The 72,089-nt window shown below is 38.1% G+C and overlaps 1 protein-coding gene across 1 annotated transcript; it reads left to right on the top strand.

Moving 5' to 3' along the window:
- The first annotated feature begins 12,962 nt into the window (after positions 1-12,962).
- LOC103680239 (E2F-associated phosphoprotein-like) lies at positions 12,963-39,069 on the top strand. Its single transcript, XM_040626283.1, is given in 5 exon segments — positions 12,963-13,499; positions 36,633-36,791; positions 38,180-38,222; positions 38,225-38,914; positions 38,917-39,069. Coding segments are annotated over 5 exon segments (1,545 nt in total). The 3' UTR covers positions 39,033-39,069.
- Positions 39,070-72,089: the final 33,020 nt, after the last annotated feature.

Here is a 72,089-nt window from a genome sequence, read left to right as displayed (position 1 = left end):
CATTTTGTTTTTGCATCATTTTCTTGATTTCATTTACTTTTTTGTCCTTTTTGGCTGTGTGAGCTTACTTAAAAAAGTCGTTATAAAAATCTTTGCCTAGTAATTCCAGCATGTGGGCCTCATTAGGGATGGTTTCTGTCAATTTATTTTGTTTCTTTGAATGAGTATGCGTTCTTAATTTTTTGTTTGCCTTGTTATTTTTTGTTAAAAACTGAACATGTGGATATTAAATTATGGTAAATCTGGAAACGAAATTCTTCCCTCAGGTTTATTGTGTTCTTTAATTGTTGAAGATTGTAGTAGTCTATTTGACTAATGACTTTTCAAAACTATTTTGGAAAAGTCTATATTCCTTGTGTATGATTACTGAGTTGTCTGTTCATTTTGATTGTGCTCAACTAATATTTATAGCAATTTCCTTGAATGTCAGGAACTAAAGAAAGCACCTCTCTCATTCCTTGCAGATTGTCAGTCTACTAGAGTTTTCCAACAGTTATCCACACTTGTGCTGTACCTAGGGATCAGGTCAAGGCATAAGTCTGGTGTCTTCTCAGGTCTAATGTGTATATGTATCTTACCCTGTTCTTGCTTGTAACTTTCTAAATTTCCCTATAAATGTGGGTGCTTTTGAATGACCTTTTTTTTTTTTTTTAAGAAACTCCACCTAGCTTTTCCTTCCAGACATCAGGTGGTCTATTTTATGTCTCAACTTCAATCTTTTTTTTTTTTTAATTTCTTTCTTATTCGAGAGAGAGGGGGAGAGAGAGCGTGTGAGCATGTGAGGGGAGAGGCAGAGGGAGAAGATGACTCCCCACGGAGCAGGAAGCCTGATGCAAGGCTTGATCCTAGGACCCTGAGATCATGACGTGAGCCGAAGCAGACTGTTAACCCCCTGAGCCACTCAGGCGCTCCTCAACTTCAGTCTTTTGACCCAGGCTTCTGAGGGTTGTTCGTTCACCTTGCAAAGTTTTTAAGAAATGACTGCCACTTTTATGGCCTGGGTTAGTTCTGAGCTTGGCGAAACAGGGACAAATAACTTATGATAATACTTCAGGTAATCCCTGGACTGGTTAAAGCCAACATACACAATAATTTGTAAGGCCTGCTGTGCTTCCTTTGTAACTTGAGAGGATCCTGCACTGGGAAAGCAGGCTGTCATCTTCAAAACTGCTGTCAAGCTGGTGAGGGGATGGGGGGAGGGCAAGTAAAATGCCACAAAGATTTGCTACCATTTATAAGTTGTTTTTTTCCTGATTTAGTGTTTGTTTGGTTTCTGTAAACTGTTGATTCTTCTGCAGAATTACGGTTAAGTAGGTTTTGACGGTGCTTGTTTTTTTGGTGTCACTGTGGAGGAATGAGAGCTTAGAACTGTCTACCCTGCCATTTTGCTGATGTCACTCCTACATATTCTACTTTTACATAACGGGCACATAGTCACAAATTTCATGAAAATTTACCATTTAATTATCATGAGTTGATTTGAACTAGTTCTAGCACACCTCTGCGTTTAAACTCATTTAAAGGCATATTATCTATACTTTGAATTACATTATGCTATTCAAGCACAACCAAGACCCTTGCCCTCAACAGAATTTCTGTTCTAATGAGAGTTAGTTTATGTAGGGCACTGTGATATGTATTAAAGAGAAATTTCCGGGATATTAGGTTTTGTTTTGAAATTTTCATAAACCATCCTCGATGTTCTTTTGATCACAGCATTCTGAATTCTGGTCTCTTCTTTGTGTGTGTGTGTGTGTGTGTGTGCGTGTGTAATGGTTCTGTCATCTCTTCCTAATCATGGCTTTTTCTCTCAATTATAAGAATTCAAATGATTCCTTGGGTTTTGCAAAGCTTAGCTAGATAGTACTAATTCCCTAGTCAAATCAAAATCCTTCTGTGCACAAGACTGGCCTTTCTCCCAATTTTGTACCTTTATCCAACAGCACTATTTTCATAGAATCCTCTAAAATCAACCATTCTGAAATGGCTGAAAATATACTCTATTGTAATTTTTGATCAAGAAGAAGATTTAATAAAGTTTGTTCTGTATTTAAAAATTGGTGTCTGATCATGCCAAAATATTAATTACTCATAGTGGGGGGGGTTATATGTTTATTATATATATTGTTGGTTGAAAAATAAAATGCTTTGATTTTCTAAAAGAAATACTTCCCATCTGTTATAGTAATCTCTCTACAAGTTACAGGAAAAAGCAAATCTGTCCTTTCTATACTTTTCACATTCTAGTACTGTATGTGAAATAACAGGAGGAAATGATTCCTGAGCTGGGTTTGAATCAGATGCAATCAATCATCCATTGAATATGTGAAGCTTGATTATGTACTACTTTTAGTTTCCCAGTTAATTAGACATTACAATAGAAAAATAATATTACATAGTAGCAAAGCTACTTACCATAGAACCAAGTTTAGGTTTTCATATGATTTCAAAACTTAGTTAAATAGGTTGATTTATATAATATATATGCCTATAAATAACTTTAATTATTCCCTTCCATTTTCCAATCACTGCTGTCACTATTCTTTTAATTCAGAGACTTGCCAAAATCTACGCATTGGCACAAGCTTTATTTTTAGGTATGTTGTTCTTTCTGAACTAAAAATCGTTGATGCATAGAAATTTTCCATTTATTCACTGATTTGAAAATAATAATACATGGTACTTTAGCAGCATGTCAAAGGAGCATACAATGCATTCATTCTCCAAGCTGTAATTGCAGGCCGTGCTTAGTGTAAAGCAATTTGCTCTTAAACATGAGAGAGCATATGGCCCAAGGAGAGAGAGTCAGTGCTAGAAGGTATTATTTCTATTATTTATTCTGGAAGCCTTCCAAAATCTTCAACATAGTACTTGAAACAAACAAGACTGATCACAAAGCTACCATAGACCAGTATGTCCAAGTCTATAAGATCATCTCAAAATGTATTGAAAATTTTAAAGATATAAATAGTTTATGTTACCAAGTGGTTGTAAAAACAAACACAGAGAAAATATTTTGGGTCAGTGGAGCTTGAACATTTGCTCAGATGCCTGAGTCACACATAACTGCTTCTATTCAGAAGTCTCCTGAACAAAATTTGTTCAAGGGTGGCGTTAATGTAATGCTTCTTTTCACTTGTGGAATCATAGAGGATGAACGAGATTAACCGTAGAATAAACACAGCCATCAATTTCTTGGTACTGAGTGGATGTAGTACATTTGGGGTAATTCCAGATAGTTAATTATGTTTTAGTCTTGAGAGTTTAGACCAAAGAGGAAATATATGAGCAGTGAATTTGACGATGTGAGAATGAAAATTGTATTAAAGCATGTGCTGTTTTAATGACCAAGGAATTACTACCATTGCTTTTCTTTTTATCCTAATAAGTATTGGAGTTACCATGGAGAAATCTCCAAAGAAATGAGGAGCAGATTGGGGATAGAAAATAATTTTCCATGAAGATCCTTCTAGAACAGTTTGTTAATGTCATTATATCATTCTCTGAGGAAGCTGGAGCAGCATGTTTCCTTTTCAGCCAGGCGCAAAGTAAAACATACATAACCATTTGACTCAAGTAATTAAGTAGTAATATCGCTGTATTGTATGAAAATGATCAGATGCCTGGCTGGTCTTTTTTTTTTTTTTTTCATCACTTGTTAAGGTATATTAGGACATTTCCTAAAACAAACTAAATGACATGGGCCATAATTGCCCAGTGCATCGTCTGCTTACTAGTGTTAAAATACTTTGCAATTGAAATTTTGATAGAATTTGTAATTTATGATAGATAGGAAGCCCAAAATATTTGCACTGAAAATTGAAGATTTCATAACACAAAGGCCCAGGGACAAAAGGGTAAGCAATATAACTGGTAAAAAGAGTTTGATATGCTGTTTAGAGAGAGCTACCATAATGAGTTCGCCCACAGCTGTTAGCAATTCCCACTGTACTCCAAAGGCAGTGAATTATGTGGGACTATGATGACGAATCTCAAGCAGTCTCTATGTAACTAAAAGCACCCCTGCCTGAGAATATCCCACTTGTGATTTGATCCTGAATAACTAGTTTTCAAACCACAAATGAGCCCATCCATCAAACGTTGACTTGTTCTTCAGCTTACCTTTCATATTGCATTACAGATGGAGGCAAAAATCTCTTTGAACTCTTTTGTTTGAATCGTGGCCCGTGTGTAAACAGCTTCTTATTCTGAAAAGGGGGATTTTCTTCATTGTTAATTTAAAAAAATGCCACAGTTCATACAACTGACGACTATTTAGAAAGCACTTGACCTTTGCTATTTTCACCATTATGTATCTCCAAAGGTCTCCTCTAAGGTGTCAAAGAAATTAGCACTAAAGTGACTAGCATGCTTTCTCTTTCAGCCAGTCTGACATAACCTTTAAATGAAATAGTGTTTATTTTAGAAATAAATTAATATTTATTTCATTTATTCACAATATGCGCCGAACGTTTTATATTTGTCATGTACTATGCTGAATCCTTTCACGTGCATCATTTCCTAATTCACACAAAATTCTTTTTTAAAGAGGAAACTAAGATATAGAGAGGTTTTGTAACCTAATTAAGGTCACATATCTAGTAAAAGGCAAAGCAATTATGTGAACCTATTATCTGAACGGTTAAGTCTGAATTTTTGCCACTGTTTTCTATTATTTTCCTCATTATAAAAATCGATCCCACCCGCATTACAATATTTTAAATATCCCGTTCGTTATGAAGCGAAAGTAACACAGAAACCTCTAGACCAGGGTTTCTCAACCTGATCACTCTAGTTTGGGCTAGATCATTTGCCAGGGAGGCACCATTAGGGGAGGTTCATACTTGTAAGATGTTTAGCAGTTTCGCCGGGTCTGACCATTAGATGCCAGTGGCAAACCCTACCTACTCCCTAGTTGTGACAACCAAAAATGCCTCTAGATAGTTCCCTGTGGGAGAAGGGTAAAATAACCCCTCCTTCTGAGAACTGCTGCTCTGGAGAAGACGATGCCCTGTTTTCTCTTTAAGTCAGTACATTTATGATCTTAGTTTTATGATTTTCTTCTTTAAACTAATTTATTTATTTGAGACAGAGAGAGAGCAAGCATGGGGGCGAGGGGCAGAGGGAGAGGGAGAGCGAGAATCTGAAGCAGACTCCCTGCTGAGCTCAGAGCCCTTTGTGGGACTCAGTCCCATGACCCTGAGATCACGACCTGAGCTGAAATCAAGAGGCGGATGCACAACCAACAGAGCCACCCAGGCGCCCCTTAGTTTTATAATTTTCAATAGCCTTTTAGAATCAGAAGTCCATTAAAAAATAGATAAATGTATTTTCTTGATGTTATTTCCCCTTGATGTTATTTCCATGGAAACTAGGAGAAGGTCATCTTCTATTGCTGTAGACTCTTCTGGCTGAAGTTTTAAGTTACACAAGACTTGGGCAATTATAAGCATTTTTAAAACTTGAGATCAATTTGGGGCACCTGGGTGACTCAGTCACTTAAACATCCTGCTTTTTTTTTCTTTTTTGAAGATTTTATTTATTTATTTTTTTGAGAGAGAGGGTGAGAGAGAAAGAGAGAGTACAAGCAGGGTGGAGAAGCAGAGACGGAGAATCTCAATCAGACTTCAGCCTGATGTGGGGCTCAATCTCACAACCTTGAGGTCATGACATGAGATGAAATCAAGAGTTGGACACTTAACCGACTGAGCCACCCAGGCGACCGAAGCATCCAACTCTTGATCTCAGCTCAGGGGTTGATCTTGGGGTTGTCATTCAAGCCCCATGTTGTGCTCCACATGGGCATGGAGCCTACTTAAGGGAAAAAAAAAAAAAAACGAAACAAAACTTAAGATCAATTTAATTATGATACTTCATTAGTGTGATAAAATAGTGTGATAAAATCTAAGGTCCTTTTGGAAAAAAGTAAATATGGCCTTATTCTTATGTGTTTTTAAGTATACTTTTGGGGAATAGTTATGGCATTGCTGAAGTTTTCTTCAAATGTGGGATCTGAAAGGAAATCTGTAGAAATCTCGGGCTTTAGTGTATTCTTAAAGGTTCATGACGTAATCTAAATGGTACTATTAAAACTTGCTGCATTTACTTTGTTATTCTACAGGCATCATAGTCTTAATTTCACTTTATTTTTTTTTTAAAGATTTTATTTATTTATTCGACAGAGAGAGAGACAGCCAGCGAGAGAGGGAACACAAGCAGGGGGAGTGGGAGAGGAAGAGGCAGGCTCCCAGCGGAGGAGCCTGATGTGGGGCTCGATCCCAGGACCCTGGGATCACGCCCTGAGCCAAAGGCAGACGCTTAACCGCTGTGCCACCCAGGCGCCCCCTTAATTTCACTTTAAAGTTTCTCCAATCATTATCTATTAATTATAATATTTTGGGATTCCACGAGTTATTAATTCATACGCAGAGAGATATAAGTAAATGTTACGTAAAAAGCTACCTGGGCATGGTAACTGGAATAGTTCTTTCACCCTTAAAATGTGCGTATTTTATGTAGGCATTGTCATCTGTTCGGTTTATGTCAAATTCATGGGGTACCTTATCTATGGTCATCATTCAGCATCCCTTCTATCCTCACTTTGAAAGTTACTCCTTAGTCTCAGTGATGTAGATTTGGAATATAGCTGAGGTTCAGTGGGGTGGAGTCAGGAGCCAAAGACCAAGAAAGTATTCTTGAGACGCCTTTGGTGCAAAATTGGTGGTTTATTAAAGCACGGGGACAGGACCCATGGGCAGAAAGAGCTGAGGGCCCAGGGTTGGGACGGGTGGCTGATTATATACTATGGGGTTGGAAGAGGTAAGGAAAAAGGAAGGTTTTATATGTTAAAGAAGACTGACAGATACCACCTGAGGCCTTGCCATTGTCAAGTTAAGGTTGTTTACCACTCTAGTAGGGCATTAACAGTAAGATAGTTGGGAGCTTCCTGGAGGAATGTTCCATTCCTCCTATCACGTGTCCTTATCAATAGGCTGCAGGTTTAAAAGAAATTCACTTTTATTTACATTTCCTTCTGCCTCAGCCTCCCTCAATTTTATGGAGGGGAGAGTGATGTTAGGGCTTCAGGAAACTGAGTCATGGGTCTCTGGAAGTTAGGCTATTGATAAGGAAGCTTCTTCCTTGTAAATCACTAGGACATGTGTAAACTGAGGGACTCTTGTCCTGCAGGACTGTGATCTCTATCAGTTAACCATTTGTTCTTACTTTAGGGCAGCCAGGAGTGCCTGAGGGATGTCACACATATCACTTGGGGGGGGGGGGTGTAGGGTGCCGGCTTCTGCTTTGTCCTCTGCTAGCCTTCTGCTCCCTCATCATCAGCACCCATCAGATAGCCCTCTGTCCCAGGGAGCACAGTCTGCTCACAAGTCCCCCAGATGGCTTCATGAAAGCCCCCCAAATGTTTTGAAATGAAACAAATTGCAGAACTGATAACTAAGTGGCAATTCATCTCTGGCAAATTATAATATATAGTTGTTCAAAGACCACCTGCTCTATTTTTTTGTGACATAAGCAAAGTTCTAGTTTTATGGTACCTAAGGCTGCTTCATTTGCTTGGCTAACTTATTCATTGAGAAAAAATGACAAAGATTGCTTTTCTAAAACAAGATGCCACCAATAAAACATATTTTTGAGCCCTTAGCTTTGTCTGAAAAGTTTTAATCCCTACTCAGTCCTGTAGAAAATCTGCCTTGGTTTCTACTTCTGCACGGAAGACTTCTTCATATTTTACACTAAGAGAAATTGGGACCAAAGACATTTTCTGCAAATATAAATTCAGCCTACCTTCTAAACTGTCAGTGCCCATGAGGTGGCTGGGCGTCACTGATGAGTTCCTCTCACCTGACTGATTCCCCATTCCCGCTGCACGGAAATGTCCACGTGAATGCTACAGGAGAATGCAGCTTCTCTCTTCCTCACCAGCCCTTCTCGGGATGGCTCCATCCTATTTCCCTAGCAGTGCTAATTGCTCCCTATTACTTTGGCATTATGCTCCCCTTCCAAAATAAATAATATTTATGAAACATTGGAACAATAAATAAACTGTGTGTTTATTGTGTTTATTCAACACAGGCTTCCTTTCCAAATTGCATGGCTCAGCTCTGACTGCTGTTCAAGCAGAGCCATCGTGCTTTCCAAACTGCCCTGCCAACTTGTTCGTCTTTGCATACGCATTTTTTTTCTTTGAGACTTGGAGAATAGCAATTAGGCAATTCCAGGTGGTGTGGGTACCAGAAGATAATCACATTTTGGAGCCATTAGATGCTTCACACACACACAGAGGCTTCGCAATCCTCGGGGGTATGATTATCTCATCTCTACTCTTCTTCATGCCGTGTCAATATCCCCTTCTCTTTTCACAGTACTGTTACAGATTCTTCACTCCCTTCCCCCCAATTATGTCCATTCAACCATATAATCGTACTAAGAACAGTGTCAGAGAACAGCAACCACCACAAAAACCAACACAACACTGTGCTGAGCCAACCTTCTGGGTTTTTTTTTTTTTTCAACATTTAATTGCAGTATGTGTTATATTTTCCAGTAATTCATTGTTTTTGGAAAACAGCAAATTTGTAGACATCCAGAATCTAGAGGGATCAAATTTTGGCAGGCTTTGTTCATATCTCATTTTCTCCTGTATTCCCAAGTCATCCTGTTTCATCCCTCCCCTAACATTTAGCACAGAGCATGGGCTAGAGTAGATACTGAAGGGGAGCAAAATATGCGCCCCCAGAATGTACTACTTAGGCATGTGGGTTATTTTGAGCTGAAGGCAATCAAGACCCAGGAGACTCAAGAAAATCTTTTACCTCTCCCTTAACTACCTCAAATAATTTAGATATGAGGCTTGTTCCAGAAAGAGAGCTATTACGAGAGATAACTTTTTATCTGAAAGACCTATTCATATGGCAGTGCAAACATCTTATTACCAAACATCTGCTCTTATTGTCCTGTGAATTACACTCCTCCCCTTTGAAGCCCCAGGCCCCTCTCCCATTCCATAGGGATGGAATAAGCATCAATTGCCTGTCTTTGAGTCTTGTATCTTTGGGGCTCTTGTATGTACAAAATTAAATTTGTTTTTCTTGTAATGTGTCTAATGCCAACGTAATTATTAGAACAGCCAAAGCACCTAGAAAGGAAGAAGGGAAGATTTTTCTGCTCCTACAGTACACAGTAGTTGATTCATCTTGCAAGTGTTTCCCATCACTTAATGCAATAACAGCAATGCTTGGGACGCCTGGGTGCCTCAGTCGTTAAGCGTCTGCCTTCGGCTCAGGGCGTGATCCCGGCGTTCTGGGATCAGCCGCACATCAGGCTTCTCCGCTATGAGCCTGCTTCTTCCTCTCCCACTCCCCCTGCTTGTGTTCCCTCTCTGGCTGGCTGTCTCTCTCTCTCTCTCTGTCAAGTAAATAAATAAAATCTTAAAAAAAAAATAGCAGCAATGCTTAAAATAGTAACTTCAAGCCTAAATATTGATTATCTTCAGAAATATTTTCAAAGGAGTCTCCATTTTTTAATGACTGTGTTTCCTAAACTGTATTCCCTAATGCCATAGTGTGCCATAAAATGTTAATAGACAGACTATAAAAAACAAATTTCCATGGTTACTCAAGTTTTAAAATGTCTGGGTTAAATAAATTTCATTAGTTTGTTAAAAGTTCTGATAAATACTGTAGTCCTGCACAGTGAGACTTCCAAGAGACTTCCGTTTTCCATGAAGGGTTTCTAAAATTTATTTGACCACAGAATCTTGTTTTATTTACATGACACATTATAGGAATAGACTTCCCCAAAAATGTTGTAAAACCCAATGAAATTTAATAGCAGAACTAAAAATGCCTCATTCAGAGGTTTATAGCCTGAGGTCCATACATAGACTTCAGGGGATCAGTGTTAGTATCTATGTTTTTCTGGTCTGAAACTTAAACTGTTGGTTATTTGTGTTTGTACTCCTCTCAGATATATAATATATATATTAGTGAGAAATTAATTTTACCTGGATACGGAAAACCCAGGAAGGCCTAATTAGAGAAGGTGGCATTTACGTTTGGCTTTGAGGATTTCAGAAGTCAGAGATGATAAAGAAAGAACATTCCAGCAAAGGTAGACAACTTAAACAAATGTATAGGAACAGTAAAATGCCAGGCATATTTGACGTATGGTGAGCGATCCCATTAGATTTAAGGATAGGATGCATTAGTTTGAAGCTTAGGATGCATGAGTGGTATAATGGGAAATAATGTTGAAAAAGTAAATTGGAATCAGATTAAGAAGATTTTGAATCATGTAATCAGGATTTTGGATTTTGATCATTCCATTTACCCACTCATTACCATTCGATGGTCTTCCATTTTTTTTATAATTCCCCATTTTAGAAAGTCATCTCATAGCGATACGATGGATTAGAGGAAGAAGAGAGTGCTCACAAAATGATCAAGTCCATAAAATCAGAAGTTTAAGTATAACATGACGAGGACCCCAAATTTGGTAGTGGCGGTAAGACATGAAAAGAATTGTTTAGCTTTGGCTTTTGTGGTGTCCAGTATAATTGCCTAGTGAGGAAACATATACCATTTACTTACTCCATCTTAATACATGACATACCATCTAGACCTCTGCCGTGTAATATGGTCACCGGTAGCCTCATGTGGCAATTTATGTTTACTTTTAAATTAATTAAAATTACAAAAAAATTAGAAATTCAGTTCCTCATTGGCACTAGCCATATTTCAAGTGCTTAAATATGCACGTGTGGCTAGCGGCTACCATCTTGGACAGTGCAGATACTGTTTGTATATTTGGAGACCCCTCTCTCGGTAAACTCTCATCTAGGCTCTGAAGCTCGTGCAGAAATGTAGCAGCCTAAAATGCATGATCATGTACAGCATAATTTCGCCCGTGCTGGCCTGCACTGAATTCTGAAGCAGGAAAACCTGGTATTTAGTGTCTCCGACCTGCAGTTTTCTGCCAAGTTATTGCTCGCTTTCTCACTCATGCTCTCATTCTACGTGTCTCTGTCCTCTGTGTTCCCACAGCAGTCTGTGCGTATCTCTATTGGGGCACTTATGACACGGTTGAAACATCGATTTCCTTGTCCTTCTGCTCCACTATATTGTATCTCTGGCCTCTGGCACAGTGGGTGATACGAAGGAGCTTACAGAGGAATTGCTCCGTGAGTTTTTGTGAATGAATGAATGAATAAGGTGTAACAAAGCATCCTAGTAGGTCATTAGCAGGGGCATGGCAGGAGATATTTTTGATGAAGGTAGTCTGTTATTTCTGCTTCTCAAATAACAGCCTATTTTGCCAATACCTGTTTGGTCTGCTACAAGTGCCTTCAGAATTGGGTTTGAATGGAGAGGCAGTGTGGAAGTAGGGATAGCGTCCCTCCACATGGAAGAGTTCCCAGTCGTAAGCATACTAGACATGAAGCTTTCCTGGAAGTCTGACAGACAAGTAGAGAAGTGGAGAAGTGCAACTGATTTAGCATCTGGGAGGAAAGGCATAATCCGTTCTTTTCCTGCTGGGTATGAAGATGTATCAGATTCAATTTACTAGTTGGGGCAGAACTAGGACTTGCAAGGCAATGCATTGTGGTTAAGCATCCACACTGCTCTGTGTTAATTAATTTCCCAGAATTATCATTTTTGATTTTCCTTGTAATGAAATAATAAATGTACAGAGACCGACTGAGTTGGAAATAGAGAGATCACAAGCTTGCTCCCAGTGACATCTTTTTGCCTCTCCATAAAAGTGGAGCTGGCTGACAGATAGAGAGGCTGAGACACCTGGGACTGTAGATTAAACAGCACAGCAAGTATGGAGACAAGAGAGCTGCTTTTGGTAATTAAAGCTGGCCTGCGTAGTACCGGGAGGCAACAAAGATGACCTGTTTAGTCCTTTCATGTTTGCCTAAAACATGAAAAGCTGTCCGTATTGTTCCCCCCATAACCTCATAGGCTAGCCATACTTTCCCTGACAAATGAGGCTGTGTTTCTAGGTAAAGCATGGAGGTGGCTTCAAAATCTGATAGAATAATGGTTCTCCTCCTTACCAGTCTGTTTCCTGAAATGGTTCCTAATTCTAAATCTCCAATTCTTGCATTTCCAGTCCCCTTGTGAGAGCTTACTTCTCCCTGTTGTCAGCAGAAGCAGCCGATCAGTGTGGTGCACGGAGCCTGATGGATGGCTTTAATTCACTGGTCCCAGACTGCCTCTACTGTTACTCGGGTCCTGGAGAGAGCTGGCCACCCAAGGCAGAAATCACTGCCTCTGTGTTTCCACACCCGCTTCAGCAGCCTGAGGGCATGGGGACTGGTGCCAAGGAGGAGACACAGAAACAGATACTTCTCATGATTTCTGCAATGCTGGGTGCTAGCAGAGCAGGAGAGAAGGTCTTGATGTTACATCACAACTGACCACAGTCTGCCTTTTGCTACCGTTGCAAGCTTAGGATAAAATAAGGGGTGCCCCTCTTGTCGTGAGATTGGTATCGCACAGGAAATATAGACAGCTCGTCTCCAAACTGAAGTTGAGGACAAAGTTTAGTTTGTATCCATAGAATGGAATAGCTCCTAGAAAGCAAGCTCTCGGTCAGTTAGAATTTCTTTACTATCCCATGTCTAGGTTCGATTTTTTTCTCCTCAGTCTTATTTTCCTTTATCAATTAATTTTACTTGTGTTACATTATTTGTTGCTACGTGTACTCGATTGCCTCACACTTGCAGAGATGCCAGCAGACTGACCAACCGACTGTAACTAGTGTAATATTGGGCAAGACCCTTCTACACCCTTACCTTTAATTTGCCGAGAGATTGGATTAGTTAAGAAGTGTGGCTTAGTCTTTCAGATGAGTTTATCAAACTGCCTCATCCAATCACATTACATAATTGCACTTTGTCAGAGATTAGGCATCTGTTATTTAAGAAGGGTATAGCGATGAGAGCAATTCATGACCAAACTAGAGCGTTGCTAATCGTGAATGTGATCTTCATAACCAGGCTGTGGAGAGCGCTTCGTGGTTTACAAAGAATGTTCACGTCTCTGATTTCGTTGAATTCTTGTGAGAGCACTAGAGAAAGATTGGTCTCAGGGATTAGTATTATCCTCATTTTACAGTGCAGCATGGTTCTAAAAATGGAGATTACAATCAGTGTCCTAAGTGTTCCAGTATTCCTTACACTGTGCTTTTGTAAGGGACAAGCATGCATGTGGCTGCTATACGTATTGCTTGCTTCCTCCCTCCCAGCTGCCGTGATGGCTGGCTTTGCAAAACCGCAGGCTCAGCATTGCCCCAAACTCTGGAACCCATCTGACCGCAGGACAGAAGGGGTTTTCAGAGCTACTGTCTATTATTCTGGGATGACCGTCGTTGCCCCTGTTGCTGTGCTCGTCTTTATCTCCAGCCACAGTTACGAGAACTGCGCCTTGTTCCCAAGATTCGGCTCCACCCATCATTCTCCAGTTTTGATAATCGTCAGATCCTTAGCCTCTGAGTTTTAAGTTGCTTTTGTTTAACCAATCAAGCACTTCCAAGACCTCTAGGATGGAGGTCAGGCTACTTTTGTCAATAAAGATTTTTGTCACACAGCTACACCGTTCATTTATGTATTATCTGGGACTGTGTTTGTGCCACTAACGCAGAGTTGAGTCATTTCAACAGAAACTGTATGGCCCTCCAAGTCTTAAGTGTTTATTGTCTGGCTCTTTATAGGAAAGTTTATGTTCTCTGGTACTTAAGTCTTATCCTAAGCCCAGCACAGTGGCTGGGATGTTTCAGGCCAAAAAGAAATTTCCGTTATGTTTGTCTGTGTGCTGACTTGCTTGCTATAACTAACGAGGGTCGTCTTTCCTTTGATTTCCCCTTAACCATAGCTGGCCTTGCCCTGGGCAGAATACCCCATCACGTTATGTTCGTTTCCCTCTTCCTGCTCACCGCTTGCCTGGGACACCATCTGCATTTTTAAATCCTATTTAAATGAGTTAGGCTTCTTCCCATACCCTGTGTCTGTGCGTGTTCTAGCCTCCCGGACCCTACTCTCCATTGTCCTGCATGTCTCAATGGATACATCCATTTCCAAGCCCTATTTCCTCTCCTGGGCTGATTCCAATTGAAGTCAGCTATGTTAAAATTCCCTGGGCCACTCTTCCTACTACTTTCTGAGATAGAAGGAAAGATTGAAGTTAGTTTGGACAAATTTCTTTTTGAGCTGGTACACTAGTGTCTCTCAAATATATATAGCTCCAATCTGGCAGGTTCTTGGGGCTATAGGAAATTTAGAGTCACGTGTGCCTTAAAATAATCCAGTTAAAATTGAGATCTAAGGGGCGCCTGGGTGGCGCAGTTGTTAAGCGTCTGCCTTCAGCTCAGGGCATGATCCCGGAGTTCTGGGATCGAGCCCCACATCAGGCTCCTCTGCTGGGAGCCTGCTTCTTCCTCTCTACTCCCCCTGCTTGTGTTCCCTCTCTCGCTGGCTGTCTCTGTCAAATAAATAAAATAAAATCTAAAAAAAAATTGAGATCTAAAAACACAGGGGCCTGAGCACCCTAGGTGCTAGGCATACATGTATTCCCTTTTGACCCGTTCTCAGAGTGATTACCGATTTCCACCCTCTATCCTCCCCATCATTATTCCTGGAAATGGAACTTGATGCTTACTGCACAGGATCAACAAGTAACAACTCAAAGCCCCTCATTGAAAACAAACAGAAGCTCAAAAGCTCATCATTTGAAGCATGATTTGAGTTTTATGAGTCGTTTTCTATAACCTCAAACATCTTAATAATTCTGCCATGAATGATATTTGTATCCTAGTAGAAATTCAATCAGTGAATTCATCAATTCATGGTGTACAATCTTATAGGTATCTTAAGTAAATCATATTCCAGTGCCCTCAAATCAAAGGAATTGATTTAGAAACTAGTGTGTTTGCTTCATCACCCCATTGGAAATAACTATATAGGTGACCACCGTCTCCCCAAATCTGAAACTATACCGATTTTCTCTGCTGTTGGCAGCCCATGAGTAGATGAGATGTTGCCTCAGTATGGAAAGCAGTCTCACTAAGGTAAGCATGGTCTCCCAGTCTTTCTTGTGCATTTAAGTTCCCATTGACCTGGTAAATAGATTCACATTATTGGCCTTTGTTCTTCTTAACACTGAGCTGTAAGTCAATCTAACAATATTTCTGAATACGCTTATTGTTTCCAACACATTTAGAATTCAGAAACACTCCTTCCCCCACATGTAACTTTGATTGTTTGTTTTGTAAGGAAAAAAGATGCTATTCCATAAAGCAGAATAACGTGCTATCTAAGTTAGAGTGCTATATCTTTTCCATTCCCAATTTTATGGAAAATTTAGGCAAATTGAAAGTAGGTGAAAATATCATTTCCAAAGAACTGACCAAGATGATGGGCACCTTTAAGATGGCTGAAGGTTTCTCTGACCTTAAAAATCATGTTGGGGTGGGCCTGGGCTTTGTGCAATCTGAGCCAAATCCCTGAAGATTTGTATTATGTGCAGATCTTTTTGAAGTACTAAGCATACTTTTCTCTTTCGCATAGCAGGTTTTGGAAATATTGAGCAAAGAGGGGGAGAAAATGGCAGGAATCAGTGTTGGTGTCTCATCAAACACTTCTGTATAATTGGCTCTGAGTTGTCACGAGAGCATAGAATTTGATCTGTGGTTGTACCCACAGTGAGGTGGTTTCCCTTAGGCAGCAGCAAGGAGCAATAGGCAATGTAACACATGAAAAAGCTTATTTATAATCAGACTTTGATTCTTTTTTTTTTTTTAAGATTTTTATTTATTTATTTGACAGAGATAGAGACAGCCAGCGAGAGAGGGAACACAAGCAGGGGGAGTGGGAGAGGAAGAAGCAGGCTCATAGCGGAGGAGCCTGATGTGGGGCTCGATCCCAAAACGCCGGGATCACGCCCTGAGCTGAAGGCAGACGCTTAACCGTTGTGCCACCCAGGCGCCCCCAGACTTTGATTCTTGACAAACACTGTATTTGTTTGGAGATTGCTAGATGGAGAGAATTAGTAGCATACACTTGAGCCCTTCTTCTTTCTCAGATTGTAGACTGTTATTAGATATTGGAAGGAATTTGGAGATTAAGTATTTATACCCCTTCATTTTGTAGATGAGGGAACTGTGGCCTGAGACAGAAAATTATCTGCCTGAGACATGTAGTTATTTTGGTAGTACAGCCAAGAATTGAACCTGATTTAACAGGATTTTTTGTTTGGTTGGTTTTTGTACCATTTTACTTACCTTCTTTATTGGCCAAATAGATTTCATTTTAAAATAGTGATGTGGCAGGTGACAGATCTCTACAGACTGTGTACTGCATCTGAATGGATGGAGGGTGGGTGAAATTGCCCAGGATATGGGTGAAATTGCCCCATTCTACAGATAAGATTTTTGCCAGATTTTTTACGTACACTGACTATGCTGACCTTTCACTAACTTCTTTGTTCCAGTCCAGAAAGTATTAAACATTGGAACTCTTGTAAGTATTCGAACCAAGATGTACTTTGTAAGTTCACCTTTGCTGGAATGCAAGTCTATGCAATATAGCTCACTTAATTTAAGTTCTGTCGACAGCATTTCTCCTGCTTACCTGCCCAGCCAGTGTGAGGAAGTATTGAGATGCATAGCAGTCTCTATTTGTGTTGAAGAGGTCCCTGGTTAATTCTAAAGAGACTTTCCTCTACCAACAGTCTTAGCACATCACCTGAGAAGAGAAGGTCCAAGGTTATGGCTCGTGATTTTCCAACACAACTATTATTTATTTATTTATTTATTTATTTATTTATTTGACAGAGATAGACAGCCAGCGAGAGAGGGAACACAAGCAGGGGGAGTGGGAGAGGAAGAAGCAGGCTCCCAGCGGAGGAGCCTGATGCGGGGCTCGATCCCAAAACGCCGGGATCACGCCCTGAGCTGAAGGCAGACGCTTAACCGTTGTGCCACCCAGGCGCCCCCAGACTTTGATTCTTGACAAACACTGTATTTGTTTGGAGATTGCTAGATGGAGAGAATTAGTAGCATACACTTGAGCCCTTCTTCTTTCTCAGATTGTAGACTGTTATTAGATATTGGAAGGAATTTGGAGATTAAGTATTTATACCCCTTCATTTTGTAGATGAGGGAACTGTGGCCTGAGACAGAAAATTATCTGCCTGAGACATGTAGTTATTTTGGTAGTACAGCCAAGAATTGAACCTGATTTAACAGGATTTTTTGTTTGGTTGGTTTTTGTACCATTTTACTTACCTTCTTTATTGGCCAAATAGATTTCATTTTAAAATAGTGATGTGGCAGGTGACAGATCTCTACAGACTGTGTACTGCATCTGAATGGATGGAGGGTGGGTGAAATTGCCCAGGATATGGGTGAAATTGCCCCATTCTACAGATAAGATTTTTGCCAGATTTTTTACGTACACTGACTATGCTGACCTTTCACTAACTTCTTTGTTCCAGTCCAGAAAGTATTAAACATTGGAACTCTTGTAAGTATTCGAACCAAGATGTACTTTGTAAGTTCACCTTTGCTGGAATGCAAGTCTATGCAATATAGCTCACTTAATTTAAGTTCTGTCGACAGCATTTCTCCTGCTTACCTGCCCAGCCAGTGTGAGGAAGTATTGAGATGCATAGCAGTCTCTATTTGTGTTGAAGAGGTCCCTGGTTAATTCTAAAGAGACTTTCCTCTACCAACAGTCTTAGCACATCACCTGAGAAGAGAAGGTCCAAGGTTATGGCTCGTGATTTTCCAACACAACTATTATTTATTTATTTATTTATTTATTTATTTATTTGACAGAGATAGACAGCCAGCGAGAGAGGGAACACAAGCAGGGGGAGTGGGAGAGGAAGAAGCAGGCTCCCAGCGGAGGAGCCTGATGCGGGGCTCGATCCCGGAACACCGGGATCACGCCCTGAGCCGAAGGCAGACGCCTAACGACTGCGCTACCCAGGCGCCCCGCAACACAACTATTTCTTACTGTTTTATTTGGGAGGCACAACTACAGGAACGTTTTGCTTTGTTTCCATTTCGAGTCTAAATTAGGTATCTGAATGGCGTTTGCACACTTACAGGATTATTGAATATTTGCAGTAGGAATCATAGAGGTGGACAGGAACATCTACACTGCTGGCTTTCAAAACATCTCACCGGTAGCCTGTTTCTCACATATACTAATATGTAATGTAGATTAACGTAAAGCTACCACACTTAAAGCAAGCGTGGGGAATCTGGATTTCTTCTGCTCGCCCTCCTAACATAAGCCTAATTTGTCAGTTTTACAGAGCTTTCAAAATTCCATGAAGAGTGATTTTACAAATCCTTATAGATTGGAATACTAAGGAACAAACTAGTCTAAGACCAACCTCTGGGCTTGATATCAACGGGCCAGGTCTGAGGAGCCAGAGGGGGACCTGCAGGACAAAGAGGGTCCCTGGCTGTACACAGGATAGAAATCAAACATGAGCCAACAGGAGGTGAAAGAGTTTGTTGAAGGTATAGAGAGAGTGCAGGTACAGACAGAGTGTCTGGGAGATTCAGAAAGGAAAGGAGGGAGTCTTGTCTTTGCTTGGCATCTGAAGGTTTCTACTGAGGACCATCGCCTGGTGTTTGTGTCCTCTCAGGCATCCAGGAACCAGTTAGAAGATGAAGACCCAAGTGTTATTCCTTGGAGCCGGGGAAGGGGTGGGGGTGGGCGTGTGCTGGGGGATGGGTCTTGGCATCAAGGTGTTTAGCTCTGGTGATCTGGAATATACATATGATAGCTTCGTCTGGTCATTCTCATCTGGTTCTTCCTTAGATGTTACTTATTCTAAAGAAATTCTTGATTTCTTGACCCTTACAAGGAGGTCATACACCATTTACATTCTGAGGTATGTGTAAAGTGGGAGTATAGGTCCTAGCAAGAATAGAAGCAGAAAAAGGAATAAAAAAACAGAGGTTTTTATGGAGTCCTCCAGTTTCCCTACTGAGAACAAATTTGACATAGGGATTCAGGTGTGCACTGAAAGCAGTTCGGTGCTCTTTATTCTTCTTCTGAACAAGATAGTCAGATGCTGGTGAATGAAAATTGAGATATCAAATTTTGAATAATTGAGCAACTCACTGTGCATGGTAGGTCTTAAAGTGCTCATTGTTCAATTGTTACGTAAAATTAAATAAATCCTGAGCCTATGAGAACTACCTCTCTGTACCACTATGACACCACATGCGATGAAATTTTAGATAGTTGTAGTCAGTGGCTTGTTATCTCCTAAAGGAAAAGATGTGTAGAACAATACAGAAAATTCTCAAAACTCAATGAAAATTTTGAAAGGTTATGGAAATAATTTTAATTTGCTTACTTTTAGCCACATTAAATTTTACTTAGAGACGTTTCTCTACATTGCCAAAACAAGCAGTACGAGTTTACTACCATTTTTAGTTAATATGTGCTTTAAAACAGTAACATTTACACTTTGTAGGGTACAGTTCTACAGATTGTGACAACTGCGGAGTCAAAAACTCAATAGCAGGGGCGCCTGGGTGGCTCAGTCGTTAAGCGCTCAGTCGTTAAGCATCTGCGTTCGGCTCAGGTCATGATCCCCGCATCGGTCTCCCTGCTCAGCTGGAAGCCTGCTTCTCCCTCTCCCCTGCCTGTTGCTCCCCTTACTTGTGCTCTCTCTCTGTGTCAAATAAATAAAATCTTAAAAAAAAAAATCATCAATATAGAGAGCAGGTCCATTACCCTTTTGAGTTCCCCTGTGTCTTTTTCTACTCCGTTCTCTGCCCCAGCCTTGGCAATCACAGATCTGCTTGTGATCTTTTTCCCAGAATGTCACATGAAAGAAATCAAACAGCTGTGTATCCTTTTGAGTCTTGCTCTTTTCACTCAGCTAATGCTTTTGAGATGCACCCTTATGACATGTATTAGTACTTTGCTCCTTTTTATTGCTGAGTACTGTCCCATTATATGGATATACATTCACCAATTGAAGGATGTTTCGATTGTTTCTAATTTGTGGTGATGATGAATAAAGCTGCTGTAAACATTTGCATACCTGATTTTGTGTGAACGTAAGTTTTTGTTTTGTTTATATAAATACGTTGGAGTACTAAACAATAAATTAATATATAATATATAATATAGTATGTATAATATATAATTGATATAATTAATTTATATAAATACCTAGGAGTGGAATGGCTGAGTTAAATTGTTAGTGAAAGTTCACATTTATAAAAAACCATCGACCAGTTTTTCAAAGGGACTGCAGCATTTTACAGTCCCAACAGAAATGTAAGAGCGTCAGCTGTTCTCCATCCCTACCAATCCATTGTATTGACAATGCCTTTTTTTAAAACCCATCTATTAGGTGTTTAGTGCTATCTCACAGGTTTATTTTCATTTCCCTAATGAATACTAATGTTGAGCTTCACTTCATGTGCCATTTGAAATTTGTATATTTTCTTCACTGAGATGTCTGTGCCCATTTTGTTGTTGTTGTTGTTAGGCTGCTTTTCCTTATTATTGAATTTTGAGAGTTTTTTTTTTTTTAAGACTTTTTTTATTTATTTGAGAGAGAGCAAGAGCAGGAGCACAAGCATAAGCAGGGCAGAAGGAGAGGGAGAAGCAGGCTCCCCACTGAGCAGGGAGCCCAACGCGGGGCTCAATACCAGGACCCCAGGATCAATACCTGAGCTGAAGGCAGATGCTTAACCAACTAAGCCATCCAGGCACCCCGAGTTTTGAGAGTTTTTAAATACGTTTTTTTGGAAACAGATCCTTTGTCTGATATGCAAATTGCAAATATATTCTCCCAATCTTTGCTTTTCTTTTCATTCTCTGTCTTTTGAAGAGCATCCATTCTTAATTTTGGTAAAGTGCAATTTATAAGAATTTATTTTATGATTTTGTGCTATGTTAAAGGAATATTTGCCTAAACCAAGTTCACAAAAATTTTGTACTGTGTTTTCTTCCAGAAGTATTGCTTTAGATTTTACATTTAAGCTTATGATATATTTTGAGTTATTTTTTATAAATGGGGTCATGAGTGGATTGAGGCTGTTTTTCCTCTTCTATGAGTTTGACTTTTTTTTTTAGATACCGTGTGTAAGTTTTACCATACGGTATTTGTCTTTCTCTGTCTGCCTTATTTCACTTAGTATAATGCCCTCCGATTTCATCCATGTTGTAATAAACAGTAGGATTTCCTTATTTTTTTATGGCTGAATAATAGTGCATTGTAAGTATACTACAATTGCTTTATCCATTCATTCAGCAGTGGACACTTAGGTTGTTCCCATATCTTGAATATTGTGAATAATGCAGCAATAAGCACAGGGTTGTAGAGATGTGTTCGAGACAGTGATCTCATTCCTTTGGATATATAACAGAAGTGGGATTGCTGGATTCTTTGCTGTTTTTCTTTTATTTTGTGAGTTTGGGTATCCAGTTATTTTAGCAAAATTTGTTAGAAAGAATAGCCAATCTATTTAATTGCTTTTATGCCTTGGTCAAAACTCAGTGGACCACAATAGCTGACTTTGGGCTGACCAGCAGCCTCTGAGACTGTCAAGCATGAGGGCTTTGCCAAAAAAAAATGCCTTCATACTAGATAATTGCCAACCAGAAACTTTCTTTAAAGGAAATGAAAGTTCTGATAGAAAGCTCAGGCTCTATGGAGAAATTAGGATGAGGAGACTGACGAGGTACAAAAGGTAGTCGGCAGAATATATTAAGAAGAGAGTCAGGAATTCGGAAAGTATTTGGAATAGTGTGAGCAGGAACAAAACATTGGGTCATTATAGTGGAGAGCGGGGAGTTGAGTGTATCATGGATCTTTACTGTTTAAGGACCCCAAAGTAGGACTGAGTTACTATTGCTGAGCTGGGTTCCAGATAATATCCCAGTTCTCTGCGAGACTGGTTGTAATATTCAGATTCTTTCCTGTCTTTTTGTACTCCTTTCAGTATTCTTAATATGAGTCATGCTCATCTGTGTGTGCTTCTTTTCTTTGAACCCAGAAAGAGTCAAAATAGAACATCAAGTTTATACCAGAACCAGAAATAGGGTCTGGCTCTTTCAACCTGGTATACTGCTGACTCACAGATGAAATCTCTTCTAAAGTCAGTGGCATTAGGGGCCAGACTTAGAGAAGGACTTTTATTTTATCTGTGTTGTTTGGATTTTTACAAGAATGAATTCATGTATTGTGTAATTGAAAATAATGAGAAAGAAAATCAGTTGACTGTATGTATATCTGTTGGTCTATTTCAGTACGATTTTTCCCATAGAAATATATACCTATCCTTTTGCAATAACCATGTGTGGAATATGTTTTATAGTGAGTTTAGAAATTGGGTAATGCGGGGTGCCTGGGTGGCTCAGTCGTTAAGCGTCTGCCTTCGGCCCAGGGCGTGATCCCAGCGTTCTGGGATCGAGCCCCGCATCAGGTTCCTCTGCTATGAGCCTGCTTCTTCCTCTCCCACTCCCCCTGCTTGTGTTCCCTCTCTCGCTGGCTGTCTCTCTGTCACATAAATAAATAAAATCTTTAAAAAAAAAAAAAGAAATTTGGTAATGCAAGTCCTAAAGTTTTATTCTATTTCAAAATTGTTTTGGGAATTCTAGTTCCTTTGCATTTTCATATACATTTTAGAATTATCTTGCTATTTTCTCAGTAGTCCGTTTGGAACTCTCTTTAAGATTTTATTGAATATCCTGATGCATTTGGATAGAATGGGCATCTTAACAACACTGATTCTTGAAATTCATAAATAAACGCATCTCTTTATTTATTTAGGTCTTCTGGATTTCATTTATTATTATTTTGTTTGTTTTTGCATACAGATCCTGCATATATTTTATTAGGCTCTTACCTGAGTATTTTGGATTTTTGTGTGTGTGTGATGCTATAAACTGTACTTAAAAAAATAGATTTCTAATTGTTCATTACTAGATCACATAGATATAAGATCTATATGAATTAACCTGTATCCTGTGACCATACTAGTTCTAGTAGTTTTTTATTGTTTTTGTTGATTCTTTGGGGTTTTCTACTAGTCTGTGAAATAGTTTGTTTTATTTTTTCCTTTCTAATCCATGTGACTTTTATTTTGTTTTCTTGCATTATGGCAGTGACTAGAACCTCCAGTATGATATTGAGTTGAGTGGAGAGAGCAGATAGTGCCTGTTTTACAATCTTAGAAGACAGGCATTCAGCCCGTCACCATTAAGTGTGATATAAGGTGATTTACTGAGGATGAACTTTATCAAGTTGAAGTTTCTTTCCATTTCTGATTTGCTGACTTTTTACCATGAAAGAATACTGCATTTTGTGAAATGTTTTTTCTCCACTTACTAAGACTATCGGGTGCTTTTTCTTCATTAGTCTATTGGTATGGTAAATTACATTGATTTCTGAGTGTTGAATGATCCTGGCATTCTCAGAAAGGCCCTCTATTCATCATGATAGATTATTTACTTTATATACTGTAGGATTGCATAGGCTGAAACACTTTTTTAAGTTTAATTATTTTTTTAGTAATCTATACACCCAACTTGGAACTTGAATTAATAACCTAGAAGTCAAGAGTCTCTTGCTCTCCTGACTGAGCCAGCCAGGCACCCCTAGGCTAAAACATTTTTATGAATATTTGGATCTATATTTGCATAGACCTTACTTTAAAAATAATAATAAAAAAAGAAAATACTACTACCGATCATTATTCTGTCATGAACATAGATGCAAATATTCTTTTTTTTTAAAAAGATTTTATTTATTTATTTTAGAGAAAGAGAGAGAGCACAAGTGGGAGGGGCAGAGAGAGAGGGAGAATCCCAAGCAGACTCTGCTGAGCACAGAGTCCCATGCAGGGCTTGATCCCATGATCCCAAGATCACAACCTGAGCTGAAACCAAGAGTCGGATGCTTAACCAACTGTGCCACCCAGATGCCCCCATTAAATACTGTTTTAACATATTTGTACTTGATCATGTTTAATTTATTCATATTACATGCAACCTTGGATTTAAACAGTAAAACTATAACTATACTATGATAACTTATGTGAATTTAATGTGTGTTGTGTGTACACACATAAAAACTTAAAAAAGACTAAATGGCAACACACTGACAAATTAACAGTTAATATTACATGGCAATATACTTATGGGGGAATTTTATTTTTTTATAGTACTTTGGAATATCCAAATTCCCAACAATGAACATCTATTACCTTTAAAGTGCTTTTCCCCTGATATATATAAAAATAGCTATGACTCAATATCAGTTATTTCTGCAGTTAAGAACAGAGGCCACTGTATAAAAGACACTCATCCCCTGAGGAAGACTGATTGGTTTAAGAAGTGAGAACATTACTCAAGCAGGTCCAATCAGACTCTTTACCTGGCATTGATACATTGCCTATAGACCTTCATTCTACTCAGGTCTACATCTTTATTGTTCACCCACGTTTCTGCACATGTTTTTCACTGATCATATGAAGGACTTGGAGGAAATTGGATTAATTCAGTATACTCTTTTTTTAAGGCTAGAAATAACTTCATATGTTGATGATCATTTTAGGCTTATATTTTCCTTACAATATGACTATACATTTATCTGATAACTCTCTTCATGCAAGTCAAACTGCATGAATTGCTTCTTTTTAATTTTTAAAAAAAATTCAAACATGCACAGGGTACCTGGCGGGCACAGTCAGTAGAGCATGCAGCTCTTGGTCTTAGAGTCATGACTTCAAACCCCACATTGGAGGTAGAATTTACTTAAAAAAAAAAAAGACAAACAAACATGCACAAATATAGGTAATAAAATGAGCCTCTAGATAGCAAACAACCATATTCTAGAATTATCAAGTTTTAATACTCATGATTCATCTCCATGCCCCCTTATTTTAGTGAAACATTTTAAAGAAAATCCCAGGGTGCCTGGGTGGCTCAGTCGGTTAAGCATATGCCTTTAGCTTAGGTCATGATCTCAGGGTCCTGGGTTGGAGTCCTGTGTTGGGCTCTCTGCTCAGCGGGGAGTCTGCTTCTCCCTCTCACTCTGCCCCTCCCCTCTGCTTGTGCACACTCTCTCTATCAAATAAATAAGTAAATCTTTAAAAAGAAAAAAGAAAAAATCCCAGACATCTTATAATTGCACTCCAAAATACTTCAGTGTACATCTTCAAAACCATAGTTATTTCTTTATATAAGCAAAATGCCATTATCACACATTTGAAATTTACAAAATTTTCTTATTTTACACCAATGGTCGTGGCGGAAAAGAAATAACATTTTCCAAAAGGTATAAAACGATCTTTACCAGAGGGATGATTTACAAAGTCAAGGAAAATGCTAGGAAAAACAACAAGGGATAAGATGGTACTCTGCTGGTGGCAGCACCAGGGACCCATTACTACTAAGCCTAAAAGACAAAGGAGAGAGAAACAATTGGCAGAAGCTTGAGAATGTAGCTAAATGTGGAGGTTCACACATGGTGATCAACCATCCCTGTTTTCCTAGGATTGCGAAATTTCTGGAAATGTGGGATTTTTGGTGCTAAACCTGGGGCCGTCCTAGGAAAATTGGGATGTAGGTCCACTAGACAGGAGCTATCTTTGGTAGAGGGATGCAACCAAAATGCCAATCCTTTGGTCCATCCCACTGGACAAACTGGAGACTGAGAGCAATGGTACCCTTTTATGTAAGCCGTAGAGTTCTGCCTTCACGTGCAGGAAATGAATGGAGAGTGGATTAGGAGAGATAAATAAAACATATCAGCACAGTTGCATTTACCTTATATTGGCCATTACTCAAAAATCTGATTGCCCAACATAATATCTATTTGAATTTATTTTGTGAGTAAGAATCCAAAACATGGTATTTAGTTTAATGACTTCTACAGTTTTTTAAAACATTTTGTAAGTAAACTCTACCTCCAATGTGGGGCTCAAACTCCCAACCCCGAGACCAAGAGTGGTATGCCCCTCCAACTTAGCCAGCAAGGCACCCCTTTAAAAAAATTTATTTTTTTAATGTTTTTTTATTATATTATGTTCGTCACCATACAGTACATCCCCGGTTTCCGATGTAAAGTTCGATGATTCATTAGTTGCGTATAACACCCAGTGCACCATGCAATACGTGCCCTCCTTACTACTCATCACCGGTCTTTAAAAAATTTTTAATGTCTTTTACACTTTAAATTCAGAACATTTCTCCTTTACTTTCCCCCCCTTCTTCATCCTACCGACTTATTGAAGAATCAAGCTCACTTGTCTTATAATATATCTCATAATCTAGATGTGTTAGCTTCCCTGTGATGTTTTTCAACTTGTTCCTCTACACCTTTATTTCCTGTAAATAAGAAGTTATTTATTAAGACTTGACTTCCTCTAGATTCAACTTTTTTCTGTGTAAGAATACATCATAGGTGGTAGTTTGCAAATCATATTGCATCACATCATGAGGCAGGTAATGTTTTCCTACGCTATGGATATCAGGTATTCAGTGCATTCAGATATAGCACCTCTAGTATGGAATTCACCCCAAATCTTTCATCTAATGGTTTCATTCATTGATGATTACTGCTTAAAGAAATTAATTCATTAAGGATTACAACATAATTATTTTCCTAAATCTAGCGTTTCTTCTACGTGTATGAGCAAGAAATGTACTGAGAGGAAGAACTTTAACTCATGAATGAGGACTCTACGTGGTTAACCTGCAAGATAGTTTGTACTGTTAAAAGTTAGGAATAATTCTTAATTTTTTCTTTGTCTCTCTTGAAAGGAAAGTATTGGATCCCTATGTACAGTAATAACTGATTTTAGTTTTTGCTTTCTTTTTTTGTGAGTATCAGTAAGATTGTGGTTTTCAATATATCCAATAGAATTTTTTACTGTTTATGAGCTTTCGTATGTACTTGCTGTAAATTCAAGTGAGATTAGCTCATTGGATATTATAGATGGTAATTTGAATCTTCTCTATCATACAAACTGTACCTCCTGGTTTGCCCAGGAAAATCCCAGTTTCTTCTTCTTTTCCTATCCTAATTATCAATAGCACCTCCTTTCTTTCTTAAATATGTCCCAATTTTGACTATAAATTATATGCTCACTTTATACTATGGGCAGCCCTACTTTAGCTCTGTATCTTATAGTTCTCTTAGGCTGGAACAGTTCGTGTGAGTTAAACAAATCCTGAAAGAGACAGCTGAAGAGGTAGAGGCAGAAGGACTCTATACTGTGTCTTCAGGTAGGGGCTCTGGGATCCTACCAGCCTCTGGACTCTCAAACTGGATGGTATGTTCATCCATCAGATACTGGAAAAGATTTGTTGATGGTCTCTGTGATACTTGCTATTAGAAGTGCTGCATTTCTCAAATGCTCAGCTACTCATTAAATTTAGTTCATTTTGTTCTTGCTCTACGGCTAGCCTAATGATCAGTGTGTGCCCATGGAAAGTCAATTCGGTTGCCTCAGTGCATAACAAGGGCAAAGATAGGCACAGTGTTCTTTCCTTTCAATTACAGGCCATTTTAGTACCTTATCTCCGGAAAGGAAGAAAGTACAGAACTGGTAAATAGCAACTTACATAATGTTAAATTGTTAAGGAGTATTTTATTAAGATGCTGCCTCCTGAGAACTGATTTTCTTTTTTTTAATGTTCTTTAGGTTTTCTGAAATTCTCTAGGAATCTTCAGTTACTTTCATAAAGATTTGCAATAGATGGTAACGCTAATCGAAACAGGGTCAGGCTCATTGAAGGCCTAGAGAAGTTAGCAGCTCAGTTTTATTTTTGCACCCCTTCCATAACAAATTCTCAAGTGACCTTGTACTCTAACCTCCGTCCCCCTAAATTGGACATCATAAAAGGACCACTTTTTAGTGTCATGAGAAGGGAAACAGCATCATGAAATGAGCCAAGATCTTGAGAGGTTCTAAAACCCATATTTCCATACTTGGCAACTTTCTAGAAGAAAGTCAATGGAAGGAAAGGGCCACCTGGGTGGCTCAGTTTGTTAAGCATCTGCTTTAGGCTCACATCATGATCTCCAGGTCCTGGGATTGAGCCCCATGTCCAACTCCTGGCTCAGCGGGGAGTCTGCTTCTCCTTCACCCTCTGCCTCTCCCCCCTGCTTGTGCTCTCTCTCAGATGAATAAATAAGATCTTTAAAAAAATTTAAAAAATAAATAAAACGGAAGAAAAGAAAAATATGTTAATTAGCTAATTAATGCATTCAACAAATACATTTTGAGATCTCATTATTTGTTGAGTACTGTTCTTGGCAGTGTGATTTCAGCAGTGAATATGAGAACATACCTGACATTCCATTTTAATAGGAAACAAAATAATAAGTACAACAGAGACTTCTGGAGCTAGCTAAGAGGAGTAAGTCACTCTAGTCTATTTCTCCAGTTAAATTACAACTAAAACTACTGCGTGGGATACAAAAAGCAACTGCCTGAAGATGTTAAAAAGGAAATAATGGCAGAGAGGTTGTTTTTTCACTGCTCTTGTTTCTGTACATTTTTCCCTTCTTTATCACTTGGCTTTAACTCAAGGGTGAACCAAATTCCTGAACTGCACTTTGAGTTCACAAAGCAAAATCCATGAAAGAAACTGTCTCCTTTACCCAGGGGACTAGGAAAAGGGGACCCTGCAAGTCAGAGAGTGTATGAAAAATCCCACATTCCTTCTTTCCGTCCTTCCCTCCTTCCTTCCCTCCCTCCTTCCCTCCCTCCTTCCTTCTTTCCTTCCTTCCTCTCTCTCTCTTTCTCTCTTTCTTTCTTCCTCTTGGTCTCTTTCTGTCCTGTCTCTCTCTCTCTCTCTTTCTTTTCCTTTTTTTTCTACCTTGGCCTTGCCCTGAGGCATATTTCAGAGAAGAAGCTGTACAGCTTCAGTGACATTAGAGGAAGAAACATAGGTGCCTAATGTCCTGAGAAAAAAATCTGCTTCTTGTTAGCTAAAGGAACCTGAAAAAGGAACCCCTGTGATCCAAAGAGGTGACAGGTGGTATCCTGTCGGAAGATAGAATGAAAGAACGGATCTCCAAATTCTTTGTGTAAATCAGTTAAGTCGTAGGCTCTTCCCCAACCTATGCAAACATGGAACAGACCCAAAGAAAACAAAGGCTTTAAGAATGGAACTGGAATACACAATGCCATTCAAGTCTCAAACGAACTGCTGAGATGTTTTGTTCATGTGCAGGATTGATCTGAAGAGTATAGTGAAGACTTTGAAAACCCAACAAACATAAAATGAGAAAGAACTTATAATCTACACATAACCAGGTTAATTGCCTGATAAAACAAAAAACCCAAATCAACATTCTCAAGAGAATTTTAACAGGATGCAGACCTTTAACAACATAATATTCAAGATCCAAGATATAGTCTCAAATTACTTGTCATATAAAAAGCCAGGAAAATGTGGCCAGTTCTCAGGGGAAAAAGAAAATCAACAGATGCTAACCCTAAAATGACCTATGATGGAAATGTAGAGTAAAGCCCTCAAAGCAGCTATTTTAACCATGCTTCATGAGAAAAAGGTGAATACTGTTAAAATGAATGGAGAGGGAATAGTTGTCAGCAGAGAATTATAAACTATGAAAAAAAATAGAAATTTTTTGAGTTTCTTGACAGTGTGCTTAGAAAATTATTTTACGGTAAATTCCATTTTCAAAATTTTTGGTGTTTATACAAGAACATTATAGTAATTTAGCCTTCAACGCTGTGGAAGTGAACAGTGAGGAGAAATATAATGCAGGATTGAGAGAATTGTTCTGAATTAAGCTTTAGTTTTAACTTGAAGCAGCCTAGGTAGGCATTGGACCAGAGATGTCAAGCATGAATTTTTATGTAAAAGTATGGTATTCAGGAATGAAGATATGAAAGGAAGAGTCCTTTGTATATAGTGGTATTTAGAGCCATTGCATTTGTTGAAATCACATAACAGAAAAGTATAGATATAATGAGAGGACATTCCAGGAATAATTGTAGTGCACTCAATTAGAAGAGGCAGGCCAAGGAAATAAATATTTGGAGAAGCCAGAGACTAGGAAGAAAGCCAGAAGACTGTGGTGTCATGGAGAGCAAATGAAGACTGAATTTCGAGAATGAGATAGTAATGAAGTCTTTTTTTTTTTTTAAGATTTATTATTTATTTATTTGACAGAGAGAGAGCCAGATAGCGAGAGAGGGAACACAAGCAGGGGGAGTGGGAGAGGAAGAAGCAGGCTCATAGCGGAGGAGCCTGATGTGGGGCTCGATCCCAGGACCCTGGGATCATGACCTGAGCCGAGGGCAGATGCTTCACAACGGAACCACCCTGGCACCCCAGTAATCAAGTCTTTAATGCTGCCGGAGAGGTGAGAAGATAAGGACTGGGAGGGAGCCATTGGATTTAACTAAATGAAGGTCGTTGTTGACATTGAGAGGAGTAGATTCCATGCGTTGGTAAAAGACTGGGAGGTGAGAAATATTAGCTACTATTTAAAAAAAATAATGAGTATTAGCCCAGTTTTGAGAAAAATTGCTGAGAAGCAGAGAAATGACAAAGTTAGCTAGAAAAGAACCTGCAGTCAAGGGAAGTATCACAGGATGCTGAAACTGGATGGACCCAAGTAGAAAAACTGAAGTCAAGATAGGGAAAGTTGACAAGCTCAAAATTTATTTCTTAAACAAAATTTTAAAAGGCAATGTGTTTACTTGTTTATTTTTCTGCCTTCTCAAATAAACAAATTCAGAAGATTAAACTACACCACAAATAGTAGCATCACTGTAAAGAGGAAAATACCCTTCTGTGGGCTTCTCCTAAGAGCACACAATTAGAGTGCAGTTTACAACTTTGGATATTTACTAACAACTAGCTATGTGATAGGCACTGTTGGAAATCCCAAATAACTATAATATCCATCTTCTGTCCTCAAAGGGTATAAACTGACTGTAGTTCTTTATGGGGTAAATAAGATGTACATAAATAACTACCTCAAAAGAGAATTAATCCTATATCATCTTATCTTTTTTATAGCATTGCTTTCATTCTGCTTGTTCTGTAACAGTGAGATAACTCTCTCTTCCAATAGACTGTGAGCCCTTGAAGGGCAAAAACTATGTCCTGTCATCTGTGTGAGTTTTCTTTCACTCACCCTCAGTACTCAGTACATATTTGTACATAATAGGAACTTACTACCTTATTTTTTTAAAAAGATTTATTTATTTGAGAGAGAGCACGTGTGAGTGCAGTGGGGAGGGGCAGAGGGAGAGGGAGAGAGAGAATCTCAAGCAGACTCCACTGAGCACAGAACCCAATGCAAGACTCAATCTCATGACCCTGAGATTATGACCTGAGCCAAAACCAAGAGTCGGGCACTCAACCAACTGTGCCACCCCAGGCGCCCCAGGAACTTACATTATTGACTTACATTTAATTGGTGAATTAAAATTACAGTGAACATACAATGAAACTGTTGGCTAGATTAATATAATGTTCTACCACAAACACTTTTCATTATGAATATAGAATTTACCAATAAATAATTTTCTTAATACATTAACAAGAAAGACATTTTTTTCTGTAAGTAGCAGGTCCATAACTAATATCACTTTGACTCCAGTTAGAAACTTACAATATGCTTAAGGTCGTTTAGATGTCTCCTCACCACAACCCCTAGACCTATTCAAAAGTCTCTGCACAGATTCACATACCCACACCATTCTTATGACAAGGTGGACTATGTATTTGCAGTTCCCTTCATTCAGTGTAGGAAGTTTCTCCAATTAAGAATCTCAATTAGGGGCGCCTGGGTGGCTCGGTTGGTTAAGCGTCTGCCTTCGGCTCAGGTCATGATCCTAGGGTCTTGGGGTCGAGCCCCACATCAGGCTCCTTGCTCAGTGGGAAGCCTGCTTCTCCCTCTCCATCTGCCTTCTCCTTCTCCTGCTTGTGCTCTCTCTCTCTGTGTCAAATGAATAATTTTTTTTTTAAAAAGAGTCTCAGATAATAATGCTATATTGCATAATAAAAATCTGTTAAGAGAATAGACCTCATCTTAAGTGTTCTTAGCACAAGGAAATAAAGGTTTTTTAAAAGAATCTGTCACTGAGTAGATTGGTTGGAAATGTAGGTATTACTTTTGCTTTTTTCAAACCATTCCTCTAAGCTCTCACCTGCTTCCAGTCATCTTATGTTTTTCATTTACCTGTTTTCTAAAGCACAGAGATTTATGTCACTCATTATTTTCTATCAACTGACTGGCTGGCATTGTATATATAAAGCAATCAGTGAATGTATTAATTTTTTTTTCTATATTTGGCCAAATGAAATGTGGTGTCACATGAAAATAGCCAATAATCCATCTCTGAGTTTAGTGAAAGTTCTTGGTTCAGGAAGAAATTGGAAATTTAAAATCAGGCTCCCCCTTAATGAATGAGACAGAATTTACTAAAGCTTCCTTTTTCTGAGCTATAGATTAAGGAAATTGTAAGTATGAAAAGGGTTAAAATAAAATGGCATGAATAAAATAAATATGGTTTAGCCATTGTTGAAGTGAATTGATAAAAGGGCAAAAAGAACGAATTTATTTGAAAATTTAAGGTGAATCTTCCCTATGACTTCTAACTGCTCTGAGACAAAATGGGGAGATTTCCTAATCCTCTTAACACAAGTTTATCTGTGAAACAGCAGGCTTACTCATGGCGCTCTCAGATAAGTGAATTTAAAGACATATGTTAGAAGGTGGGCAGGAGAATGGATTTGGAATCATAAGAATTCTGTTTCAAGATGGAATCTGATGAGCTGCTATTTACATAAGTGCTTCCTGGTGCTTATTTGAGTCTTTCTTGGGGGAGGGGTAGGAATGTCAGGACAAACTCCAAGTGTATGAGAGCTAAAAACTTCTGCAGGATGCTGGCAGAACGGTTGGGACTGGAGGCAAAGGTAGTTTCCAGATGGGACTACTACTCAGTATGAATGAATCTGCTGCCTTTATCAAGCAAAACCAGGTTGGGGATTTTATGTCTTTCTGAGGGATTAGTGAATAGAGATGACTAGGAAGCTTCACACTTCCATTTAACAACTTTCATATTTAAATGTTCAGACAGAATTGTGTTGGATATCCTTGGAGTTTTCCATGTCTTTGAACTTTACTAAGGTCAGAAAGAGCTTGTAGGCCCATTTTTTTTTTTAAAAAAATGGGTCCCTGTTGCCCTCCCTCTAGCACAAACCATTTCTCCATTTTGTTACCGAGGGGTGAGTACTTTCTCTTTCTTCAAATACCCTAAATTATTCTGTGTTCAGAAATTAAGCTGTACTAAAGAAAGACAGTTTAGGAAAGGAACCATCATGGAAACGTTTTATCAAAATATCTGGATGGGAAATGGGTGTAATGTTCATTGATAGTAGCTCGGTCTTCCTTTTGAATAAATTAGTTTAATCTTGGTCTTGCAAAGATAGCAAAATTTTAATTACCTAGAGTGCAATTAATAGGACATTTTAGTTAAGTGAATTTGAGGAGATTTTAAAGTTTGAAAGCAGGAGGCAAAGCATAATAAAACAAGCTCATAGTAGACTGTACCAGAACACCATTGAGCATTCGCCCAGGTTTAGCAGTAACATGCTTTTGGGAAAATGTCGTCAGATTAGAAATAGTGATATTTAATTTCCTTTCCAAAAATCGGAATGGTGACATTTTGCATAAGCAAGCATTTAATACCTATCTTACAAATGACTTGGGCTCCAAAATTCATTCGTAATAGAGTGGCTTGTTTCTATGGCAAAATGAGTTCTGAGTTTTAATGTTCTCAGTGCTTGGTGCTTAGGCTTTTAAGATTTATCCAACAATATACTTGAAATGTCTACTTATAGGAGTATTTCGATAATACCTAACTGTCAGTGTGATTTATTTCTATGGCTAAAGCCAGTTTGAGTTACGATTTAGGATATCATAAATGCTTGTGGTCAACCCTTAAAATAACAAATAGTCCAGCCTGACAATGCCATGGCTGGAATAAGATAGCGTTGGAAAAACAAACTTGGACGTGTAGAATTGGGTGAAATTGTGGCAAGTCTCAAAGCTGAGCCCAAGAGATCTGCTGCTAAATTCATCTTCTAAACAGTCCCAACTCTACCCTGTAGATGTCTGTTGAAAACCTTCTCCAGGTTTTGCTTCTGTAAGTGAGGGGGAACAACTGCATGTGTCTCCCAAATATATTGGAGAAGTGAGAGATTTGTGTATCTTGTTCATTAGCAAAAGCCCGGCGTCCAGCACAGCGTTCAGCAAATAATCTATGCAAATATCAACTCGAGGACTGACTAGATTGGAGAGTTGTCAAATGAAGAGGTGGCACAGAGAGGATCAAAGTGGAGTTCTGAGCCAGGATGACTTTAATTCGGTTGACAGTTTAGGTCTCATATCTGAGGATGCCTCCTAGTGGGGAATATAGAGTGATCTGTGGACCCTGGTTGAGCGTAACACCCATACCTAACCCCCATGACAAAAATTAGGTAGATTGGTTGAGCTGTCGTTTGCGGAACCTGGCACTCCCTGTTCATAACTCATGATGTTATTCTCATCTGATGACATAATACGTTACTGTTTTAGTTTCTGTGAATTCGATATAAGATGATACAAAGTACTTTAGAGCTGTGTCTCTCTGATAAAATAAACAAAGCTCCAAAATAGCTGGTCATTTGAGTAAATTGTATATGAAATTCAGTAATGCTGAATATGTGGGATGGTATAGACAAAACATTTAAGCAGTTAATTAAAATTTGGTTAAAAATTAACAGGTGGTTCAGCATCAAAATATAATGCAGATGTCTCTATTTGGAACTATCATTATAAAGAAGCAAATTAGAAAGCTTTTGTGTCCTTTACATGCTATAATAGGAAAGGAAACAAGATTCCCAACTTTAAAGTAGAAACATCATTTCGAATATAGATTCTACAATAGATTCAGTTTGTTTCTTTGATATCTTTTTTCTTTTACTTAAATATGTTTATCAGCATACTTATTGCTGCAATTACAAAAATTAAGTAGCTAAAATAGTATGGATATTTTACTGTCTCACTTAAAACATGCAAAATCAAGAGACACCAAGTATTGGTTAAGAGATTTTGTAATGTCATTAAGGATCCAAGTTCATTCCTTCTCTTCTGATAACCTTAGCAATTTGACTACTGATGTTTGCAAAATGGTTGCAGCAGTTTGTGACCCAGCCATCACATTTCACATATTGTATTCTGCAAATCCTTTTTTTGTGAGCAAGTAAATCTATCCTGGAACACCTACTCGTATTTCTCTAGGAAGAAAAATAGAATTACCTTGATTGGCTTGGACTCATCCCGATTTATCCCGAGACTGGAGAGAGCAGATCCCTGAAGCATTTGGCCACATAATAGCTGAGTGAAGTTGGGATATGGGTCACAAGAAATAAGGAGTAAATGTTTGCTGGGTAGGCAAACAATAGGATAACTAGTAGTACATGAGATTGCATATTATGTTAGCCACATGGATCTTTTATGAAGCCATTGGTTCTGTTTTTAAAGAAACCCCTGGGGCCAGCATAGCATTTATAGTTGCATGTTTATGCCTGAAAAACTTTTAAGCCACAAGTTCATCAGTTATTAAACAGAGTACGTAAGCCAAAGGAAAAAAATAGACCCCTGTAAATATCTTAAAAGGAATCCTCCATTTTAAGGAATATAAATGCTGGTATTTCAAATTGATGAAGGATGAAATGGAATGGTTTTTATGACTCAGCCTTCGTGATGTCTGTCAATTCCAGGAGACAATTTTTTATTGTTCTTTTTTGATAGATCGATCAGTTTATTAATGGGATTAAAAATAGTCTTGATTTTGTTTTTAGTATAAATGAAAGCAGTGTGATGTTAAAATCGTTGAATGTGAGGAGTGGATTTGGCATTAGGTCAAGAGCAGGATTTGTGCTTGAGCAGTTGGAAATACAGGGAAAAGACCAAAAGTGCTGTATCACTGTTTATTCCTATATTCTTTTTTCTTGTTCCCACCACTACCAAATCTTTTATAAAAAATAATAAACTGCCTATTTAATGGTGGCATAGCCACTCAATACTGATTTGTAATATTAAGCATACAGGCTGTGAGAGGAGGAAGTGAAATTTTCCTTTTCTTGAGAATGTTAACACAAGCTCTGTCAAGAATGGCCTTACCTAGAAATAGTAAAAATCTTCATATATATTTGACCTCTAAAAATCCCTATATGCTTCACACAGCCCTTATATGACACTACGCTTCTCCCTTTGTTTAAATTTTTTGCAACTAGAAGGTTTTTTACAGAGGTCTCTTGCATGTTGTTCCCTCAGAAGATAAGGAAAAAGTGAGTCAAAAGGGATGAAGATTGAAAGGATTTGAGCCAGAAGAAGAGAGAAGATAATCCTAGAATCATAAAGTAAGAGAAATAGTAGACATGATGTAGTTGAATCCAAGTCTTTTAGTTGACAGATGGCTTGTGGGTGATACTTAGAAGGGGCAACTGGCTTGACAAGGCTCACACGTCTCATTCTCAAAAGATCTGGTAGAAGAACTTGGGTCTTCCTGACTCTCAGGCATTTCCGTCACTCTCTTCACTGATTTATCAAGGACTTCCTGAGTATCCAATACATATTGCTGCTGCAGTAGCATCTGAGCTTTTACAGAGGCGGCCCCTCTGCATGAAAGAGCAGCAGCTGCAGGAATCTGACACCAGCAAGCAAAAACGCACTGCGGTAACTGAGCCCAGAAGGAGTCCTTCCTCCAGCAAACCTCCTTGGCAGGCTGCAGAATGAGTCATCAGTTGACATTGGTGAATAAAGTAATCGCACGGATAGATTTTCTTTTCTTTCCCCATTTTTTTCCTTTTAGCAGATTCACTAATTATCTTTTCATATACATAGTGGGGTAGTGACAGTAATATCTGCCTTATTAATGTCTTTTTCACACCTAAAGTGTCAAGATCATCACAAATAAATTTCTGTTATTCCCAGAAAAGATTAGGAAAAACATAGGAAGCAAAATCTTGAATGAAAGTCTGAATGACATGGAGATTTTATGCTTTCCTTTTATTCTTTTTTAAAGGTTTTTTTTTTTTTAAAGATTTGTTTATTTATGTTAGAGAAAGAGAAAGTGCAAGCTCAGGGAGGGACAGAGGGAGAGAGAGGGAGAATCCTCAGGCAGACTCCCCACTGAGTGCAGAGCCCAACGTGGGACTGGATCCCAGGACCCTGAGATCAGGACCTGAGCCAAAATCAAGAGTCGGACGTTCAACCGAGTCACCCAAGCACTCCTGCTTTCGTTTTATTCTTGAACAACGGTGTTATGATTACGACATTATAAGTGGCACTACCCATGTGTTTTAAATTGTCAGGTGCAGGGGAAAAAAGAAATTCTTATATGAACTTTAAGGCAACAATAATTAAAATGTCTCTCATTTTAATTTTTTTCTGTAAGAAGACCTGCCGTTGATCTTCTTTTTTCATTTGTTTACTAAAATTACTAATGAAACTTTACTTTGTTAATAGTTGTTATCTCCATATTGCAGTTTTATTTTACACATTGTGTAACACAAAGAAGCTGGCCATTTTATGGATGAGCATGTATTTTCCTTAGGGTTTTCATAGCCATTAAAACTCTGGCCCCTGAAGTTTCTGTGCAGGGAGTGATTATTTGTAGACCCAGATCCATAATTTGCAGTTTATGTTCTCATGTCCTAGAGCAACCAAAGCTCATATTATGCAGAGTGTCTGAGGATTACTTTTTTCATACCTTCTCTCAGCTATCGGAAAATTTCCAAGGTAGTTTCAGTGGGCTAGCCAATATCGTAGGAGTTAATTGCCATTACTTAAGCCAGATTTCTAAGAAGCCATGCTGTTTAAAGAAAAGAAGAGAAAGAATACAGACAACTAAAGATGGGGAATATTTGAGAAACATAACTGAATTCTTTAAGTGTAAATTATTGGAACTAGTTTCGATGTGAAACATGTTGGCAAGATCTCTATCTCACATGAAGTTTCTAATACAGCAAAGGTATTGAAATGTATAAAAAATTGAGTCGAGGGGAGCCTGTGGAGTAAACAGATGCTGTGCAGACGCTTGTAGTTGGTGTTGGAGGGTGCAGGCCACCGTGAACTGGCTCCAGGATGACTATGCAGTTGAAGAGCCAACGACGAGGAACCCGCTTTGAGCAGTTCTGAAGATGAAGTGGATGTGCTTTTATATGGAACTCCTGACCGAAAAGGAAAACTTATCAAAGAATGTCATACTGGAGAAAGTGAATCATCTAGTGAAGATGAATTTGAAAAAGAAATGGAAGTCAAATTAAATTCCACCATAAAAACAATGGAAGACAAGTTGTCCTCTCTGGAAACAGGGTCTTCCTCAGGAGCTGGAAAAGTTGGAACAGCTCTGACAAAGTACTATGATGATATATATTTTGATTCTGATTCTGAGGATAAAGACAAAACAGTGCAGGTGACCAAGAAGAAAAAGGAAAAACAACACAAGATTCCAATAAATGATGGGTTACTATATGATCCTGAAGAAGATAACAGAGTTCAGGCCTGGGTTGATGCACAGAGAAGAAGCTACTATGTATACTGTTTTGGAATACAAAGACCACATCAACAACAACAGCCTGTTCCAAATAGTGACGCTATCTTGAATTGTCCTGTCTGCATGACCACACTCTGTCTTGATTGCCAAAGGCACAAATCCTACCAAACTCAGTATAGAGAAAATTCTGTGATGAATTGTTCTGTCAACAAAGAGGAGGTTATAAGATACAAAATCCCAGAGAACAGGAAGAAAAGGCGAGGCCCTAAGAGGATGAGGTCTAACCACGGAGATGCCGCAGAGCACAAGTGGAAGAAATTTACCACCCAGTCATGTGTACCGAATGTTCCCCTGAAGTGGCAGGCTATGACAAGGATGAAGTCTTTCATTTTTTCAGTGTTTTAGCAAGTCATTCTTAAATAGCTAAGTTGGCATTTAATTGCTCAATACGGTATAGAAGGCAAATATGGCCAGTTATTTTCCTCCTGCCTATTCATATCAAGTGACATTCTGAGCGGTTATTTGAGGACGCAGTGTTTATCTTTTTGAAAGAGAATGATTGTCAACCTTCATCCCTCCAGCCCCTTTAATTTTTTTTTCCCCCAGCTTTGATGGGACTGATTATTCATTCCCTTTTTGAGGGGTATTTGAAAACTATGGGTTTTTTTAATATAGTAAAGCTCTTTAGCATTAAAATGTTTTGGAGTTGGGGCACCTAGGTGGCTCTGTCGTTAAGTGTCTGCCTTCGGCTCAGGGCGTGATCCCAGGGTTCTGGGATCGAGCCCCTCATCGGGCTCTCTGCTCTGCTGGGAGCCTGCTTCTTCCTCTCCCAATCCCCCTGCTTGTGTTCCCTCTCTCGCTGGCCGTCTCTCTCTCTGCCAAATAAATAAATAAAATCTTTAAAAAAAATGTTCTGGAGTTGTTAAGTAAAAAAAAGAAATTAAGTCGACATTTGAATAACAAGTAATTTCGAGTCAAATAAGTAAGTATAGGACAGTATGGGTTGAAACTTAGTTAATTCTTGTCTCTCAAGAAATGGCATTGGCTGAAAATCCACTTTGCCCATTTTGGTAATCTTCCTAACCTTTAGATTCATTGATAAAGGCTATGAGCTACCACATCATATCTTTTAGAACGACCATGTGCGAAAAAAGTAATCTGGGCTGAATGAACCATGACTCAAAGTTAATACCACAAGCATCACCTTCATTTCATGTATTAAGTCACATCTGTAGAAGTCCATGCATTGTCAGGTGGCTTTGCCCTGCTTTAAATGACTGGATGGGTTCTGCTTAAATCCAAAGGATAATTCATTTATCACTCTAATGCCAATTTGTCTCAGTTTTGATCACAGAAAAATAAAGCAATGAACCCATTAGAGGGATTACATTGGATGTGAACTTTGTGGGTTGATTTTGAAAGCCAGAAGGTGGGGTTGTAATTTGGCTGTGAGTTTCTATATTCTGCTTAGCTCGAGCCTGAGGTTAATTGTTAATCCATTGACTATTAGTTTTCTTTTATAATGAATTGGACACTTCGGTCCATTTTGAATGGGTCTAAATGATATTCCATGGTTGCACTAACTCCTTCTGGCAATATGTAGATAGAAAGATTACAGGTGTTTGCAGATAGGTCATGAGGAATAACTTTTCAATACATAGAGAAAAGCATAGAGATATGAATTAAATGATAGGCTCTCGTATGGGAGAAAACATTCACAAACAGCAACTAGAAGGATCAGCACTTTTTAATGGGTTCCCTTTCTTTGGTTCCTTGGAGAGAAAGTATTTCAGTCAGATATTACCAGCATTAAAATCATTACCCAGTATACAGGCAGATGGCCGGCCGATAATTGTTTATAGGGACAGATGGCAGTTCCTTGTACCCTCTTTCTAGTTTTTGTGTTTTTAAAGCTCAGCAGTTGCAATGTGAAGCCTTCATAGGACCATAAAATACAAACCACTTTAAATAACTCTGAACCAGGATTTTGACTGATGTGCTTAAAAGAAACAGTCACAGTTTGAAACTCAATCTGCAGAGAGAATCTAGGTATATGGCCCTGCAGGTTATAAGTTATAGGAATAGCAGGGAAATTTGGGCTAGGTCTGCACACAGACACATAAATTGGCATCATTAAATAAAGAATTGAATCCAAACAAGTATTTTTACCCAAAACCAGACAAAGGCAAAATTTCGGTAAGTACTCAATAATCAAACGCCAGCATGTGTTGTGCACTTGGCTAGTGTTCACAAGGGCTGGAAAAGAAGTACCAGGCCTTGTTCTGATCTTAGCTGACAATCCAGGTGGGGAGTGAAATGATACCCAGAGAGAGATCATTTCGATAGAAGGCAGAGGGTGCTACATATAAGTCCGTCACATGGACAGTGGAGCTGGAGAAGGTCAAATAGAGTGATCACTTGGACACGAGCACTTATTAGAGATGAGTTGGCCTCAGCTGGACAAGCGAAGGATCGATGATGTCTTTGCAGGTAGAGAAAATGATATAAGCAAAGGCACAGAGGCACAGACCTAGCCTGAAAATCCTGTATTCTTCATTTTTTTCTTTTTTTAAAATTTTATTTATTTAATTTATTTTTATTTAAATTCAATTAATTAACATATAATGTATTACTGGTTTCAGAGGTAGAGGTCCGTGATTCATCAGTCCTGTATTCTTCATTTTATTATGTTTATTAATTTCTCCTATATGTATTTCTCCAATTTCAGTGTCATAATATGGTAAGGGAGAGTAACCAGTACGCCTCTTCGATTAATGTGGAAGAATCATTCGAAAGGCTAATAGCTGAGCCTGACTACGTGGGAACCTGAATTCTGGGCTACGGATTTCAGACACTGTCCTTTAAAATAACTGGCAGTGCCATTGAAGGTTTTGAGACAATATGATGTGTACAAATATTATTTTCAGATATTTTGTCTGGTAGTGTTTTGTGAAGTAGATTGGAAAGGAAGAGACTAGACAGAGACCGTTTAGGAAATTATTGCCATACTTAAGACTAAAGATGATAAATCTCCAAAAGAGATTAAAAACCATGGGCAAAAGAAGAAAGATGGTAGTCACCGTGCAGGAAGTGTCAACATACATGATGATGGGCTACGTGTGTACAGCCATAATGAAGGATCAGATCAGATGTTTACAGCTTGAGTGATAGGAAAATGATTTTGCTTTGGAGTCATAGCAGTAAGGGAGCCTGAGAGGAGAAGAGAAACCATACATTTGAATTTATGTTTCATACGCTGCTGAGACGTGGCGATGGGTGGCGATGTATTGAAGTCAGGTGGAGGTGATTTGCAGAAAAGACAGATACAGAGGTAAAAATGACAGGGTCAGTTACTGGGAGTAATGGGTGAAATGGTAAGTGGATGAGATCACAAAGGGAGAAGTGTATAAAGCAGACAGTGTTATAATGAAGACTAAAGCTTGGAAGCAATATCCAGATTTTAAAACTAGATGTTAAATGTCTGTTTCAGAACAGATTTTAACTCGTTCTCTCTCTCTTTCTCTCTGTGTGTGTGTGTGTGTGTGTGTGTGTGTGTGTATGTGATGGTCTTGTGATGTCTGCACATGAAAGCTTATATTTGTGTATTCTTAGTGAATATAGAATCTTTTATTTCTTTTTCCTTTTTATTATCCTACTGGAAACAATGGCATAATGTCTGCAGGAAAAGCATTCCCTTGCTTGGCTGTTACATTAAGAAGAGGTTGCCAAAAACAAATAAACAATAACAGCAAACCACACCAAATAAAAGTACAAGTATATGCTTGCATCAACAGAAAAACGTAGTTTTGATTCCACTGAAATTTTTTTCTGCATTTCAAGCGAAGCAAATGCAGTAGTAGTAATGTTATATCGAGGAGTTTATTTTCCCTAACTGGTTCTCATCAGGGTCTAAAATAATAAATTTTACAGTGATTTTGCTGCAACTCTTATTTGTTTTCATCATAGTTTAATTCCATTTCAAATCCCCAGAATCCTTGGCACGTAACAAATTCAGGGTATATAAACATCTACCCGTCCCCCACCAAAAAAAGAAAAAGAAAAAAGAAAATCACAGACACATTTTGATAATACTTTAAGCTTTGAGACTGAACACATTGGAGGAGAAATTGCTTAATGGCACCAAAGACTTCTTGATATGAGGGGTTGTTGCTGCTATTTGTTCTCTGGGCCCTGACCCAAAACACTGTGCACGGCCTGAACTGGAGGAGGGAGGAAGAGAAAGAATGGCTCCGTGTTATTTTATTTAAATTCGGTCATTACATAGAGTCTGAAGGGGCATTAGACATCATATAGTCCAATCTCCACATTGTTCAGGATCTAAGCAAGCAGACAGAAACCTATATTTGATGATTCAAAGTGATAAGGAATCATAGCTATACAAGTGAGCCCCTGCTGTTTTCAGAAAACTGAGCAGGGGAACGTTCTTGACTATCTTGAGCCGAAGTTGCTACTTGAACTATGAGTGACAGATTGACATTACATAATGTCAGTATACAAAATATTACAATATTTGGTGCTTTTTCAGTTGTGTTTTTAATTCGGTTTATGAGTTGGATCTCTGTCCCCTCTTAACCAACCAGTGCTTCTGCTGTAATCAACTTGCCTAAGAATGGAAATGATGAAGAGGTACGCGGACAGCAGACTACAAACTCCTTTGAACTCTGAGTACAGAGATTATAAATTATTCTTTGTTGTTTCCCCCATAGATAGCAGCTAGCACAGTGCCTGGCGCATGGCAGGTGCTCAGTAAATTTTAATGGAAAAAGAAAGGAGGAGGAAGAAAGGAAGAAACATACAGAAGGAGATTATTCATGTATCTGCCAATTCTGACCTTAATACAGCAGAATCACTGAGTGCAGCATGTTGACACTTGGTTGACATACTTTACGTATTTGTAGAAATATAGTTCTATAAATATTTGTAATGTATTTCTATAAACATATGTATTTAATATGTAATCATTAAGTATATGTATTTAATATGTAATCATAAGTGTAAGTTTCTATATTATTTAGTTTATATAATTTATTTAATTTTAATAATTTAATATTCAAATTTATGTATAAAGTCTATATCATATATAATTCTATAAATGTAAATATGAACTTGCTGGAAGTATTCATATAGGGTTTCTAGTATAAACTTTATCTTGATCTTTTGTACACAGGGATATATTTTTCTTTGAATGACAGGTCTTCATTTTAAAACAATCCCTTGAAATTCCTCAAACTTACCTTTGGGGTTCTATCACTGAATCTTAAGACCATTATTCCACCTAAGCACATCTAATCCTAAATGGTGGGACCTGAGGGAGTTGTAAGAAACCCTAACAATTCATCATGGTGTCCTGAATCCTGGAGGGATTACTTAGATGTTTAAAAACAAACAAACACATTGGTGCCCTCTGTTACAATGTGGCTGCATTATTTATAAAGGGAAACATGAAGATTTATTCAGTAATGTCCAAGCTCGAAAAACACAGGACCCATATTTTTAGTCTCCTAAAAATAATCTGAGGGACTATGGGGATGCTTCCCTGGATGGTGGAACTTTGCCATATCTTTGTATAGATGGAGAGGGCTGTGGTAAGGAAGGTAACTCTTACATAATTATCATACCTGCCTTGATTTTCATTTTGACATTTTCATGTATAAATCTCAAGACAGTGGAAATGCTTATTAGATTTATATCTTGATCCCATTTGACATCCTGATGAACAGAGGAAGTATCTTTAAGTCTGGTGGAAAACCAGATTCATAGGCCAGTGTAGGTATTAAAAGCCCCTATTTGCTATACGTCAGCCAGCACAGTAGAAAGAGGTATCTTCAGGATATTGTGCTAGTGGAGAAAAATCAACTAGGAAGCCAGCCTATTTAGGGGATTTTTAAAATTTAGTACCTAGTGAATAGAGCAAGCAGTCTCTTTTATAGCAAATGCTTTAGGGTTACACGAAACTCTAAGGATGTTAGTATACTGGGAAGCATACCAGGAAGAGGAATCAAGTAGGTGGAATAGGTGGCAGGTGGCTGTACCAGCAAAGGCACTGCAAAAAAAAAGAGAGAGAGAGAGAGAGAGAGAGAGAGAGGAAAGTGTTTACTGAAGCAAGAATATTAAACAAAACCATGCAATATTCACTTGTGTCCAAGGACAAGATGACTTTGTCCCAAGTATACACCCTCTGCCCTCCTATAAATGTGTGTGGACATTAGCCCCTCCCAGCCCATGTATGCACACACGCACCCGTACTATACTCCCATCAACTCAACCATACTATAAAGTCAAAACATGTCTATTCTTATGCAAGTGTGACAAATACATTTGAAATCACTTCTGAGAAGAAAACCATTAAAAAAAAAAAGTGGTCTAATTTAGTCTTCAACCAGCAGGATTCTTTTCCTTTGTTGTTGTTCCACAGAAAGAAAGTATAGTGCTGATTGTCTACCAGGCCCACGTTCATATATGAACTCATTTCACGCTCGCAAACATCCTGTGAAGTATCGTTATCCATTCAGGAGATGCACGAACATCATTCTACCTTTATGTCCGAGGTGTTATTCGGCCTTTCTCATCCCTCGTTTACTGTGATTATCGACTCTCGACATGTTTAGGGTGCTCTTTGGGGCCTTGCTTGGGAGAGAGGCCTACTCAGCCGAGAGACGTCCTTTCCTTTGACTTTCCATCAGGTATTCACAGAAGTCGAGTTCCCTTCCTCCTTTAGTGACATCGAACCTGCCTAGTTTTGTCTTTCTTCTTTGTCCTTTCGTAGTCCAAAGCATAGGGAAAGTGCCCTCTTCTCTGTGTGGACTGGCATAGTCCAGCTTTGCACACGGAAGCACCTAAGTTAAGGGACATTTCCCCACACATTAAGCTCTTCTTCTACCTGGCGTTGTCTCCAGCGGTCATCTTAGCAAGTAGTCCTTGCCTAGCGAAGAACCATAGGTTTTAAGAAGGTAGTAAACTGTTCTTAAGATAGAAGATGACCTTTCGGATTAGGAACTCTGATCAACCATTCACTATATCCCCGATGAAGCGGTGCAGGGCAGGACAGGCGCCTCCAGGAGCCCAAATTTGGGAAGGGGCTAAGAATCATAGGGAAACCCATCCAAACTGCTGCAACCCCAAAATACTAAATTTTGAACATAGTATAATTAAAATAGGTGAAACCTAAGACTGGGTTAAATCAGAGTTTCTGGATTGAAAAGAGCCTTAGAGATCACATAGTCCAATGGCTTCCATTTCCTTGTGTGGTAAGAGAAAGAGAAGGATCATGTCTTATTTATCTTTGTCACTTGAACACCTGGCATAATGCCTTCCACAGTTGGTATTCGATACGTTTGTGGAGCTGTTTTATACAGAAAATTGGGAGTGACCTGCCCCAGAATACACAGCTACTAATGGAAAAGACTGGATTAGCCCCCTCATGTTATGCCTGTGACTTGCATCTCTAGCCACTTACGATAGGTCAGGACCATCCCAAAAGTCACGTTGTGAACTCTAGGGAACATTACCCTACAGGGTACAGCCAGGGCCTGCTCAGCCCTAGATGGCTATTAAGGTGGTGATATTAGTCCTACCCCCTAAAAACTGCAGAGGTAAGAGAATTTGGGGCATTTACTTCTGGCCACTTTTTGTAACCTTTGTTTGTTTTCAAAATGGAAAGGCCTCATGACTCTCCAGTGCATAGCTGTGAGAATTTCTTCTCTTCAGGGATAAGCAGTTTTAAAAATGTATAAACATAAGCAAATTTGTCCAGAGAGGACAATGTCCTCATATTCCCGTTCTCTAGGAGTTCCGCCCGGGAAAATACAGCGCTTCATTTTAGCCATAATTAATTACTTTGAGAATATTACCTATTTCACCTGAGGGACCACGGAGAAAGAGTAGAAAGCAGGCCAAGTTATAACAAGGCATCGTTCCCAGCATATTGCAAGAGCAAGTGACACTTAAGGGAATAGCCACACAGCCTCAGTCAAACAGTGCATTCTCTCAGGTTAATATTATTGGAATTATTAACTTCTGAATTGCTTCTAGGAGGAGCTGCTTCGTACATGACAGGACCCCTGTGGTCAGGTGGAAAGAGAAGCCAATAAATTACCAAGCAGCATGCATGATTAAGGAGTGGAGCAGGGAAAGAAAAGGTTTGAGGTATTTTGAATGTGTGGTCAGCACACAGATAAATTAAGCAATAAGGAAAGATAACTAAAAGCCCTTGCGTACCGATCTTTGCCTGCCCCAAGCCCTGTTGGCTGCAGTCCTGAGAATTTTCCACCAACAACAGGATCAGCAGTGCCCAGTCCTTGAGGCAGTTCTGACAAAAGCCGCCAGAAAATCATTAATAATAGTGAGAGCCTTATTGCCAAGCATTGTTCAAAACTCCTACAAAGATGTGCTTTTTGCTTTTTTTTTTTTTTTTCTTTTTAATACTCTCTATGCCCAACATGGGGCTTGAACTCAAGGCCCTGGGATCAAGAGTCGCAGGCTGTACCGGCCTGGCACCTGAAGATGAACTCTTTTAATCTTCATAATAACTCTATGAGGTAGACACTATTACCCATTTTACCGAAGAATAAACCCAAACACAATGATGTCAAATATTTTGCCCAAATGTCTTAGTTAAGATAATTCCAACAGCTGTAATATTAATAAGTTTCCCCCAAAGCCCAGGACTTAACAGAAGTTTATTTTTTACACGCAGAATTTCCCACCGCTTGTAAATGGCAAAGTACCTTACTCAAAATCAATTGCCTCGTGATTGAATTAATTTTCCAACTCACCATTATTATTGCAAAACAGACACTTTAACCCCTATATTTTAAGGCAAAGGCTAGTTCACATATCTGAAATAAAGAAGGAATATATTGCCTCTACGGTTGTGATAATGGTGAGATAACAAATGTGTTTGAATTGGTATTATCACTATGTAGATTTTGAAATGACTTTTAGCATCAGAAATAAAATGTGCCCTAGTAGGAATAGAACTCTAGTTATGCCAGGCATCCCGAAGTGCTTTACGTACACTTTTCACGCTTTCAATCTCCCCCTTAAGGTAGTACGACTATTATTGCCATTTCAAAAATACGGTGCATGCAGGGTTCCTGGCTGACTCGGTAGAGCATGTGACTCTTTTTTTTTTTTTCTTCAGATTTTATTTATTTATTTGACAGAGAGAGAGACAGCCAGCGAGAGAGGGAACACAAGCAGGGGGAGTGGGAGAGGAAGAAGCAGGCTCCCAGCGGAGGAGCCTGATGCGGGGCTTGATCCCATAACGCCGGGATCACGCCCTGGGCCGAAGGCAGACGCTTAACGACTGCGCCACCCAGGCTCCCCCAGCGTGTGACTCTTGATCTGAGGGTTGTGCGTTCAAGCCCCACATTGGGGGTAGAGATTACTTAAAAATAAAATCTTTAAAAGATATATTGTGGGGGCACCTGGGTGGCTTAGTTGGTTTAGTGACTGCTCCGTGGGGAGCCTGCTTTTCCTTCTGCCTCTGCCCCTCCCCCTCCTCTCATGCTCTCTCTCTCACTCTCTCAAATAAATAAATAAAATATTTAAAAAATATATTGTGATGCATTTCACACTCTAATCAATTAACATTTTAATGTTTTTACTGTGAAATAAAACATGGATTATGAAACACACTGAACAAATGTGTGGCATAATGAGTTACTTACTATAAGGCAATACGTACCAACTCAGGTCAAGAAACAAAATTATACCAGCCACCCCAAAAGCCCTTCCATTTTTCCTCTCCTATCAAAAACCTCTTCCATTCCCTTCTTTTTTTTTTCTTTTTTCTTTTCTTCTTCCATTCCCTTCTAAAGTAATTTCTGTCTTGGTTTTACAGTAATCATTTTCTTGTATTTATTTACAGTTTTGCCCATTTTTATGAAACATTTTTTAGAAGTATAGTTGACACACAATGTTACGTTAGTTTCGGGAAACTTGTTATGTTTTTAATTTTTTTTTTAATCTACATGTTTTCCTTCGTTACTACCCTTTTCTTTTATTAAAATTTACGGGATCAAGAATGCAAAGAACATGTTGCGTACTCCTGGTGTAATTATGTTTCTCTGTCCTTAGTATTTCCTATGAGTTGGCGGCTGGACCTGAACCCTGCATCAGATTCAAGTTTAGTCTCTTCATTACAACTCAGAGCAGTGCTGTGTTCTTTAATTATGAGGCACCAAGTGATTGGTTCTGTATCTGTTTGTAATGTTAGCAGCTGTTAATGTTCAGTGCCTAGACCGAGTAATTAACGATGGATTAGACGTGGTAAAAATTCTAATTCTAATCTTACTTATACACAGTTCACTTTTAATTGGACGCAACCTCTCATCTTCCAGGAGATTAGTGAGGGGAAAAAGTCACATAGAAGGGGCAGGATAAATAGTTTATCTTTCCTTTTATTTACCCATTTCAATATAAAGAAAGGTGAACTTCTACAGGTGAACAATTTACTTATTATTTAATATCATTATGTACTCATGGATTTAACAGATTTCAAACCACTGTAATCTTCTTGAAATTTTTGAGATTGCATATGTATCACATAAGAGTTATAATTTTAAGGATTTTTAAGTGTATAATTCCATCCAATGGCATTACATTCCAATGTTCTGAAACCATCATCACTATGTATTTTCTAGTTTTGTGTGTATGTGTGTGTGTGTGTGTGTGTGTGTGTGTATTATGACAGTGTTGGATTGTGTCTAACGCTTTTTTTTTAATCAATTGAGAAAATCGTGGATTTTGTTCCTTTGTTCTGTAATGTAGTGTATTATATTGATTTTCTCATGTTGAACCAACCTTGTATTCCTGTGAGAAATCCTATTTGGCAATGTGTAATCTGTTAGAATCAGTGTGCTGATATTTTGTTGAGGCTTTTTGCATCTATATTCACAGGGAATTTTGGTCTGTAACTTTTGTGTGTGTGTGATGTCTTTTTCTGGCTTTAGTATTATAAAATGAATTATGAAGTGGTTTCTTCTCTTTTATATTTTGGAAGAGTTTGATGAGAATTAGATTATTTCTTCTTTAAATATTTGGTGGAAGTTACCCATGAAGCTCTCTGGTGTAGTTCTTTTCTTTGTTGGGAGATTTTTGATTATTGATTTAACCTCTTTTCTTCCTAAAGAACTGTTTTGTTTTTTTTGCACTTCTTGAATCAATTTAGGTAGTTTTGGTGTTTTGAGAAATTTGTGCATTTTGTGCAGAATATCTAATTTTGGTGTACAGTTGTTTATAGTATTCTCTTACAATCCTTTTTAATTTGTAGGGCTGGAAATAATGATTTTTCTACATTCATTTCTGATTTTAATTATGCATGTCATCTCTTTTTTCTTTGTCAGACTAGCTAAAAGTTTGTGTTGATTTTTCAAAGAATTAACTTTTGTATTTAAAATCTCTATTTTTCTGGGGCACCTGGGTGGCACAGTGGTTAAGCATCTGCCTTCAGCTCAGGGCGTGATCCTGGCGACCTGGGATCGAGCCCCACATCAGGCTCTTTCGCTATGAGCCTGCTTCTTCCTCTCCCACTCCCCCTGCTTGTGTTCCCTCTCTCGCTGGCTGTCTCTATCTCTGTTGAATAAATAAATAAAATCTTTAAAAAAATAAAATAATAAAATCTCTATTTTTCTGTTCTCTGTTTTGTTTCTGCTTGAGTCTTTATTATTCTTTTCTTCTCCTAGCTTTAGTTTTACATTGCTCTACTTTTTTTTTTTACTTCCTTAAGTTTATCTAGATCCTCAGTTTATCTCCCTGAGATCCTTCTATTTTAATGATGGTATTTACAGCTATAAGTTTCTCTCTGATCACTGCCTTTGCTGTATTCCATAACTTTTGATATATTGTGTTTTCATGTTGACTTGTCCCTAAGTGTTATCTAATATCACCTGTGATTTCTCCTTTGACTCAGTGATTAAGAATGTGTTGTTTATTTTTCACATATCTGTGAATTTGCCAATGTTCCTTCTGTTATTGACTTAGTTTCATTCCACTGTGGTCAGAAAAGATACTTTTTGTGATTTCAATCTTAAATTTTTTGAGACTTGTTTTGTGGCTTAACGTAAGATCTATCCTACTAATGCAGGTTGTATATGTAATTGATATGTGTCCTTGGTTTATTATGTTCTTTAAGTCCTTGATTTCCTTATTCTTCTCTTTCTAATCATTCTATCCATTATTGTATGTGCTGTATTAAAGTCTCCCACTATTGTGCGGCTATCTATTTTTCACTACAGTTCTCTCAATGTTTGCTTCATATATTTTGGTGCTCTTTCTTGGTACATAGATGTTTATAATTATTATATTTTCTTGATGAATTAAGCCTTTTATAAATATATGATATCCTTCTTTGTCTCTTGTAACAGTTTTAGACTTGATGTCTATTTGTCTGGTGTTAGTATACGTACCGTGTACTCTTTCTTTTGGTTACTATTTGCATTGAAAGGTTTATTTTCATTCTTTCACTTTCAAGGTATTTGTATTTTTACCTCTCTTGTAGACAGCACATAGTTGGGTAATTTTTTTTTCATTTTGCTACTCTTTGTCTTTTGAGTTTAAATCATTTACATTTGAGTAATTACTGATAAGAATGGACACACTTCTGCCATTTTACTATTTGTTTTCTGCATGTCTCATTCATTTTTCTTGCTCATATCCTTCCTTACTGCCTTTCTTCATGTTCAGTTGATATTTTTTGTTTTTTACTCTTGTAATTATATTTTTATTTCCTTTTGTGTATATATATATATGTATATATATTTTAACATACTTTCTTTGTGATTACCAATGGGATTGTATTGAACATCTTAAGTTTAAGGCAATCTAGTTTGAATTGCAAATAACCTAGAATGCAAAGACTTTGCTCCTATAAAACTCCATTTTCTCCTCCTTTATGTTGTCACAAATTACATCTTTATGTTTCACACCCAATAATATAGATTCATAATTATTTTATGCTTTTGTCTGTAAATCCCCTAGGGTATAATGGAATTACAACCCCAAAATACCATAATGCTGGCTTTTATATTTGCCCAAGTATTTACATTTAGCAATACTTCTATTTCTTCATACAGCTCTGATTTACTATCTGGCGTCCCTTCTTTTCAACCTGAAAGAATCCCTTTAGCATTTCTTGCAGAGCACATCTAGTCGTAGGAAATTCCTTCAGCTTTTGTTTATTTCGGACTGTCTTATTATTTTCTCCTTCATTTATGTTTGTTTTTTAAAGTTTGGCTTTTATTTCATCTCTACCCCCAACATGGGGCTCAAGCTCATGATTTTGAGATCAAGAGTTTCATGCTCTACTGACTGAGCCAGCCACGTGCCCCTATTTTTTCCTTCTTTTCTGAAGGACAGTTTTGCCAGATATAAAATTCTTGGTTGATGTTTTTCTTCTTTCAGCATATTAAATATGTCAGCCTCTGTCTTCCAGCCTCCGTGGTTTCACCTGGAAAATGCACTGTTCTCTTACAGAGAATCCCTTGTGTGTGATGAGCCACTTCTCTCTTGCTGCTTTTAAGATTCTCTTTGTTTCTTTGGCCTTCAATGGTTTGATTATAATATATTGGTATTCGTGGGTTTGTAGAGTCAGATCTCTCATGAAATTTGGGGACGTTTTGGCCATATTCTTTCTTCCCTTTTCTTTCTCTAGTCTCCTTCTGGGACTCCCATGATGTATATGTTGTTCCCTTCGATGGTGTTCTATAGGTCCTTAGGTTTGGTTTACTTTTCTTTATTCTCTTATCATTCTCCTTCTCAGATTCTATTTCAATTGTCCTGTCTTCAAGTTCTTTGAATCTTTCTTTTGTCTGCTCAATTCCGTTGAGCCCTTCTACTAAATTTTTCATTTCGGTTATTGTTGCAGGTGTTACTTTTCTACTCCAGAATCTTTGTTTGGTTTATTTTTGTAATTTCCGTCCCTTTATAGATGTTCTCATTTCGTTCACATTTTGTCTTCCTCCTTTCCTTTAGTTCTTTCATGTTTTATTTAGCTCTTTGAGCATATTTAAGGTAGTTGTTTTAAAGGCTTTTTATAGTAAGTGTAATGTCTGGACTTCCTCAGATATGGTTTCTGTTACTTTGCTACTTGTTTAAATTGGGCGTACTTTCCTGTTTGTATGCCCTTTGATTTGTTGTTGTTGAAACTGGGAAATTTGAATATTATAACGTAGTAATTCTGGAAATCAAACTTTTCCCTCTCCCAGGGTTTGTTTTTTGTTGTGGTTGTTGAGGGCTCTAGTAGTTCTTAGTTTTAGTGACATTCTCAAACTATTTTTTCGTAGATACTATATTCATTGCTGTATGCAGTCACTGTGTTTTTCTTCATTAGCATGTGTTCAGGTGATAATTTTTTTGTTGCTGAAGTATAGCTGACATACAATGTTACATTAGTTTTAGGTGTACAACACAGTGATTCATCTTCTCTAGTAATATGCTATGCTCACCACAAGTGTACCTACCAGGTGTCACCATACAACACAATTAGAATACCACTGACCATATTCCTTATGCTGTACCTTTCATCTTCATAGCTTATTCATGACATAACTGGAAGCCTGTACCTCTCACTCCTCTTCACCCATTTTGCTCATCCCCTTACCCCTCTGACTTCTGGCAACCACATTTACTCTCTGTATTTATGAGTCTCTTTCTGAATTGTTTGTTCATTTTTGTTGTTGTTGTTGTTTTTAGATTCCATATATGAGTGAAATCATATGATATTTGTCTTTCTCTGATTTATTTTACTTAGCTTAGTATCCTCTGAATCCATCCATGTTTTCACAAAGGGCAAGGTCTCATTCTTTTTTTATGGCTGAGTAATTTTCCATTGTATCAGTTTATATTTTCACATAAATTTCTTTGAATGCCAGAACCTAAAGGTATATAAAGAACAAAAAATATCACACACTCTGCCACACAAACACAAAACACTTTCCCAGTCTTTGCAGATTAATTCTGTGTAGTGACATTACTTTTACACTTAGCCAGAGTTGAACTCAACTTAGGGATCGGCCTAGGTTGAAAGTTAAGTCTTCTTGGATCTCTACTGAATATGCATGTGGCTTTCTAAATGTCTGTGTATATACAGGTCCTTTTAAATGTACTAATTTCCCGGGGCACCTGAGTGGCGCAGTCGTTAAGCGTCTGCCTTCGGCTCAGGGCGTGATCCTGGCATTATGCGATCGAGCCCCATATCAGGCTCTTCCGCTATGAGCCTGCTTCTTCCTCTCCCACTCCTCCTGCTTGTGTTCCCTCTCTCGCTGGCTGTCTCTATCTCTGTCAAATAAGTAAATAAAAAATCTTTTTAAAAAATGTACTAATTTCCCAAAGAAACTCCCCAGTTTTGTCTACTGCACCTTAAGTGGACTATTGTATATTTTTTCTCCAGTTATCTGTGGGTTGCTATTTTAGCATTTTTGCTGGGATTTTTGAGTAAAGCCTACCACTTTTGTAGCCTGACTTCTGAGTTAGGTGCAGTTGAGGTAATTGCCTTGCATTTGTTTTCGAGGTTTTCCCCAGACAGGTCAAAACAGACATACACAATAACTTGTGAATAAGGTCTATTTTGCTACCTTTGGGTCTGTAGGGAGCAGAATCCTACACTACGAATTAAGATTTCAATTTTGAAGACTGCCACAGTGCTGGGGACGGAGTGAGTCAAAGGCTAGTAAAAATTCCATAAAGCTTTCCTGTTTAGTCAATGTTGCCTCTTTTTTTTTTTTTTTTTGATTCAGTGTCACTTGATTGCTCTAAATCTTTGTTTTCCACAGTTCTGGCAAAGTTGGTTCTGACAATTTCTGGTTGTTTTGTGATGTTTCTTTAGTGGAGGCAGCTTGGAGCTACCTACTCCGTTATTTTGCTGATATTACTCCCCTATTGTAATCCTTTTTGAACCTCAATCTTTCCCATGTTTGGTCAGTAAGATCTTTCTCAAAGTGGCTCATGAGCTCTTTAACATGATGCTAATGATTTTTGATAGAATTTTCACTATCTTGTATGATCAGATGTGACCTAGAATCTCAGATGCCCCACTATCTTTTGATGGAACACACTATTTTAAGTCCACAATCTGGGTGTTAGACAACTTATTACTACTTGTTTATCCAATGATTTTAGGCTTTTTCCATGCATAAAGCTGGTGAGGAAAGGAGGGAGGAAGGAAGGAAGGAAGGAACAAATGAACAAACGAACTTCTTGAGTTCATGTGTGTACTTCCAATTCCAATTCAGGGCTACAGGGTTTTTACTTAACCTCTTGTATATTACATCTTTATGTCCTTTCTTCTGTTCCCCATACAGTTTCAGGTGCTATTCTGAATTTAGTCTGCTCTATTTCCAGTGAGCACTTTCAAGCTAGGTTGAGATTCTTATGTTCTAAGATCCATCTGATCTGTTGCTTCCCTCTATTTTATTCTACACACCTCCTGATATCATGCTGGTCTTGCTATATTAATATTTGCCCTGCCTACCTACTGGTATTTGGAGGTTGTGAGATAACTTGTCACTTTCTTTTGTTATAAATGTTGCTCATGAGTTTTTAAAATATTTTTATTTTTTATTTTTTATTTGATCTCTACCCCAATGTGGGGCTCACACTCATGACCCCAAGATCAAGAGTTGCATGCTCTACCAACTAAGCCAGCCCAGTGCCCCTGTTCCTCATGAGTTTTAATGTTGATATCTAGTTTTCTGTGTGCTTTTATTAGAGGATTCAGGGAGATTAAAGAGCTTGTTGCTGTTGCCACCACTACCCCAAATCTTTTCTTGTTATTACCATTTTATATATGGGCAAATTGATGTACAGAGAGATTAAGTGACTTTCTCAATGTTACAGAGTAATTAGCAAAGCTAGATTTCAAGCCCTTGCAATTTAAGTGGAGACCGTATGTTTAACCTCAACTCTTTGCTGTCAAATTACTAAAGTACATGTTTATCATTACCTGGGGAGAGTAGACTTTTTCACTTATCCCATGATTCCTGCATAGTACTTTATATAAGGGGACTTCTACTTCTTTGGGGGGAGGAAGGAGGCTATGGAGGGTTATTTTGGAGAGAATATTTCTGGTTTCTCTTTTAAACTCAACATACTCCTCAAGGACTCCCCAAGACTTTTAATCAGAAGACAGAGTAAATGTATTGAAAAGGCAAGGCAGGCTTATCTCCATCTCTCTCTGCCTCTCTCTGCCTCTCTCTTTCCCTCCCCTTTTTTTTCTCTTTTCTTTCTTGGGCCCTCTCTGCTCAAACATGGTGAATTTATTCAGTGCTTCCAGTCTTTATGAGATAAAGAGATCAGTTACAGTGGCTCCCCACAATTGTTCTGCTCTCTCTTTTTTAACTTGTCCATCTATATTGATAAATCATGCCTGCTCTTTAGTGGAGACAATTATCTTAAGACTGGGAGCATTGACTGTGTAGGAAGCCCAATTTTAGCTTTAGAACCAAATCCAGTCTTCAAATCCAGATTGACCACCGATAAAGCTGATTATTTGAATGCCATTTGACTTCTTGTGCACAGTTTCACTTCAGAAGAGTGATAGAGATTTGTTATCTGAAATTTCACCATTACCAAACACAGCATTATAGAATTTTAGTCATTTCAAGTAATCTCGTCCAGCCAGTTTTTTTTTTTTTAATAATCAAGTAGTTGTACACCAAACTCCAGTAAGTAACCTCTTTTGAACGCCTGCTATTATACAGCTATGGGTCAAAATGACTTGTTTTACCTTGCCAAGTACTTTTTTCTTTGACCTGTTTTCTTAATAAGTGTAGAAGGACTGTAATGTAACGGTTAAGAACAAAAGAGACAAACCAAAAAACAGACTGTTACCTGTAGAGAACAAACTGATGGTTACCAGAGGGGAGGGGAGGGCGGGAGTGCCTGACATTTGCGAAGGTTATTAAGAGTACACTTGTCATGATGAGCACTGCGTATAATACATAGAATTGTTGAATCACTCTATCGTACACTTGAACTTAATATAACGCTGTATGTTAACAATACTGGAATTAAAATGAAAACATTTTTTGAAAGGTAATAAAAATAAAGAACTTGAGCATTGTATCATACACATTTATAGCTTTCGAACCTTGGATGAAGTACCTATACTATATTAACCCTGTGTCTTTATCATGAAAATGGAGCTAATACTAGGTTCCTAATAATGTCCTTGTGAGGTTTAAATTAGGTCATATATGGAGATCTCATAGCAGTTTCCAAAGTAAGGATACAAAAATATGTTGATTTCCTTCATTTTCTTACTAGGCACTTTCACTTGGTTGCTTATTTAATATACAAACCTGTATATTAGATAATAATCTTCCTGCGGACCTGGATCATCAGCATTATCTAGGAGCACATTAGAAATGGAGACTCTCAGACCCCACCCTGGCACTCTATGTTAGAATCTGCATGTTAAAAAGATCCCCCAAAAAAAAAAAAAAAAAAAAAAAAAAGATCCCCTGGTGATACTTAGGCACATTAAAGTGTGAGAAATGCTGCTCTTAATGATTATCAGACACCGCTTCACCCTTTAAGGAGACACCAGTCCTCAGTAGAATTAAATGAATCTGTGAAAGAGTAAAGTGCCAGAGGCTAGTGAAAATATGCAACACCTGAAGGAAGCTTTCTTCTAGCGTGGGAGAAAGAAGCGGAAATGACGGAAATGCCGCTGAACTTGAGAGGCAGTACCAGCGAAGAAAGTAGTTTAGGCTTCATTTCTGAACGTGGCGATGATTCTGCCATGGACATGGATATAGAATCAAGAGCAGCTCTAGGTCCTCGCTGGACCAGAACACAGGTGGGTTAAGATTTGAGATATATTCTCTGTTGCCTTGAGGGTTACGCAGATATCTCAGATGGAAACTGATTTGCCTCAACTGGATATCCCTCAGAAACGTCAGGACATGGCAGAGGTTGTTCTACAGTCATATATTCATTTCCTTCTCACTGTGACCGTGGGTCATATCAACAGGCATCAGAGTAGAGAAGACGAGGTAGGTCTGATAAAGTAAGAAACCCCAGAAATGCGGAGAGCTTAATCCCAATAGATTAGGATTACCCTGGCTCTGATTTTCTACGTAGTAGAAAATGAGGGTTATATAAATATATATTGCTTGAAATAAGTGGGCCATCACTCAAGGCTTAGAAATATTTGTTAAACAAAAATTTCTATCACAGTATTATTCAGGCTATGGTTACTGTGAGATAAGAGCTCTAATGGCTATGCTTTATGGTGCTAGACAGCACGGGTGTATGGGGTATATGGGCAACCACCATTGAATCACAGTAGGCTGTAGTCTGTAGCTGTAAATGTTTGCAACAGGCCAGCCTTCCATGTAGCCTAAGTAGTTGGTTGAGAATATGATGAGCTTGCAGCTGTGCTTGGAAGGACCCTTGTAATGAAGACGCTTTTCCCATCTGCTTGCTGATGTCACAATCTTTAGCTGGAGATAAAACATCTTGTTCCTTAATGAGAGAGATGCTATGAAATGAAATTACAAGGAAGGAAGAAAAGAAGTATGGAAGGAGAAAGTCAGAGGGCCCAGGCTGTGGGTCTTCAATAGTGGACAAGGGATTGGTGTTACAATTTAGGTGGAAATAAGAGGGAGGCCTAGAATGTGCTCATGTACAAACACACACTTCATCTATTGACCTCGAGCTGGACCTATGTATTGTTGTTCCATTTGTATACCAAGACAGTCCACTGTAATGTACGAGTAAACAAGCATTGGGCCCCCACTGAGCCTGTAACCTGTAGTACAAATGTTTTCCAACTTCTAAACAAAAGATATCCGCCCTTACAGACAAACCTCAACCTGACACACAACCTATGTTCCGACACTTTAAGTGGTATCAGGCTTCCCAGGCCAGTCGAGAGCCAATTTGATTGCTAAGCAGTAAAACTAATAGCATAAGCTTGCGAGCTGAAATCCAAGGGCAGTAGACCATTTAGAGTAGAGGAAGGCAAGGAAAAAAGAGAAAGTAAGCAGAAAAGTAGGGAGTATGGAAAAGGAAAAAAAAAAAAACCCGGATTAAAGTGAGGGGGAGCAGAAGCTATTCCAAGAGCCTCCTAGAACTTTGCGCATGTAAAGTATGGCCTCCCACCCTTTCCGTCTATTCTCTACTTTCTTCTTGGAGCGATAGAACAAAACTGTAAGCAAAATCGTGATGCCCCATTGCTTATAAATTGCTTATAAATAAATAATTATTATTGTAATAAAATTCTAGAGCATTCAAGGTCTAATATGATTTGGACTCTACCTATATGTTCAGCCTAATGATTCTGTATTTCTTTTGCTGAGGAAACTTTTCTTTCAATACTTTGAAGTTGCCAAGCTCCTATCCCCAGGCAAGAATAGGAATTGGAGAAAGAGCTATTCATAAAAACTGCTATCCCCTTCAGATCTTAGTTTAAATGTCCTTTACCTATGTTGCCAGTATTGATTCCCTACCCCCCCCCAATCTAGATTAGAACTTCTTGTTTTATACTTGAAGAGTATCCTGTGGTTTTTTTTCATGGTGCTTATCAGAATTATAACTTCTTGTGAGTTTATCTTTAATTCCTATTTCCCCTCCACTAAACTGTAGTTCCCCTGAGAAGAGAAACCAAGTTCTGATTATTCACTATTGCATTCTTAACATCCATTCTAGTACCTGGCTCAAAAATATAGAATGAATGAGTGAATGAATGTATATAGGGACTGGAGAAGAGTTCTTTACTTCTTATTTCCTGTGTATGAGTCAAGAAGTTTCTAGTAAAGATTTCAAAATAAATAAGCACTAGGAAACCTGTCATGCTCCAAAAAATCCTCTCTCCCAAGATCCGAAGTTCCCTCATGCTAACTAAAACTTTTCTAACTTTTCCCTTCTAACTTTTTAATTTAGTCTTACGCATGTGTTTTATATTCTAGAGGATTTTTTAAAAATGTCCATTCTATCCTTTTTTCCATTTACTGAAATAATACGTTTCTTAAAAAGCTTCACTTTGGTTTTTATAGGGCATCTGCCTTCTGGGATCTCCAGTGAAGATGGAAGGAGAACAACAGGAGGGTGGCAGGGAACAGAAGGCACCTGTCTGTATGGGTTAATTTTGTGTTCATTGACAGTTTACAAGTCAACAATTACCATAGACCAAGGGTTGGCAGACTTTTCTGTAAAGAACCACATAGTAAACAGTTTTGGCCTTATGGGCTGTGTGTTCTCAGCTACTCGATTCTGCTATTGTAATGGCAAAGCAGTCATAGACAATGTCTAAATGCATAGGTGTGGCTGTGTTCCAATAAAACTTTATTTACAAAAACAGACAGCCATCTGGATTTGGCCCATAGGCCATAGATTACCCACTCTTGTGTACAGAGAGCTATCAGCTAGAGGCAGGGTACCTTTCCTCATCATCTTGTACCTGACTTGGACACCCCTCAGATTAGAGGGTATCCCCTGAGGAAGAGTTCCTTAGGTACAAAGGTCTGAGGAGCATATCATAGTTAGGACACAGCCGTCAGGCCTTCTTCCTCTTTGATTATAAATGAGTAGTGTGTGAGTAGGAGTGGATAATCTATTTGCACCATTTCAAACCCTGACCTTTCCCCAGCTAGTGTAATTATGGCTAACATGGTACTTCATTAATACAGCAAGAGGTTTGATCTTTTCTCTCTCTCTCTCTTTTTTCTCTTTGTGAATTGGATTTCTAGAGAACCAAACAGTACTTGGAACCCCTCAAGCATATCATAAGCTTGAGAACAAAGATATGCAATTTACTACTGCATTTCTTTCCTGAAGAATCTGAGAGGAAGAGATAAGGAATTGTTTGTTTAGGAGGGAGTTCCATGAAGAACGAAAGAGCACACTAGGGAAGGTTACAAACGATGAACCAGTTCAGAAGAAGCTGGTGACTTTATCTGGGATCATGTGGCATAAATTGGTGTAGAGTCCACAATATTCCATTGGGCTCTGAGCCACATATTGCCCCTTCAGATCAGGCCCTGGGTGCTGCAGGAGATAGCCCTTGCCAAGTGGCATTATCCAGGAACAAAATTCTGTCTACTCCCCTTTGTAGATATGGCAGTATCTTCTCATGGAGTGTTAAGAGCAAAACCAATACAACATATTTAAAATATGAATACGACATGGGTATTTATATCCTAGTTGGATAAAGAACTCTGGACATTCTGACTTTGAATGCCCAAGATCAGGTTAGGATATATACAGTATGCCTCTAGTCAAATATAGCACAGTCCTTAAAAGAGTAGACTCTCAAATCACAAAGCTGAGATTCAAATTCTGGTCCCTCCATTTAATGTGTGAATTCGACATGTCACCTAAGCTCTCTGGGCCTCATTTTCTATAACTTTAAGATGAGATAATGTGTGGAAAGTGCTTGGTTCACTACCTAACACAAAGCACTCAACATTTTACTATTATTATTTCCTTTTTCCTTTTCTGAGCTGTTGCCAAAATGAACGTGAGAGTGTGCAGAAGAGTGAAAAGGGAGCAGTTTTGGAATCAGACAAATCTCAGTGTAAATCCTGATTCAAAAGCTTAGTCACTGTGTGAGTATGACTAGGTTACGTACGTTAGCTTAGTTAATCTCACTGAACTGAAGTTTCCTTCTTTGTAAAATGGGGATGATTTCATAAATATAATATTAATACTAGTAATAATGATAATAGTTGTGAAGATTTTTTTAAGGGTTTTATTTATTTGAGAGAGAGAGTGAGCACGAGCAGGGGAAGAGGGAAAAGCAGACTCCCCACTGAGCAGGGAGCCCAATGAGAGGCTTAGTCCCGGGACCCCAAGATCATGACCTGAGCTGCAGGCAGACATTGAACAGACTGAGCCACCCAGGTGCCCCATGAAGATTTAATCTTATTAAGTGTTAGTTCTTTCCCCAACACTCACCTCAACATGGTTTAAATAATAAAATGTATTTTATCTCCATCTTCTGAGTTTTCCATATCATCCTCTGTGTATTGTAATGCCTTCTTGTCACTGTGGATTCCTACTATGATGTCTTACCTCAATTCCTCCTTCTTCAGTGTTCTGGGTTTCAGGACTCTGGAGATCCTGCGACCTAAGGGATCAGAATGCAGGGACGGTGACACATTCTCATCTTGGAATGAAAGACTAGACGATGGACATAGAGGGCAATCGTTGTAAATGAACAGAGCATAGAATGTCCACTATGACTCAGGACTGAAGCGATATCTTCCTTGGGGTTCTAAATGGGGAATTCACAGTCCTATATCCCTAAGACCCAGCACAGTAGACACTCTCCTTTTCCAAACCTCTACAACTGTTAGTAGGATATTCTTCAAGGTTTTCCCAATACCCCATCACACTTTTTCCTGTACTAGTTTACAGTATCACCTGATAAGAAATTATTTTCTTTGGCAATGCCTGCCCGGGTACTTCTAGGCTCAGCATTTCTGAACACATAATCTGGTAAGAATCATTGTTTCTGTAGATGCCCCTCAGACCTTACCTGTAAGATCCTAAAGAGCTTTCTGATTCATCAAAGAAAGGTAAACTGAATCGAACTGAAAGAATTTAAGCACGTAAGTTTTGAGCTCTTAATCTGTATTAAGTGACTTGAGTTGTGCTAACATCTTGTAATGTTGCTAAACCCTCTGTGTTTGTGTGGCAAATATACAGAATATTCAATGAACCGAAACAGTCCATTACTGCTGGACTGCTGGAAGACCAAGAATGGGCTGAATTAGATTGTTCTCCTGTAACAATCTGTTACTAAATAACATTGGACTTGATAGCAACCTGCTGTTACACTATCTACTAAACAGAAGAGTGCCTTCCCTGGAACAGGAGGTGGACCCCTTTTATATGTGCTATTAAAAGGATAGATTTACTCAGTGGCTTTTAATATCTCTGTGGGTAAATTAAGGTTTTTAAATGACGCTCTACTGAAGCTTCCCTTATAAAGGAAGCTTGCTACATAGGTATATACACGGGCATCTCTTATGTGTGGAGCCATATCTAAAATCTGAGCCCTCCACACCATTATCTGATCCATTCCACCTCCAATTTAATTCCCTGTGGCTACCCCACAAAGAATCTAAATTTCAGTAAGGTCATTAATACCAACGTGTTGTGTTTATTACTATTTTACTTATTATTCTTTCTGCCTACAGTGTCCTTTTATTTCTTTTCTTCTGTGTCACCAAATCTTAGTAATCTTTGAAAGCCCATTTCAAGACACCTCCTTCAGGAAGCCTTTCCTGACTTCTATGGCCTTCACGCATATTATTACCTCTGTATGGAACGTGTTTTTTTACTACCCTTCTTGTCTGACTGATTCCCCTGTCTTGGCATGCATTTTTCTACCCCAAGAGGCCTTCTTAGCCACATTGGATAACATCAGTTTTTGTTTTTGTTTTCACATTCTTACACACGCTTGTGGATTTCTCTATCGTTTTGTTGTTAAATTCTAGTTTAATTTCACTGTGGTCAGTGAGCGTTTTCAGTATGATTTTAATCATTTAAAATTTGTTGAGACTTGCTTTATGACTCAGCATATGGTCTCTTTTGATAAATGTTCCATGGGCACTTGGAAATCATGTGTGTGCTACAGTTTTTCAGTTCAGTGTTCTATAAATGTCAATTAGGTCATTTTTTTAAATTGTTGTAGCAGATGCTGTGGGTACCTCACACATATTCTTGGGACACTACCATGTGCTCTGGCTTACTTCAAATTGCCAGCAACTTACAACTCTGTGACTGAGGGCTTTTCCAAAATGGCGGAAGTTCATGCTACCCACACGCACGTTGTAGGTCAGAAGTGCTAGAGATTTATACCCCTTAAAAGCAGCCCTTAACTGATGAGTCTTGTAGGTAGGTGTATAAATATTCCAGGTCTGTTACCCCTTGTTTGGGATAATACTGAGGAATTTTTTTAAAAAGACTTATTTATTTATTTATTTATTTATTTATTTATTTATTGTAGAGATTGTGAGAGAGTATAAGCGGGGGAGGGAGAGGGACAAACAAGACTCCTCGCTGCGTATGGAGCTGGATATGGGGCTCAGTCTTGAAACCCTGAGGTCATGACCTGAGCCAAAATCAAGAGTGGGACGCTTAAGTGACTGAGCCACCCAGGCACCCCAGAATTTTTTTAAAACTGTTTCTCAGTGATGACTGATAAGAATTAGCCCCATTGCCCACAGTAGCAGGTAGAAGTAGCCTGCTTTTCTTGAACAATTTCCCAGTCCACTACCAGCATTCCCTGGCCCTCCCAAATCAGTTACTAGCGTTTAAATCCTTATTTCCAGATCTGCTTCCAGGAAAGACCCAGACTAAAACAATTTGTTTCTACCTTCTGTAGCCTCACTAATTTTTTTGTTTGATTTTTGTGTCATTCAGTGAGAGAGATGTCTTAAGATTTCCTAATCTGATTGTGGGTTCATATATTTTCCCCTTTGCCAATATATGCTTTATACATTATTTAACTATATTATTGGTTATATGTAGATTTAGAATTATTCCTTCCCATTGAGGTGACATTTTGTCATTATGAAATTTGCCTCTTTGTCTCCTCTCCTCTCTACCATCTTCCCTTAAAGTCTCAGGTATTAATATAGCTACATTAGCGTCCTTTGTCTTAATTGTATGCGTGGTGTGTCTTTTATAATCTTTACTTTCAGATTTTATATTTCCTTATATTTAAGGTATATCTTTGGTAAGCACATGTGTTTGGATTTTCTTTTCATTGTTAGTCTGGTAATATTTGTCTTTTATTTGAAGTCTTTAGTCATTTTTATTTAATGTCATTACGGACGTATGGGGTTTATATCTACCAATTTACCATGTACTTCCTTTGGGCCTATATTGACTATATTCCTCTCTTTCCCCTGCCTTGGATCCTTTTGAATTAAGTGGTTTTTAAAAATTATTATGTCCTTTATTACCCTGTTGGTAATTAATCACTTAATATTGTTTAATGGTCACCCTAGAGATTACAAATGCATCCTTGTCTCATTAGAGTGTAATATAAATTAGTGTTTATTAGTTCCCAAATATATAAGGATCTTTCAATACTTTACCTCTATTAATTTTCCTCTTACATTTTGTCACATCGTTGCCAAGAATTTTTATTTTATGCTTATTTAAAACCATATAATATAGCATTACTAGTACTTTAAATTGTCAATATCCATTTAAATTTACCTTTTTAGGAGTTGTCATTCTTTCCTGCATTACTATACTTCTTTCTACCTTAGATCATTTCTCTCCCATAAATATTTCCTTTTTAGTATGTCTTTTAGTGCAGATTTGCTAATAATTCGTTCTTTTAGCTTTTTTTTTGTCTGAAGATACTTTATTTTGCCTGCATGTATGAAAATATTTTCATTGTAAATGGTGTGGTGAGTTTGTAGTTATTTGCTTTCAGTCTTTTAAAGAACTATTTTATTCTTCCTTTAGTCTTTCCTAGAAAAAAATAGCTATTAGAATTATTATCATGTGGTTTGTGTACACACACACGCACACATATGTATATATACATAAATACATATATATACACATATACACTGCTTGGGCTTCCTTGATACGCTCTTATCTATGGTTGATTGTATTCATCACTTTTGGAAAACTCCTGGCTGAAGTTGTTCCAAATATTCTTCTGATCTATTCTCTCTCTTCTCTTCTTCTTAGATTCCATTTACACATATAATAGATCTTTTATATTTTTCATCTTTTCCTCCCTATGCTTTACTCTGTACACTCTTTGCTGACCTATCTTCCAGTCGAATATTCATCAGTTCTACTATGTATGATCTGCTGTTAAGTCAATAAAATTCTTCGTTGGGTTATTTAAACTTTTAATTCACTTACAAAGTTTAATTTCTAAGATTTTAATTTAATTATTTTTATTATTTATTTGTGAAATTTTCCATCTTTTTGTCTATGTACTTAAAGATATTCATCATAGTTCTTTATAAGCCTGTGTCTGATAACTTCAATATCTGGTTCACCAGTGGTTGTGTTTCTATTGACTACCTTTTCTCCTGGATATCAGTCAGTTGGTCCTGTTTCATGCCATTCGAGGCATGAAATTTTTTCTAATTTCCAATTAACTACATCTTTCTTCAGTTGTGTCTATTCTGCTGTTAAACCTTTTTTTTTTTAGTGTAGTTGACACATAATATTTTATTTGTTTCAAGTGTAGAACATAAGGATTGAGCAAGTATATACATTATGCTATGTTCACCACATGTGTATCTATCATGTGTCCCCGTACATTGCTATTACAATATCATTGACTATATTTCTTATCCTGTGCCTTTTATTTGCATGACCTATTTATTTCCTAACTGGAAGCCTGTATCTCTAATTGCCCCTCACTCATTTTGCTCAACTCCCTCCTGTACCCCCATCAACCATTACTTTGTTCTCTGTATTTATAGGTTTGATTCTACTTTCTGTTTATTTATTAATTGGCTTTTTTAGATTCCACTTATGAGTGAAATCATGTGGTATTTGTCTTTCTCAGTCTGATTTATTTCATTCACCATAATACCCTCTAGGTTCATTTATGTTGTTTCAAATGGCGTCACTTCATCCTTTTTTATGGCTACATAATATTCCCATATATATACACATATATATACACCACATCTTTCTTATCCATTTGTGTATTGATGGACACTTAAGCTGTTTTCATATCTTGCCTATTGTACATAAAGCTGCAATAAACATAGGGGTGCATATATCTTTTTGAGTTAGTGTTTCCATTTTGTTTGGGTAAGCCGACAACAGTGGAATTATTGGATCACATGGTATTTATATTTTTAATTTTTTGAGGAAACGTCATACTGTTTTGCACAGTGGATGTACCAATTTATAATTCCCACCAACAGTGTATGAGGGTTTCTTTTTTCCCACATCCTTGTCAACACTTGTTATTTCTTATCTTTTTTATTTTAGCCATTCTAACACACGTAAGGTGATATCTCACTGTTGATTTGATTTGCATTTCCCTGATGATGAGTGATGTTGCACATCCTTTCATGTCTGTTGGCCGTCTGTATGTCTTCTTTGGAAAAATGTCTAGTCAGGTCCTCTGCACGTTTTTTTTAGTTGGATTGTTCGGGTTTTTTGGTGTTGGGTTGTATAATTATGTTCATTATATATTTTGGAAATTAACCCCTTATTAGATATATTATTTACATATATCTTGGCTATTCAGTAGGTTGCCTTTTTCTTTTGCCGATGGTTTCCTTTGCTGTACAAAAGCTTTCTATTTTATATTATTTATTTTTTATTTATTTTAATTAATTAATTAATTACATTTATTTATTTTTAAATTCTAAAAAGCTTTTTATCTTTTTTTTAAATGATTTTTTATTATATTCTGTTAGTCACCATACAGTACATCCCCAGTTTCCGATGTAAGGTTCGATGATTCATTAGTTGCGTATAACACCCAGTGCACCATGCAATACATGCCCTCCTTACTACTCATCACCAGTCTATCCCATTCCCCCACCCCTCTCCCCTCTGAGGCCCTCAGTTTGTTTCTCATAGTCCATAGTCTCTCATGTTTCATTCCCCCTTCTGATTACCCCCCTTTCTTTATCCCTTTCTTCCCCTACCGATCTTCCTAGTTCTCATGTTCCATAGATGAGAGAAATCATATGATAATTGTCTTTCTCTGCTTGACTTATTTCACTTAGCATTATCTCCTCCAGTGCCGTCCATGTTGCAGCAAATGTTGAGAACTCGTTCTTTCTGTTAGCTGAGTAATATTCCATTGTATATATGGACCACAACTTCTTAATCCAGTCATCTCTTGAAGGGCATCTCGGCTCCTTCCACGATTTAGCTATTGTGGACAATGCTGCTATGAACATTGGGGTGCATATGGCCCTTCTCTTCACTACGTCTGTATCTTTGGGGTAAATACCCAGTAGTGCAATGGCTGGGTCATAGGGTAGCTCAATTTTTAACTTTTTAAGGGACCTCCACACTGTTTTCCAGAGTGGCTGTACCAACTTGCATTCCCACCAACAGTGTAGGAGGGATCCCCTTTCTCCACATCCTCTCCAACAATTGTTGTCTCTTGCCTTGTCTATTTTTGCCATTCTAACTGGCATAAGGTGGTATCTCAGTGTGGTTTTGATTTGAATTTCCCTGATGGCTAATGATTTTGAACATTTTTTCATGTGTCTGTTAGCCATTTGTATGTCATCATTGGAAAAGTGTCTATTCATATCTTCTGCCCATTTTTTGATTTGTTTATTTGTTTCTCATGTATTGAGTTTGAGAAGTTCTTTGTAGATCTTGGATACCAGTCCTTTATCTGTAGTGTCATTTGCAAATATATTCTCCCATTCCGTGGGCTGCCTCTTAGTTTTTTTGACTGTTTCCTTGGCTGTGCAGAAGCTTTTTATCTTGATGAAGTCCCATAAGTTCATTTTATCTTTTGTTTCTCTTGCCTTTGGGGATGTGTCATGAAAAAGGTTGCTTTGGCCGATGTCATAGAGGTTGCTGCCTATGTTCTCCTCTAGGATTTGGATGGATTCCTGTCTCACATCGAGGTCTTTCATCCATTTGGAGTTTACTTTTGTGTATGGTGTGAGAGATTGGTCAAGTTTCATTCTTTTGCATGTAGCTGTCCAGTTTTCCCAGCACCATTTATTGAAGAGACTGTCTTTTTTCCACCGGATGTTTTTTCCTGTAAAAGCTTTTTATCTTGATGTAGTCCCAATAATTTATTTTTGCTTTTGTTTCCTTTGCCTTAGGAGACACATCTAGGAAAATGTTGCTACAACCAATATCAGAGAAATGACTGTCTGTGCTCTCTTGTATGATGTTTTATGTTTTCAGGTCTCCCATTTAGGTCTTTAATCCATTTTGAGTTTGTTTTTGTGTATGGTGTTAAAAGGTGGTCCAGTTTCATTATTTTACATGTAGCTGTCCAGTTTTCCCAGCACCATTTTTTCAAGAGACTGTCTTTTCCCGCATTGTATATTCTTTCCCTTTTTGTCATAGATTAATTGACCAAATAACTGTGGGTTTCTTTCTGGACTCTCTATTCTGTTATATTGATTTATGCATCTACTTTTGTGCTAGTACCATACTGTTTTAATTACTACAGCTTTGTAGTATGTCTTGAAATCTGGAATTGTGATACCTCTAGCTTTGGTTTTTTTCTCAAGATTGCTTTAGCTATTAGAGGTCTTTTGGGTTTCCATACAAATTTTGGTATTATTCTAGTTTTTAGAAAATGCTGTTGATATTTTAATAGGAATTGCATTGAATCTATAGATTGCTTTGGGTAATATCAGCATTTTAACATTATTAATTCTTCCAGTCCATTAGCACGTAATATCTTTCCATTTGTTTGTGTCATCTTCAATTTCTTTCATTAGTGTTTTTATAGTTTACAGAGTACAGGTCTTTGACCTTGATGGTTAGGTTTATTCCTAGGTATTTTATTCTTTTTCGTGTACTCGTAAATGATGTTGTCTTCTTAATTTCTCTTTCTGCTATTTTGTTATTAGCATATAGAAATGCTACTGATGGGCACCTGGGTGGCTCAGTTGGTTAAGCGTCTGCCTTTGGCTCAGGTCATGATCCCAGGGTCCTGGGATTGAGCCCCATGTTGCTCAGTGGGGAGCTTGCTTCTCTTGTCTCTCTCTCTCTCACTCGCTCTCTCTCTCAAATAAAGTTTTTTTTTTAAAAAAGAAATGCTACTGATTTCTGGGTATTAATTCATTTATTACTTCTACTAGCTTTTTGGTGGAAAGTCCGTAGGATTTTGTGTGTATAGTATCATTAAACCTATTTTTTGAATTCTTACTTTAAATTAGTGTATCTCTAAATTCCAGAATTTCCATATGATTCTTAATTTTTAGTTTGTAATTTTCTACCATTTTTAAATTTTTCTTTAAATTCTTTAACTATAGTAGTCATAATTATTCTATATTTCTTTTCTGATAACTCCAATATATAAATCTCCTGTTTGTCTATTAGCAGGGTGTATTTTTGCTTTAATTTCTCAACTTCTTTACATGTGCATAGTTGGTTATATTTTACTTAAAGCCAAAGAATTGTGTACAAAATTGCAGATAAATTTGAGGTGCTATTTAATGTTATCTTCCTCCAAATATGACTCAATTTTTATTCTGGCCAATAGTTAAGTGAAGGTACCAGCAATCCCAGATTTCCTTAATCCATGAAGGTTTGAGTCCCCTTATGAGGGGGACTAGTTCATCCTTACTCCAGAGTGTAGCCCTTCAAAAGCCCTATTGAAACTCTTAGATGTTTTACATGAATTATCTTCTTTTATTAATCCTGACCTAAAATTTGTAGTTTTTAATTTTTTAAATTTTTTTTGAGAGAGAGAGAGGGAGCTTGATCTCACAACTCAGAGATCATGACCTGAGCCAAAATCAAGAGGTGGAGGCTCAGCTGGCTGAGTCACTCAAGCACCCCTAAAATTTGTATTTGATTTATATTACACTATATTATTCTATTTATTCTTTTTTTAGAGAGAGAGAGAGAGCACGAACGGGGTGGGGGCACAGAGGGAGAGGAGCGAGAGAATCTTAAATAGGCTCCACACCCAGTGCAGAGCCCAACACAGGGCTCTATCTCAAGTTTCTGAGATCATGACCTAAGTTGAAATCAAGAGTCATATGCTTAACTGACTAAGTCACCCAGGCGCCCCTCATTATATTATTTTATATCAAAGTGTTATTTTTATGTTTTATCCAGATTTTTTTGGCGTCCTCAGTGAATGGATTGATCTGAAAGTGACTAGTCTGCCATTTTCAGAAAAGTCAGCCATTTTCTACGAAGTCTAATGAAGAAGCTGACTAGAGGTTGCAGAACTACAAACAAACCGGACTTTAAGAAAATTTCAAGGTGAGTAAAAAATAATCTCACAAGGCCTACTTATTACAGAGTCTTTTTAGTCAAATGTTTATATATAAAATATTTCATTACATGAAAGTGTTTATATTTTGAAAATTCTGGTTGATGAATGCTATATACTTTTTAAAAACAAATTTTTAAAAAATGTTTCCATTTGGCTCTTTTTATATAATTACATATTTTTTCAGTGCACGTGTGAGTGAGAAAATATGCTTCTCCATCAGTGAATTATAGAGCACCTCTTATATGGAACATGTAATGCTAACTGTTCTATAAGTTGACCAATCCTATAGGACATCCTGCTGTTAGAGCATGAGCCCAAAGGCCAGGAGCCACTATACACCTACTGGCCAACAATTAAATAAGTTGCTAATTACCTGGAAAGTAATAAAAAAAATTATAACTACTAATATTATAAAATCCAATCATAAAAGTAATAGTAAATGTCATAGCTGATCAAAGATTAGGATATTATTTTATTTTCATGTAGTAGTTCCAAGGAAGATGTTCCCTGAGGATTTGACTGATTATTATAGCCTTATCAGAGCTATATCAACTAGCCCTTTCTGTATATGCTACTTAGAACTCCATTATGAGAACTGGAAGGGGAAATTTAACATATAGTAGGTAATCCCCCATCATAATTCCTTTATTCAACATATGTATATCGAGTACCCCTTATAACCCAGGTTTTTATGTGAGGTGCTTTGGCTACAAACATATGACTCTGTTTTTATGGTATTTAAATATATATATAACAGTCATAGAAACAGGTGAGATTTTTCATGGAGTTTAGGTGGAGTAGAAAAAAAAGTGAAGCCTGAAGCACCTGGGTGGCACAGCGGTTAAGCGTCTGCCTTCGGCTCAGGGCGTGATCCCGGCGTTGTGGGATCGAGCCCCACATCGGGCTCCTCCGCTATGAGCCTGCTTCTTCCTCTCCCACTCCCCCTGCTGTGTTCCCTCTCTCGCTGGCTGTCTCTATCTCTGTCGAATAAATAAATAAAATCTTTAAAAAAAAAAAAAGTGAAGCCAGAATTAGTTTGATTATCTGGCAGAAATCACGTAGGTCAAGGAACAGAAAGTAACTAGCAATGAGACTGAAGTTGGTTCGGCAGGAACGATGGCAGGATAGTTGTAGTAAAAGGGAATTTTGGTACATGAGTAGGATTGGAGCTCTAGGTTTTAAGAGGTGGGATAGATCCTGATAATCATTTTCTACCCAGTAGATGGTCACAGAAACGGGTGTCTTATATGGATTGATTGTACTTTTAAGGAGTCAAGGGGCGCCTGCGTGGCTCAGTAGGTTAAGTGTCTGCCTTCAGCTCAGGTCTTGATCCCAGGGTCCTGGGATTGAGCCCTGCATCAGGCTCCTTGCTCAGCGGAGAGCCTGCTTCTCCCTCTCCCTCTGCCACTCCCCCTGCTTGTGATCTCTTTCTCTCTCTCAAATAAATAAATAACATCTTTAAAAAATAAAGAGTCAAGAAAGCCTGAAGCCGGGGATTTGGTTGCATGAACAATGCAAATATTGAGGTTCTAGAAACTCAGTTGTGTGGTAGTAGCTATTA

The sequence above is a fragment of the Ursus maritimus genome (assembly GCF_017311325.1).
Source record: "Ursus maritimus isolate PB19 chromosome X unlocalized genomic scaffold, ASM1731132v1 scaffold_X1, whole genome shotgun sequence".
In the NCBI taxonomy this organism is placed as follows: domain Eukaryota; kingdom Metazoa; phylum Chordata; class Mammalia; order Carnivora; family Ursidae; genus Ursus; species Ursus maritimus.
This window is presented reverse-complemented; position numbering and strand designations above follow the sequence as displayed.